Source organism: Glycine soja, chromosome 11, assembly GCF_004193775.1.
Source record: "Glycine soja cultivar W05 chromosome 11, ASM419377v2, whole genome shotgun sequence".
Lineage (NCBI taxonomy): Eukaryota > Viridiplantae > Streptophyta > Magnoliopsida > Fabales > Fabaceae > Glycine > Glycine soja.
The window spans coordinates 32,198,896-32,265,436 of NC_041012.1; the positions used below are offsets into that span (position 1 = coordinate 32,198,896).

Genomic DNA, 66,541 nt, shown 5'->3' on the forward strand with positions numbered 1-66,541 from the left:
TAAAGGAAACAAACATAAGTGAGTGTAAACCTGATTAGAGAACAACCTTTTATGACACAAGGTTGGTTTGAACTAAGGATGTTTTATAATCTCCCTGACGACCAATTTATCATGTTTCGTTATGTGGGTCATTTTAGGTTTCATATAACTATTTGTAGAAATCCATTTTGCACTCTACTAACACCAAGTCATCCGGCAAAATGATTGTAGTGTGCTTCATTCGTTGCAAGAAGAAACAAGTTTTTGATGACCGAAGCAATGGTAGTCAATTAGTAGGTTTAGGTGATTCATTTTTTTTACCCTCGGTAAAAAACAATGTAATTGTGGAACCACATATTATTGTATGTTCTTATTTACTTGAAATAGAGGGATATCTATGCAAATGCTTAAACGTATAACATGATGTTGTTAGTGTTGCTTCATGCCTTAATAAATTATGGTTTTGGTTAGTTTTTTCTCCCTATTCTAATATAACAAAACTACAATACTAATAGAATAGGGAGAAAAAGCTAACCAAAACCATAATTTATTTAGTCATTGACTTTTTCTCGGATTGCTATGTTGTATTACAATAATGGTTACTTCTCATAATTGTAAATGTATTCTTTTATTAATGGTACTATTAAACTGAGACAAATATCTTAATTTTTTTTATTAGTTACACATCTACTTTTTCATTATGTACACTTGCTTTGTTTCTTTATATATGTTGGATATATTTGTACAATATAACATGACATTATTTTTAAAATTATTTCTTTAATGTATGAAATCTATATTATAAACAATTCTTAAATAATAATTTAAAAAAACATTGCACGGGTACAAAAACTAGTAAGAATATAGAATTAGGGGACAAGGGGGGTGAACATATGAATACAAGGGGTTTCTTTTTTATTGAATGTATTTATGATGAGTGACAAGTTTATTTTTATTTAGTATCTTATTTTCTATTATTTGGGTTTCTATTTTTTTAGTAATAACTAATTGTGCTAGTGTGGTTTTTATTTTTGTTAGTAAATATGTTGCCTCAATATAAAATGAGTCTCTAAATAGGCTGGCGGGACAAGACAAGCCTAAAAATTAAGTCCATCACAATTAACAGGCTTGGGCTGTAAAATTGTAAAGTACTATTTCTACCCCTACTTTTCAACATCGCCATTATCTTCATCTACAATCACAAAAAAAAAAAAAGTTTAGCCAATAAATGATATTCTCCAAAGTAAACTAGTAATAAAGTATTATCAGGTGATATATTACCCTTCTTCATAGCCAAGTAATCAATTTTGGGTTAAGATTAATGCTTGAATATTGGTTGAAAGAAGACAAGAACGATACTTGTTAAGCACATGACCACCAATGTTAAGTGCAGACTCACTAGCAACGGTTGTTATTGGTATGCTTAACACTTTGCATGCTAACCTACAAAGATTTTGATAACATTCTTAGCAGTCCTTCCAATAGCTTAAAACATCCAACTTTGGATAAAACTTTGGCTCAACTCAATCTGTCTAGCCAAATAAAGATCCAACTCACTATTGTCATTCACATTAACATTTTCATTCACATGACTGATATATTCCCATGACATTATAAGACAAGCAAAATACATTAATAAACACAAGATATCAGATAATTAACAAACACAAGATATAAGAAATTAACAAATCAATTAACTTACAACCTATGGATCTAATTCTTCCATCCCTTGGATTTCCTCTAAATTGAAATTTTGTTCAACTAAAGGAACAAGTTGAGAACTTGTTGATGTACTCAATGAAGTGGAACTTAATTTCACATACTCATCAAAAAGCTTGTACATCTTGCTTTTTACAACACCAACTTTTTCCTCACAAGTAGCATGATTAAGCTTTAAATAATAAAATCAAAGTGCTTGAAGTTTCATCCGTGAGTCAAGAATCATGGCAATTGAGAGAATGACACAATAGTCACTCCAATGCTTGTGAAACTTTTCCATCATTTCCCCTGCAATTTTTAATCATCAATTTGTCATCACTTTTGAGTGTTTCCCGCAACAACCACTCAATTTTTCATACTTACATAAAATATACATTAGAAGTTGGATAAGATGTATTTGAAATATCATATTTTTCAAACAATTAGTTAAACATATCTATGAAAAAAAAAACATAGGGTGTAAGAGAATTAGAGCAAATATAAGTTGGATATGTACCTGAAATCAAGTTAGTCATCTTATAGAACAACCTAAAAATTCACACATTTTTTAGCTCTTTTTCACTCTTCACTTGATGAACAATATTTGTAGTTTCTATCACGGATGGTAAAACTACCAAAAACAAAATAATACTTAAGAGAACTTCCAAGCATGACAAAATTATAATTTCATCTAGTGGGTACATCCAACTTCAAGCTCACCTTAGTGTCAATACCTCTCGCCTGAACAACACACTCTTTAAATGCTAATTTTAGTGCATCCGAAGCTCACACATATTTAATATTGTCTCTAATCTTTTGTTAAGTACCTTCAACCACTTTTAAGCCCTTCTAAACTATAATGTTTAAGATATGTGCAAAATACTCTCATGAAAAAAATTCACCATCACACAACAAACTATCTTGCAAACTTAACTACTCATTGAAAATTTCTTGCAAGCAGTTATTGGCAGAAGCATTGTCTAATGTGATGAAAAATAATTTTCTATCAATTTCCCACTCAATCAAACATTCAAACACTTTATTTGTCATTTCTTCATCAGAATGTGGAGGCTTCATTCTAAAAAAAAAGAATATTCTTACTCTGCAATCTTTAATTGTTGTCAACAAAATGTGTTGTCAAACAAGTATATCCTTCTTGGTTACATGCAGTCCAACAATCAATCATCAAACCCGGTTATAACACTTTTTCATGACATGTTTTAATTTCTCCTTAAGTTCATTATGAAATTTCAACACATTAGACACTATTGTATTCCCAATCACATGCTTGACATCGAGATTTGAATATGCAAGCAATTCCCTAATCCATTTATATTCAACAAATTTAAATGGCAAGCTATGCTCAATAATAGCCCTTACTATGAGCTCACGAACATATTTGTTATCAAGTTCCCTAACCCTTAAATTTCCCATATGATCAATTATCATACAACCCACATCTTGATTTTTAGCAAAAGTACCGCACCTTTTTTCAAATGGTGTATTAGTGTTGAAGTCCCTATTTTACTTCCACCAATTACATACTCTTTTCCACATACATTGCATTTAGTCTTTTCTTTGCCATCTTTTACACCAATTTTAGTTTTTAAAAAAAAAAATTCAAACTTCAGTTGTACAAATCCTAGCTTTCTTACTTGTATATTCAGGTTAATCACATTCACCCTCAATTGAATCATTCTCCATGGGTTGTTCTTCATTTTCTCTGGACTCATCACCATTATCATTGTTGCTGATTGCATTGAAACTTCTTTTTCTTTAATGGATAGTTTTCGATTCCATATTGCAAAAGTGTAGTGAACAACTAGGTTCAATTTCATAGCAAAATTAGATTCAATAGTAATAATTTCTTAGACTCAAACAAAACAGAAATAGTAACAACATTGCAATTTATAACAACAAATTGAATAGAGCAAAACCAAAACCAAAACTAAAAAAAAAATGTGTGCATATCCAATTTATTTTAGAGCAAAACTAGATTCAATATTAATAATTTCATGGACCCAAATAGAACAGAAACAATAACAACATCACAACAACAAATTGAACAGAGCAAAACCAAAATTGAAAAAAATGTGTGCATATCCACTTCATTTCAGAGCAAAACCAAAACAACACTACAAATAATTTCAGATCACATATCCCTCGAGAACTTCGCAAAACCAAAAGAGATAAAGAGAGAAAGAAACTACCTTTTGATTTGGGACAAACAAAGTCAACGACACAATGCAACAACGATTGGGGAACATGATGTAGCATAACTAGGAACTCAGTTATAGGATTCGAAGTTCTTGGACAAACAAGGGAACTCAATGAAATGAATGAATTCCAATGAGCATGGTGGTCATGCTTTTCATTATTAGAAGAAGAAATTACAAGGAGGAGGTTGATTACAGATTCTATTCAAAATGTTTCCTTACTTGCCAATTATTACTTATAGTTCTCAACCACTAACTGCCTAACTGCTTTTCTAACTAACAGTAGTTAATAGAATTGAGTCTAACTAACTAACTACCTTCCTAAGGCTTTATCAATTCCTCCCACCCAAAAGAATCCTTGTCCTCAAGGATTAAAGTGAGGAAACTTCTGCTTCAAGTCATAAAAGAATTCCCAAGTTGCATCTTCAGGTAGTTGATGCTTCCATTGAACCAAAACTTTGGTTACAACACGATTGCCTCTCTTGACTGTCATTCTGTCAATGATAGATGCAGTTTCCTTCTGAGAAGTATCCAATAAAGGTGAAGGACTAGAGTTCCCAGTAGTAGCAGTACCATTAAACTTCTTTAACTGAGAAACATGGAATACATTATGAACCAATGATCCAAGAGTCAATTTAAGCTTGTATGCAACAACACCAATCTTATCTTCTACTAGAAATGGGCCATAGTACTTAGGGGCCAACTTTGCATTGGTTCAAGCCTGCACTGAAACTTGGCGATAAGCATGTAATTTTACATAAACCAAGTCACCAATATGAAAACTCCTATCAGATCTGCCTCTATCTGCAAGTTGCTTCATTCTGTCTTGGGCTCTTTTCATGTGGAATTTGAGTAACTTTAACATTTCCTCGCGTTTTTGCAAACTTTTATCAACCAAAGCAATCTTAGATTCCCCCGGAAGATAAGGTAAATGAACAGGAAAAGCTTGGCCATACACAATCTCATAAGGGCTTGCTTTAATAGTGTTGTGGTAAGTGGAATTGTACCACCATTCAGCAACAGGCAACCACTTGGACCACTGTGCTGGAGAGTCGCTACACATGCACTTGAGATATGTTTCAAGGCATCTATTCACCACTTCTGATTGACCATCAGTTTGTGGGTGATAAGCTGTAGAAAGTTGTACCTGAATCCCTTGCAAGGACATAAATTCCTTCCAAAAGTGGCTAACAAAAACAGGATCCCTATCACTGGTAATGGTGTCAGGAAACCCATGCAATTTAAAGACATTATCAAGGAAGCATCGGGCCACATCCGCAGCAGCATAAGGATGTGATAAGGCCATGAAATGAGCTGCCTTACTAAGCCTATCTACTACTATAAAAATGGCTTGTTTACCAAAAGAAAAAGGAAGACCTTCAATGAAGTCCATGGTGATGTGCTGCCATACATGCTCAGGAATAGGTAAGGGCTGAAGCAGGCCTGGAGATGCAGTTGTGTCATATTTACTCCTTTGGCAAGTGGCACATTGAAACACAAAAAACTTGACAGCCTTGGACATGCCCCTCCAATAAACCGCATTTTTCATCTTTTGCAAGGTAGCATCTCTACCTGAATGGCCCCCACAAGCTGAAGCATGAATCTAAGAGAGAATGTCATGTCTTAATTGGGAGTCTGAGCCAATGACTAATCTGCCTTTCCTCCTCAGCTCATTCTAAACCCAAGTATAATGTTTGTGAGAAAAAGGATTGCTTTTTAAGTCACTAACAAGTTGTTGTAAGATAGGATCTTTTTGCCAAGACTGTTGGATCCTAGAAAACATGCTAGAATCAGGCTGATGAACCTGTAAGGCCATGATCTCAGGGGAATCAAGTCTAGATAAAGCATTTGTAACACCCTCTACCCTGATATATATAAATAAATAAAATATATAAAAATATCGGTAACCAAATTCATACGGGTAAAAGGTTCACATTCACTTCACTATTATCAATTAAAACTTATTAAAACCTATTCGACTCAAAATAAGGCCGTCAAAATTTACAAAAATATTTTGTTAAATCAGTGAGATAAAATAAAATAGACTATCATCATGCAATTAATATAAAACTTATGTCCCACTGTCACATCCTATCAGAGCATTGTGTCCCGACATCCTTCAGCACAAAGTTCCTAAAAGCACTTCACCAAGCCATCTGCTCCCCCGAACACAAGGTTCAAGATCATCACAGGATCTAAACACAAACAACACACAAGGAGTGAGTTATCACATTCTTAACTAATACAGAAAAATAAAACAACATATAGGTATAAATATTATATAAGAAAATACAATTTACTTGAGCATAACTCATGTTATTTCACTACACGTCTCATTCGTTTTCACAACATTCGCATACTCAATAGTTAAAACACAATATCATCAAATCAATCAATATAGAACAATACACAAGCGTTATGCAGCAGATACACTAAGACTCAATCCTATATGCAATGTGGTATCATGTCAGTGAAAAACCTCGTCGGGCGCCTAGGAGTACATGACAAGACAAACACACACTAGCAAGTCAAGTCACTCTCACTAGGTAATATCATAGGGAGACCAATCGGGATCACAGTGTTTTGCAAGAATGCTCCAATCATATTGGATCAACATAGGCTTAAAGTGATGCAAGCTCCATTGGAGCTTGTAGGCCTAGGATCTTCTTCATCAATGGAATACTTTGCTTCTTGGAAGATGAATGGCAGCGGAATGGATAAAGGGAGAGAGAGAGGAGACGCCACTTCAAGGAGAAGATGAGTCTAGAAGAAGCTCACCACCATAGGAGGCCATGGATAAGAGCTTGGAGGAAGAAGGAGATGAATGAAGGGAGAGGGAGAGAAGAGCACGAAATTTTGTGCTCTAAATGAGCTTTGAAATCTGAAGTTTAATATTCAAATCATCAAAGTTGAAAAAAATGCACACACATGACCTCTATTTATAGCCTAAGTGTCACACAAAATTGGAGGGAAATTCAAATTTCACTTGAATTTGAAATTGAATTTGTGGAGCCAAACTTTGGAGCCAAAATTTCACTAATTATGATTAGTGAATTTTAGTTATGGTTCAGCCCACTAATCCAAGATCAATTCCAAGATACTCCACTAAGTGTGCTTAGGTGTCATGAGGCATGAAAAGCATGAAGGACATGCACAAAGTGTGACTATATGATGTGGCAATGGGGTGTAGTAAGCAAATGCTCACCTCCCCCTCTAAAATTTAATTGGATTGGGCTTCTACCAATTCAATTAAATTTATTTCCAACCACACACATCAATATCCACTTAGTGCATGTGAAATTACAAAACTACCCCTAATACAAAAACTAGTGTAGGTGCCCTAAAATACAAGGGCTAAAAAATCCTATATTTCTAGGGTACCCTACCTACATTATGGAGCCCTAAATACAAGGCCCAAAAATAATGAAACCTTAATCTAATATTTACAAAGATAAGTGGGCTCGTACTTAGCCCATGGGCCCGAAATCTACCCTAAGGCTCATAAGAACCCTAGGGCCTTCTCTTGCATCTCTGGCCCAATCTACTTGGAGTTTTCTATCCAATGCCCTTGCGGGGTAGGATTGCATCATAAAGGAGCACTCAAACCGGGTGAACCCCAAGGCCTACACTATGAAGAGTCCGTTAGGGCCTCTCCCTCCTGATTCAGGTCCAACCTAAAAAACATTTTAGCACACAGACTCTATCTATGAACTATACAAAACACACGACTCCTCAATTGTTCTCAAATATTTTTAACTCGTTGCCCTTTAAGGGTCTTAGTATTAACTCGTCGCCCTTAAAGGGTCTTAGCATTAACTCGTCGCCCTTAAAGGGTCTTATAGTCGTGTGATTGTACAATCCACAGTTTACAACTCAATGCACACAACATCTCAATCACGTGAATACTCGGTTTATCACATACACTTGATCTCAATTATAATGATATAATCTCAAAATAACATGTTGTCACACCTCATGAATCATATTCACTTTACCTATGAACTATGCAATACACACAACTACTCAATTATTTTCAAAATCATTTTAACTCGCCGCGCTTGTGATTAAACTCGTCAGGTTCCCACAATGGATCCCATCATAATACTTGTCATGCAAAACTCATCGCCCTTAAAGGGTCTTACAGTTGTATGATTGCACAATTCATAACTCACAACACAATACACATCTCAATATACATGTATTCTGTCATTCATCACATGTTCAATTCACCACATACTCACAATTTGAATCATCATTTCATATCCTCAATATAACAATTTATATAAAAGACTATCACAACCTAGGGACTAAAACCCCTCAAATGATATTACACAACTATATCAAAATCATAGGTCAAAATATACAAATATCAAGAGCACAATTTATCAAGCAATTCTCATCAAAACATCAATATTTTATTTATAATAATAAAGGAAAAATTGCAATTTAATAAACATCCCAAAATAAAACCTCAATTTAATCCTCTAAGGATCCCTACACATGTTCTCTTCTCACTAACCCCCAATTGTGAATAACTCATCCCTTACCTCTAAGCGGACTCACGTGTCTTCTGACAGCGATAGCGTCATCTCTAGTGGTTTCCTGAGATTCCTCCAGTTTTTCCTCCGACTGTTCCGATAGAGTTCCCAAACATTAGAGAGACGGAGAAGACATTGAAGACTCCATATGTACTATCTTCATGCGATTTCTTTTTCTCTCTCCATGAATATTATCTCGCAAATCATAACGGTGAAAGTGTGCGGAATTGAATAGATATCAAAATTTCATGAAAATCCAACGGTTAACGAAACCGGGACCGTAGTTTTACTAAGACCGTTTTGGGTTTCTATGGGAAAAGAGAAAGCTACGGTGCGAAGGGTATTTCTCTTAGCTCTGACATGTTTTTGCAATTCCCAACGGTGAGAATGCTTGGAATTGGGTTGCAAACTTGGTGCTCAAATTTCACGATGATCCAAAGGTGAATGAGTCTGAGATCGTTGTTTTTATGAGACAGGTTTGGTGGGCTGCAGGAAAAAAAAAGGGTTTTGAGAAGAGAAGGGGAAAAACAAAAATGAGGGAAAGAAGAGACACCGTCAGTGTGAAAACTGACCTAACGCTATTTATAACTAGGTTTACTCTATTATTTATTTATTATTTTATAAAAACAAACTCTATTTTATTATTTATCAAACAAATAAATGAAATACCCTTTTTTATTTTCTCTTAAATCATTATTTTAATTAATAATTATATCTCCTTATTTATTTATTTATAAAATCTCATCATTTTTCTAAAACTCTATTTATTTATAAATAATAATAATTTTTTAAAATTAGCTTACGAAAAATGGGATATTACAGCATCTACCGCCACTTTTGGTAGAATGTTATGGACAATCTTTGCTCTAGGATGTACTTCAAACTTCTATAATCAGTTCTAATGATGAATTTCTTGGGGAGTAAGTAGTGCTTCCATTTTTGGACTGCAACACAACTGCCAATAATTCCTTCTCTTATGTTGACAAGGACTGTTGTTGTGTGTTCAAACTTCTACTGATGAAGGCAATTGGGTGGTGATTCTGCATTAACACAGCACCTAAGCCTAGGCCAGAAGCATCCACCTCCACCACAAATTCCTTAGAAAAATCTGGTAGGCCAAAACTGGTGATGCTACTAACCTTTGCTTCAACTCCTGAAATGTTTCTTTTGTTGTAGAAGACCAACTAAAATTATCCTTTTTCAACATATCAGTCAAGGGTTTTGCAATAGCACCATATTGACTTACAAATCTTCTGTAATAACTTGCAAGACCCAAGAAACTCCTTAATTTCTTTAAGTTTTGTGGTAAGGCCCAATCTTGTACTGCTGCAATTTTTTAAAGATCCGTGGAAACTCCATCTTTAGTAATAAAATAGCCCAAATATTCTATCTTGTCAACAACAAAGTAGCATTTGGATTTCTTAGCATACAAGCAGTGAGTTCTCATAGTAAGAAGAATCTGATATAGATGAGAAAGGTGGTCCTCCATACTTCTATTGTAGATGAGTATATCACCAAAGCAAGCAAGTAAGAACCTTCTCAAGTAATGCTAAAAAACTGAATTCATCAGCCTTTGAAATGCGGCAGAAGCATTGGTAAGCCCAAAAGGCATCACCAAGTATTCAAAGTGGCCCGCATGAGTTCTGAAAGCAGTTTTCTGAATATCAGCTGCATCCATTCGAACTTGATTGTAACCAACTCTTAAGTCAATTTTCGAAAAAATGGTTGACCCATGCAACTCATCCAAAAGGTCTTCTACTAATGGTATAGGGAATTTTTTCTTGACAGTTGCCTTATTGAGATCCCTATAATCCACACAAAGCCTCCAGGCCCCATCTTTCTTTCCCACCAACACCACTGGACTTGCATAAGGACTATCACTCTTCTATGTAATTCCTGACTTTAAATAGTCCTAAATCAATCCATCAATAATGTCTTTTGTTTAAAATACCTATAGGGTCTCTTGTTGATAGGGTTAGCTCCTTGCATTAAAGGAATCTTGTGATCATGGCCAACTCGACAAGGGGGAAGACCAGATGGTTCCTAAAAAACATCTGTGAATTCAAGTAACAAACTATTAATATCAGGTGGCAGTACCTGTTGACTACCATGAGTAGTCAAAGAGTGGAGCAGGGAGCCTTCAACTACAGATTGCAAACTAATCAGAGAGAGGTGGACACCATAAGAGATAGTTTTATGAAGATGTTGTTTTCGGGTAGTGGCCAGATTGGTAGGAGTAGCTCCTCTCAGGACATGTCTTTTTCCATGGACAAAAAATTCTATTGTTAATTTGTGGAAATTCCATGTGATGTCCCCTAATGATACCAACCATTCAATTCCCAATACTAAATCACAGCAACCAAGAGGTAATAGCATCATATCAGAAGTAAAGTTGGTATTTTGAATTGACCAAGAAAATTTTGGAACCTTTGAAGAAATTTGGACTTTATTTCCATCTGCTACAGTGACAGAAACAATGTCCATAACTTCTGCTTGACAGTCCATCTTCTGAGCTATGTGTAAGTCCAAAAAGTTATGAGTGTTTCCACTATCTATTAAAATATGGAGAGGTTTCTTTCCACAATAACCAATGACTCTCATGGTTCAAAAATTAGCTACTCCAGTTAATGCATTCACAAAAATTAAAGATTCTGAATCAGGTTCAGTAACCACATTAACATCAAGTTGTTGAGGTCTAGGGCCCTCTTCTTCATCTTCAATTTCCAACACATGGATCTGCAATCTCTTATGTGTAAGGCCATGCTCAGGTGTAAATGGTTCATCACAAAAGTAGCATAGGCCCTTCGATCTTCTTTCAGCCATGTATGCGGGAGTTAAGTGCTTAGGTGTTTGTGGTTTGGTAGAGGGATTGATGGTTAAAGGATTGGTTGATCTAGGAGGGTTTGGAAGTAGGGGTGGCTTAGGAACAAAGGAAGATTTCTGGTTCTTGACAAATGGTTTGGCTTGTGTATTGGAGAAGGAAGATTCATACATCTTTGCAAGGGAATAAGCCTTTCGAACAAAATTTGGTTGAAACATTCGAACAATCATTTGAACCTCTTGTTTTAATCCTCCTAAAAAGCAACTAAGTTGATGCTCATCAGAAAGATCCACTCTTGATACAATTGAGTCAAACTCCTCATGATACTCTATGATGGATCCTGTCTGCCTGAGTTTCATTAAATCCGCCATGGGATCTTCACAAACATCTCCAAAATGATCAAGTAACAAGATCTAGTATTCATTCCAAGAAGGCAAATTCTCCAATCCTACAGATTTTATGTAAGCACTATGCCACTGCAGTGCTTTTCCTTCGAAATGAACTACTGCTAAACGTACCTTGAATTTATCAGGTGTATTTTCAACCGAAAAAAAAATTTCACACTGGATTTGCCATTGTTTTATTCCTTCACCATTGAATCTTGGAAATTCCAACCTAGCCAATCGAGTCCCACAAGAATAGGGGTTGGATCTCTCACCTCTAGGTGGATTACTTGCTGCTGGAGAATCTTGTTGCCTCTACTGAAACATTTTGTGTATTGTTTGTTGCATGGAAGCAGCGAGCTTGACAAATCTTAATTCCATTCTGTTGCTGAGACGTTCTTCCATTTCATGAAGGGAAGCTTGACTGTGTGTGTTCTCTGCCATTGCTTGATGATACCAATTGATGTAGCAGAACTAGGAACTCAACTATGGGATTCAAAGTTCTTGGACAAACAAGGGAACTCAATGAAACGAATGAATTCCGATGAGCATGGTGGTCATGCTTTTCATTATTAGAAGAATAAATTACAAGAAGGAGGTTGATTACAGATTCTATTCAAAATGTTTCCTTACTTTCCAAATTTGCTTATAGTTCTAAACCACTAATTTCCTAACTTCTTTTCTAACTAACAGCAGTTAATAGAATTGAGTCTAACTAACTAACTACCTTCCTAAGCCTGTATCAGAACACGAAGCAACAATGACTAGTGAGCACGGAGAAACGAGATGCACAATAAGGGTCGCATGAATGCACGAGTACTAGCCAAGAAAAGGTTTGTGTGACTATTGGTGGAGGCACGACAGTGGTGACAGAGGACTGGTAATGTTGTTGGTGGCTTGGTGGTGGTCTACTAGAGTAAGGGATTTAGGCCTTAGGGAGTTAGGGTTCACTCACGAGATAGAGAGACTGAGAGAGGTGCATATTATGAGTCTGAGAAAGAGAAATCAAAACTGAGAAACCCTTATACTAGTTAGTAGTTACTATTGTTATATTATTTTTAATGTAAGTGGGTTGGTGGGCCAACTCTCCTAACCCAGCTTAAACCTGTCTAATCCATGGGTTGAGTGAGTCAGGTTCGTTTTCTTCAAATATTATGATTTTTTTTTTGCCTGGCACAACCTAAGTTCGTGGTGAGTTGGGTTGGCTCATCGAGTTTGGACTCACTTTGACACTTTTAGTTATTTGTCACCTTGTTCTACACATAGATAGATAAATTTTATTTTTATTTTTATTTGCCAAAAAAACAAACTTGATTTCAAATAACCTTTAATTTATATTTAAATTTTATAGACGTTACCTCTTTTATAAGATGATATCTTAAATTTTAGTTTTGCTTTGATTAATCTTTAAACTATACTACCTTTGTAAGGCTTAATTGTTCATTTGGTTTCTCAAGTATAGAAATTGTGTGCTTTTGGTGTTTTGGGATTCAAATGCACAAATAAGGTGTTTCAAGTATTGTAATTGTGTGATTTTGGTCCCTTTGTTGGTCCTTTTTAAATATTAGCATTGAACTAGATGATGATGACATGCTAACATGTTGTCTGACACATATGTTGACATTGCTTAATTGCACTTTTATGTTGATGTCAGGTAATATATGTTACTATGCCATCATTTAGTGTCATACTAACAAAATATGTTAAATATTTAAATGAGAGGGCTAAGGTATAACAAAGTAGATGCCTAAAGCATCGACAAAACAAATTGAAGAGATATGTGAAGGAGAAAAAACTCCATACTTAATGAAGGCTCAGAGAAGAAACACTTGTCTTTGCTAGCTAGTCAACACACTAGTTGGCCTTTTTGAAGGTGTTATCATAGTTATTAAACTCGACTCGGTCCAACCAATTCAACCTGTTGGCCCGGGCATTCAACAGGTCTGAGCCACCTGTTATTACACTTGTGTTGTTTTTTTACCAAGGATAACCACATCTAGAAATTTGAGATGATAAAGTGGTTACCACTGTCAATTTTCCCTTGATTAATTTGTGTGTATATTAGATTATGTTTGTCATTGTACAAAAATAATATATAATTTAAATTCTAACTTAAGGTTGTTTATATATACCAAATTCTAAAAAAATATGTTGCATGTTCAAAATTTTAAATAAGTTCATAACTATGCTTCTAAATATGTTGAATTTTATTAAACTTTAAATCTTAAGTATATACTTTTACTTGTAATTAAATTTTTTTTTTTTGAAATATAGACTGAGTCATGCGAGTCAACTGATGACTTGCTGGGTCGACTCCTGACTCAGTGACCTAGTACCCCAATCAAGTCAATGACTGGTTTGAGTTTGATAATATTGGGTGTGATCGAAGGAAATATTCCATTTTCTTGCTGCCATAAAACGAATGGAGTTGATGAGCGGATGATGAGGATGGAAACTTTAAAGATCCTTCAAGATAAAGTCCAAAGAAGATTGAGAGTTGGACTCACAAATAATAATCTTGAATCCAAGGTCCCAAACATGTTGTAACCCTTGATGAATGGCACAAAGCTTGACAAAGAGATTTGTATTATGACCTCACAAACTAGATAATCCTGAAATCAAGTGGTCAAGATGATCACAAATAGTTACCAAATCTAGACGCTCCTAGATTCCCGAATGAACTACCATTAGTGTTAATCTTTATTTAACCTTCTAGAGGTGATTTCCAATGGACAAGAATGCTTTGACAAATATATGAGGAGGCACCCAACAATGAAATGATATCCTTTTGAAGCAAATTGATCTGGTTTACAGTATACCAAAAAGACCAAATTTTATCATCAAATATTGAAGCATTCCTAGACTTCTAGATGCACCCGGCAAGTAGCAAAAAGCAAATAACCATTTTTGGAAGTAGCTTGTGTCTTGATCCATTGCTTGTAGTCATTCACCATAAAATTCGGGTTCGCAAACATGCCCACCTTGTCCCAAATTTAAATAGCTTTGGGACAATCCCTCAAGAAGTGAAGGATGCTTTCATAACCAGCTTTGCACCTATTACAAGAAGGTTCAAGAGAAATACAATAGAAACGAAGAAACTCATTAGTGGGGATGACTCCATGAAGAGTGAGCCAAAGGAAAAATCTAATATTTTCTAGACTATATCCAACACCAGGAATCTCCATGGGTAGTTTGAGTGGACATATCAAGGGAGAGCCAACCAACAACAAATTTATCATTATACAAGCTCCAAATAATAGCATGGTCATCTTCTTCATGGATGAAAATATTGGGCAACATATCCTGCACGGATTGAGGAATAATAGAAGCCAAGTGACTCAAATTCCAGTTACCATTCTAAAAAATATCATTCACCCTCATGTTAACATCTTGGTAGTCAATGAAAGGCACTTTATGACATAGACGCCCCTTGAGAACCCACTTATCATTCCAAAAGAAAACATCACCATACCCAATTCTGTAAATGAAAGCCTCTTTCATAACCTATTTGGCCTTTATAATAGAGGAACAAGAATAAGAACCCCCTTCTGACATTCTTCATTTGAAGAATATTGTCTCCATAAAGATATTTGCCATTAACAAGTTTTGTCAAAAGCTTATCATCATCATGCAACAAAGACCGAACGTGTTTTCCAAGGAGAGTGTTAGCAACTCTGTACCTAGACTTTGAGGGTCCAGAACCTCCTTACTAAAGAATAAACAAAAGGGGTAATTTTCTCATTGATTCTTGCTGGTGAATTACATGCTTATTTATATTGCAACCTCTAACAGAATTGCAATTGTGACAGCTAGAGAATATTACAAAATGACAAATGTCGTTATGCTTGTTTCCCTGCTGCGGTATGGATAATCCAGCAAGATCCTATGCCGGCTCATCACAGACCTCACACATAGTCCTGGAGGTAGGCTGGTTTTGTAATCTTTCTTTTCTCTCTTTTTTCTATTTGCACCTCTGCATTGTTCCATGAACTTTCCCTTGCGCTTGGCTTTGTTTCTGCTACTTTGCTAACACTCCATGGCCCTTGCAGAAGCACCTTGTCCTCAAGGTGGTAGTCTCGACATAAAGTAGACCAATCCTCCCATGAGGTGTCATCAAGAGGAAGTCCTTGCCATTGGACCAATACCTCCCAACGTGGAGGGTCCTGTGAAGTTTGACGATGATCCAGAATAGCCAGAGGAGTGATGATGGGTTGAGTGCCGAAGAACTTCTCAGGTAATTGCACCGCTGTGATGTCTGATGGAGGGGTGCCTTTAAATGGTTTCAGTAATGAACAATGAAAAACCGGGTGTACGCGAGTGCCTGTTGGAAGTTGGAGACGATAAGCAACTGGGCCTATGCGTTCCAAAATTGAAAAGGGCCCGTAAAAGCGTTTTGCAAGCTTGCCCGTGTATTCCTGTGGGCCTCGAAGGGAAACTTGTCGATGTGGCCGAAGTTTGAGCATTACCCAGTCACCCACTTGGTATTCAACATCACGACGACGCGTGTCCGCTTGTTGCTTCATCAGACTCTGAGCTTTAAGGAGTTTTCTTCTAATGCACTTGAAGGTCTCCTCCCTGTCGGTCAATACTGCGTCCACTGCAACAATGTCATAAGTGCCTGCAATGTAATCTGGGATCGTGCCCGGCTTCTTTCCGAACGTTATCTCATAGGAAGTGGTACCCGTGGCGACATTCCAAGAAGTGTTGTGGGACCACTCGACCCACGACAATAATTTCCCCCACGTCGCCGGTCGCCGGTGAACGAAAGCCCGCAAATACTGCTCAATAACTCGGTTCAGAGCTTCGGTTTGTCCGTCGCTTTGTGGATGATAGGATGAACTCATCCTCAATTTCGTGCCACTCAACCTAAAGAGGTCTTGCCAGAAATTGCTTATGAAGAGGGGGTCGCGGTCTGAGACCAGACTTCAGGGTAGTCCATGTAGTTTGGCCACAATTTCAATGAATAAGTAAGCCACCGTGTGGGCCGTATGGGAGGGAGGAAGCTTTCCCAAAATGAATTCCCTTGGAAAATCTATCAACAATCGCGAGAATGGCAGTGTATCCCTGACACGGAGGTAAGCCGGTAATAAAATCTAAAGAAAGGTCCTCCCAAGGACGATGAGGCACGGGTAGTGGGCATAATAAACCTGCGATTCGCTTTGTCTCATACTTAGTATGTTGGCAATCAATACAAGTGGTAACAAAGTGAGTGACGTCGCCACGCATGCCGGACCAGTAGAAGTTTTCAGAGAGTCGAGCTAGTGTCTTCACGATGCCGGTATGCCCTCCTGTGGGGGTGGAATGATACTCTGCAAGCAACATAGGGATGATGGGTAATCCCTGAGGCAACCAAATTCGGTTCTTGTGTAGAATTAGTTTATCAGTGAGCTTGAAGTCAGGGTACTTGGCAGGGCACCTTTCTATTTCTTCGCGCAATTTGAGGTATTCCTGGTTGGTCTCCAGCTGATGATGAATCTTAGAGAGGAAACTGTAACAAGGTGTAGAGAGTATCATGCATGTGGATGTCGTCTGTTCCGGCAAGCGCGATAAAGCATCAGCTGCCTGATTGTTGGCTCCCGATCGATACTTGATCTGATAATCAAAGCCCATCAATCGTGCAAGATATAAATGTTGCTCCGGCGTCTGGATCACTTGGGTGAGAAGTTCCTTTAAACTCCGGTGATCCGTGAGAATGGTGAAACGCTGACCAAGTAAGTATTGTCTCCACTTCTTAACTGCTGTCGTAATCGCAAAAAGCTCCCGGACATAAGTTGAAGCTCGCAGAAGCTTTGGGGTGAAGGGCTTGCTGAAGAAAGCAATTGGGTGGCCTTGCTGAGATAAGACGACACCCATTCCTACCCCTGACGCGTCCGTTTCGACCGTGAATGGTAATTGAAAGTTGGGCAAAGCTAGAACAGGGGCCTGAGACAAAGCTTTCTTGAGTTGATCAAAAGCAGCTTGAGTTTCGTTCCCCCACTGGAATGGTTCTGTTATCGTGGCCTTGACCAGAGGGGCGGAAATGGTGGAATACCCCTGAATGAAGCGCCTACAGAACCCCGCGAGTCCCAAGAAACTGCGGAGAGCTCTAGTTGTCCTAGGTGTTGGCCACTGATCAATGGTCCCCAATTTAGCAGCTACTGGTGCCACTCCTCCTTGTGACACAATATGGCCCAAATATTCGACCTGGGACTGCGCGAAGAAGCATTTAGATAACTTAAGAACAAATTTATTGTCAAGAAGTACCTGAAATATGGCCGTTAAATGTTGCAAGTGCCCACGAAAAGAGGCACTATAGATTAAGATGTCGTCGAAGAAGACGATGAGGAAACGGCAGAGAAATGGCCGGAAAATCTGATTCATTGTCGCCTGGAAGGGTGATGGTGCATTGCACAAACCAAAGGGCATTACCTTAAATTCGTAATGCCCATGGTGAGTCCAAAAAGCAGTCTTGGGTATGTCACCGGCAGACATACGAATTTGGTGGTAACCTTGTAATAGATCAAGCTTTGAGAACCAACGAGCTTGACCCAATTCGTCAAGCAGTTCGTCTATAGTCGGAATCGGGAAGCGGTCACGGACTGTTATGGCATTCAAAGCTCGATAATCGACACAGAAGCGCCACGAGCCATCATTCTTTCGCACCAACAGGACCGGCGAAGAAAACGGACTGGTGCTGGGTTGAATGACACCCTGCTGAAGCATGACCTCTACCTGACGCTCAATCTCGCACTTCTGACAATGAGGGTAGCGGTAGGGGCGTACATTGACTGGGGTGGCCTGGGGAAGGAGGTGAATGTGGTGGTTAGTGGGTCGTTCTGGCGGTAAGGTGGTCGGAGGTTTGAACAGAATCTGGAATTGGGCTAGCAATTCTTGGATTTCCGGCGGGTAGTGGTCATGGTGATGATTCGTAGTGTGCTCCTGGAGGACGGAAATGTGGAAGAAAACCCCTGAACTTTGCTTCTTAAGCACCCTATTGAATTGTGGTGGTGATAACAGGTGAGATGTAGGCTCGTGGTTGCCTCTGAGCTCCACCAACTGTCCTTCATAGAAGAAATGCATACGCAAGGTGTTATAATCAATAAGCACCGGCCCCAAGGACTTGAGCCACTGAACCCCGAGAACGACATTGGCTCCGGCAATGGGAAGGACGTAGAGATCAAGAGAGAATTGGACTGATTGAATGTCGATAGTGAGCGCCTCACACCACTGTGTACACTCTAAATACTGTCCATTTCCGACCATGACCCGTAAGGGCCGTGTCTCACTCGAAGAAAATCCCAATTGAGCAACAAGGGATTCCTGGATGAAATTATGTGTACTGCCGCCATCTATAAGGATGATGACAGGGTGGCCGGCGATGGAGCCTAGTAATCGGAGTGTCTCCGGGGCCAAATGACCCGCAAGAGAGTGTAGGCTTATTTGGGCCTGGGTCGGGTTGATCTCGTCGGGTGGGTCAGGTTCCGGGTCAGGGGAGTCTATATTAGAGAGACACGGGTCCTCAGCATCTGCTACCAGGAAAAATACCCTAGAGGCACAACGGTGACCTCTATGGTATTTTTCGTCACAATTGAAACATAGGTCGCGGTCACGGTGGGACGCGAGCTCTTCCGGCGACAAGCGTTTGAGGCCAGGGGCAGGCAGGCGCGGCGGTAGGAGTGGCGGTGGCGGTGGAAGAAGCGTTGATGATGAGGGAATAGCAGGGGTCATGGACGACGATCGTGAAGGGGTCGCGGAAAGCACAGGGGGGGGTCGTCCCCGAGGGAAGGTTCTGTGCTCGGCGAGTTTCTCCTCCTGAAGTCGTGCCAGACCGGCTGCCTGAACCAACGTCAGAGGCTACAGGGCTTGCACTTCACGACGAATCTCTGGGTTGAGCCCAGAGACAAAACAGCTCAAAAGGAACTGCGCCGGGAGTCCGACAACACGATTCGCGAGCTCCTCAAACTCAGCCAGGTATTGAGCTACTGACCCACGCTGTGTGAGTTTGAAAAGGATCCCTGTGGGGTCTTCGTATTGTGAGGGTGAGAACCTGGTCTGGAGTGCCTGGAGAAAACCTAGCCACGACGTGAATTGACCATTACTGGTCATCCACTGAAACCAAGTGAGGGCTCGTCCCTCCATGTAAAACGAAGCAATTGTGAGCTTGTCCTGTTTTGAGGTGTGGTGGTAATCGAAGAATTGGTTGATCTTAAAGATCCAACCAAGAGGGTCATTACCATTAAACCTAGGAACATCTAATTTCATTTTATGGTTTGTGGCAGGTGGGGTGGAAGAACTGGTCGCAGAGGTGGGAATTGGTGGAGGAAAGGGAAAAGGGGACGAGAGGCGTTGCAGAAGAGCATTGAAACGAAGGTTCATGGACTGAACAGACTCGCCAAGGGTAAGGTTCAATGAGGTAAGCTTAAGGATGGCATCTTCCAATTTCTCAGTGGATGGGGATGAATAGGGTGGTTCAGACATGAATGCGGTGGTGGAGAAGATGAACGAGAGCACCAAAATGTTAGCAACTCTGTACCTGGACTTCGAGGGTCCAGAACCTCCTTACTAAAGAATAAACAAAAGGGGTAATTTTCTCATTGATTCTTGCTGGTGAATTACATGCTTATTTATATTGCAACCTCTAACAGAATTGCAATTGTGACAGCTAGAGAATATTACAAAATGACAAATGTCGTTATGCTTGTTTCCCTGCTACGGTATGGATAATCCAGCAAGATCCTATGCCAGCTCATCACAGACCTCACACATAGTCCTGGAGGTAGGCTGGTTTTGTAATCTTTCTTTTCTCTCTTTTTTCTATTTGCACCTCTGCATTGTTCCCTGAACTTTCCCTTGCGCTTGGCTCTGTTTCTGCTGCTTTGCTAACAGAGAGAGACATTAATATCACACATCTTCCTTATCCCTAAACCCCTTAAGGCTTTTGATTGAGTTACTGAATTCCAATCCACCCAATGAGTATGACGTTTTCCCAAAAGAAAAGAATGAATATTAGCATCAATGTTATCCCACACCCCTTCAAGAATCCAAGCATTCTGCATAGTATATGTTGGGATAGCTTCTAAGAAATATTTAGCTAAAGTAGCCTTACCTGCTTTATTAAGAAGCTTACTTTTCCATCCCGCCAATCTACTTTGGATCTTGTCAAGAATGAAATTAAAGTCTTTCTTAGTCACCCTACCTGTCAGAATAGGAAAACCAAGATATTTACCAATACGACTAATGCGACCAAACTCTAGGATAAATTTGAAAGAATCAATCCTATCCCTTGGAACATTCTTTTAAGCTATGAACCTAAACTTTTGGAGATTGACTTTAAATCCAATAGTTTTACAAAAGGATTCCAACACTTGACTAACGAGGCAAGCTTGGGAAACAAATGCTTTGGTGAATAGTAAATAATCGTCAACAAAAAAATAAATGGGATACCTTAGGGACCCAATTAGATATAGACACAGTTTCCCACTGGTTAGATTGAACTTTGTCTTGAATAAACAACGCTAGCTTTTCCATGCAAAGAACAAAATGATAAGGAGACATAGGATCTCCTTGTCTGCAGGCTCCTTGTAGGAGAAAACCTTTCCAAAATTTCATTATTCCACTTAAGAGAAAGAGAAGAAGTGGTTGTGCAACTCGTAATCAAACCAATAATTTTAGAAGGAAAGCCAAATTCAGTCAAAGTGAGTTTTAGAAATTCCCAGTTCACCCAATCATAAGCTTTCTCGAAATCAATCTTATATAAGAGATAATTAGTTTTACCTTTTTTATTATGCATATGATGAGCAATCTCCTAAGCAATAATTACAGTCCAAAATCCCCCTCTTAGGTATGAAGCTACTTTGCAATGGCCAATGATGGAATCTAGAAATGGTCTCAATTTGTTCACAAGCACGTTAGAAACAACTTTGAAAGCCACACTGCAAAGACTAATCGGTCTAAGAAGTCCTTTAGGGAAGAAGGATAGCCCACGTTAGAAATAAGGAGGATAAGAGTCTCTGCCAAAGTAAGATTGATATGGCTAATCTGAAAGGAATGAACAACCATCTCAAAAGTATCATGTGCAATAACATCCCAATAAGCACAAAAGAAGATAGGTTGGAAGCCATTTGGCCCAGAGCTTTATAGGGACTCAAAGAGAACACTGTAGCCTTGACTTGCTCCATAGTAACAAGTTGAAGAAGGGACTTGTAACACTCATTATCAATAAAAGGAATGTTATTAAGGGTCCAGGATTGAGGAGAACATTGGCAAGGAGCCTGAAATAAATTCCTAAAAAATAGAGAGACCTATCTTTTAATAACATTTTCTTCTATACACCAAATACCACCAATGTCAAGACCATTAACTTTGTTTCTCCAACTCCTTATCACTGTTTGGGTATGAAAACATTTGGTCTTTTATTACCAAAATTTACACATTTTTCTCTGGATTTTTGAAACCACAACATCTCTTCTTGAGCCAAAACATTAATATATTGACTTTGGAGATTCTTCTCCAACATAATGAAGTCATGATATTGTTTTCTCTCAAGTTGAATATGTACACCTTTAATGCAGGACTCCAACTTCATTTTTTTTTTCTAAAAATATTTCCAAAACCCTTTTATTGAACTCAAGGGATTTGGATTAGATTTTTCCCAACTTAAAGGGAATAGGGCCACTAAACTCACGCCAAGTCTTCTTAACAAGAGCATGATAATCAATATGGGACATTCGCATAACTTGAAAGTTTAAAGGTTTAGCCTTTTAGAATTAACTTTCTTACAACTCAACAGGAGATGATTGTGATCAGATTTGTTCATAGGAAGTAACTCCACCAAGGCATGAGGAAAAGAAAGGCACCAATCTGAATTAGCCATGACCCTATCAGGCTTCTTCCTCACTTGCCCACCATTCTGAATATTTTTCCTCCAAGTAAAGCACCCTCCCTTAGCCTCAAAGTCAAGAAGACAACAATAATTCATTATATTAGCCATAGCCAAAGCTCTAGATGTATGGAATCGAAAGAACCACCAACAACTTCAAATGGAGTTGGGGTTTCATTAAAATCCCCTAACAAAACTCAAGGCCCATTAATCTGATCACTAAAGGAAGATAAGTAGCCTCAAAATAAAGCTCTAGCAATTGGATTGAGAGAAGCATAAACTGTAGAGCAAGACCACGCCACATTGTTCTTTTTCAGAAAAAAAATGTAATAGCTTGATGATGCTGATCATAAGGTTGAAAGAAATACGAAGTTCAACAAAGAGAACCCAAATCTCCCCTGAATGCACAATAGCTTCATGAATAAAGATAGCCTTAAAATCCAAAGAGTTTCACTTCTTACCAACATGAGAGAAAGGGGCATGAGTTTCAAGCAAGAAGAAAATATTAGGTTTATAAAGCTTAACCGTATCTCTAATGTGTCTCCAAGTGGTGCGACCCACCGCTCCTCTGATATTCCATGCAAAATAGAAAGATCTTTGTAGATATCCATAAAAATACGGGAAATAATAAAATGGGATACAATTAAAGGTGCCCTATTAGGAGACTAATGGTTACCGTAAATAACATTCATGTTATCTTGAGGTGAGCGAGGGATCACCTCCATATCGATTTCCTAATTGGAATCTTCAACGACATTTGTGTATTGAACACTTGACACTAACTTCATATTCATCGTAGATTTTGCGTTATTACTGATATCATAGATAATAGGATCCTCCTTATTATGTCCCAGATTAATCACGATAGGAGGGGGTGCATTTGTTGCTGTCACGAGCCCACTCATCATGACACTAGAGGTTGGGAATAAAGGTTCTTTACGTGGCCCTTTAATCTTCATCTCATCAACCCTTGTAGTTCTAGTATTATTTGCTGTACCTTTTTAAGATGGGCCCACCTGCTTTGTATTTGTTTCCACTTTTTTTGGGATTGACTTCATGGTTGATTGTGGTTTACAAAAGACACTGATTGCTTCCCCATATCATGCGATTCTTTACATTTCTTTTTATCATGGCCTATGTGTTTTTTATGCTGCACTCACCATACAAAGACTACGTTACATTATTATTGCTAGAATTAATTTCTTTGTCTCCTTGAGTGGCCCCTTCTCCACTGGCTCCCTCCTTCATGGTTGTTGCTGGCACTGGTTGTTTGGATACACCTCCGCCGTCTGATTGGGAAGGTTGGTTGCTAACAGCCACTCCAGGCTTGGCTGAAGTTTCCTTGACCATAATTTTACAATCTCTTGAAAAATGCCCATAGCACCCACAATTGACACATATTCTATGTAGCCCTTCGTATTCAACCTTATACCAATGATCGCGAAGTCAAACCTTGCCCACCACCGTAACATTCTAATCGATCTTAACACAGACCTGAGAAAATCTTCCAAGTCTAACATCAACAATATTGGAATCTACTTTGATAGGCTTCCCTATGGAAGCTACAAGGGCTAGCAAAAAATAAAATAAAAGATTCAAGCTAGAAAATCTTACCCAGAGGAGAGTTTTTTCAATCTTTGCCTCACGAAAGAAGAACAAGAGAAACCATGTTTGGACTAATAGATAATGACCAAAGATCATCCATGGCCCCTCTTCCATAACTTTGTTTCTGTCCAATTCTTCATCAAACTTTGCCATATAAAAACCATGCCCGACGTCCATTAGAGCAAATCTCATAGTTAGTTTCCATGTCCTAGCTAGCCTCCTCTATCCGGATCCAAACAATGTCGTTTGGGAGAACTAGACGACTCACTATGGCGTTAATTTTTCTGATTTGATCTATGTATTGTGGCTTGGGTTTCATCTAGATCTGGATCTAAATGCCCCTGGTCATTCTTTGTCTCCATGTGGCTTTCGACAGTGTGGAGGGAGAGTCGTTGGCAATGGCATCAACGGAGCTGTTTGTGGGATTCATAGCGTCGTTGGTTCCAGAAGGGAAAGGAAGAGTGAACACAATACTTTTTCATTTGGTGCACCTTCACCTATTTGAGTTTGACCCTTCATTTTAATCGTACGGCTAAAAAAAAATTTTCCCCTGTGTAGGACCTATGAAGGTCACACGCAATTGAAGTCGTCTGAAGTTTATAGACAAATTGCCCTAAAGGAGGCACTTTTACAAACTTATTCCCCAAATAGGGCTATTTTCAAACTAATTCCACAATGGTGTTGGTTTCTACATAAAGTGCATGCAAAAACCATGCAAACCGCCAGCCCCATTGGCGCGTTTGCTATGGCTGTGACACGTGACGAAGACGCCATTGCCACTAACGGGTTCCTCGGTGTTGCCAGCCCCATTGGCGATTTCCCCATGCAAGAGGGAGTAGCCAATCAAACTGGCGAGTTACAGGCTAGAGCACAGGCTTCTCAGCCTTTTCAGGCTTTTCAGTTGGCAGGGGCAGGGGTACAGGCTAAAGGGAAGTAGCCACTGACATTGGCGAGTTAGGCTAAATGGGAGTAGCTAGTGGCTTTGGTGATTTAGGCTAAATGGAAGTAGCCATTGGCTTTAGCGATTTAGGGTCTTTAAATAGGTCCAACGTGTCTTCAAAATTGCTTCAGTGTTTTGAAAACTTGCTGAAACCCTCAAAATTTGCCTTCTTGAAGTTTAAATTTGTCAACCTTTAAGGTTCAAAATTCCCAATCAAACAATTTTGTGGCATCAAATTTTTTTTTGAAGTAAGTTTTTTAGGCCGGAATAAAGTTTGAATGTGAAGTTTTTATTATTATTTTAATTAAATTAGCTTTATATTCGATATGCTAGTTCGGGTGGGTTAAAAATTTGTGAGGGTTGAAGTAAAAGTGTGTCTAAAAAAAAATTGTGCCATCATGTTTATTTGAAGAAAATATTTTGAGTCCGGAAAAAATATTTTGAATATGAAGTTTTTAGTATTTTTTTAATTAGATTAGGTTGGTGTTGATGCTTTGTTAGTGTGTTAAAAATTGATGAACCTTGTACTTTCAACTGTGTTTAAAATAAAAAAATTTTGTAGCATCATATTTATTTGAAGTAAGTATTTTGAGTGTGGAAATTTTTTTAATATGAAGTTGTAGCATATTTTTAATTAGATAAGGTTGATGTTCATGGTTTGTTGGTGTGTATTAAAAATTTATGAGCGTTCAACTTGAATGGTGTTTAAAATAAAAAAAAATTTGGCATTATATTTATTTGAAGTAAGTATGTTGAGTGCGGAAAAAAAATTCAATATGAAGTATGTAGTATTTTTTTTAATTAGATTAGGTTGGTGTTGATGTTGTGTGCCTTTATAATAATAACTTCGTTGATGCTTTGTAATGTAATTAAAATGTCTACTTTGAAAGTGTTCTTTGATGCTTTGTTCTGCCTTTTTAAATTTATACTTTTAAGTTTCTAGTATCATATTTATTTTAATGTATTTGTAGTAATTTTTTAATTACCTTTTTTTATTTTAAAGTTATTATTGTTAAGATTAATTATTTATAATACTAACTTCGTTCATGGTTTATTTTGCCTTTAAAATTACTACCTTGAAATCGTTCATGTTTTTAAGTGTCTACCATCATATTTATTTGAAGTTAATAATTTTTTTTAAGAATAAAGTTTTAATGTGAAGTTCCAGTAAAGGGACTTTTTGTGATTACATTTTATTATTTTGAATTTATTATGATTAATTATTTAAAATATTGTTTTTGTAGGTACATCATGAATTCGGTTATAACAGTGTTGTATTTCAATAGAAGGGTATATAAAGAGAATGATGGTGTAATATTTGAAGGCAGTAAAAAAGCGATTCAGATTAAACGTGGAATTAGTTTCAATGCTTTGAAGAAAAAAATTGGAGATAAGGTAAAGTTAGAAAATAATAAAATTATTTATGATATCAGTTGTAGATTTTTAGTGTCTGGAAAATATGTTGCGTTGCAAATTTGTGATGACGAAGATGTTGAAACCATGCTCGAAAGTTTTCAACAACAAGATCAAATGTCAGTTCTGGAATTGTACATAGAAAAGGATGTGGCTGGTGGTTCTATGTTTCATTCTACAAATTCTGTTACATAATTTATCTAATAATGAGGCGCAACCACCAAGAAATGTGAGCAATTTACATGGTGATGAAGATGATGATGATTATTATCTTATGTCTAACTCATACGTTGAAGAGTCTTTAGACGAAGATGATAGTTTTGACGGTATATCTGATACAGACGATGAAGTCACCGACATGATTCAACCAGTAAGAATTGTTCACCCAACTGAAGGTATAATTTCCTCTATAAAAAAATAGGTGAATACATTTATCATTTGGTGACAATTGTATTTAATGCTAAATAAGTATGATTTGAAATTTTTTTTTGAACTATTAAGTGTACAAGGAATTCAAAATCTATTTTGAAATGATGCTTTGCATTATAACAATATCAGTTAGAGTCATCCAGATGAGGAGGACATTTGTGGTTTGGAGATGCCATCGAGTTTTAATGTTGGCCAAGAATTATATGTTGGCATGGATTTTGATAGTAAAGATGCGGTTAAAAATGCAGTCAAACAATATGTTATGAAGGTGCATCAAAGTTTCAAAGTTATTGAAAGCAAATCGAACAAGTATGTCGTTTGTTGCTTGAATAAAAGCGCAGAGTGTCCTTGCCCTTTCTATATGAGGGCAATTTTATCTAAAAAAATTGATTCATGGAAAGTCACACAATGGGGTGGACCACACACATGTCTCAATATGACCATGACACAAGATCACGAGAAGCTTGATTCAGATTTAATTGCCACTTGTGTAGTAGGTACGTATTTTATGTTCATATTATGCTACTTTTGCGTTAATTGTCATTTAAATTTTGTTATTTTATTGACAGACATGATCAGAGAAGATCCATCAATAAAAGTTTCTTTGATTCAAGAGAGGATTAACAGTGAATTTGCCTACAAGGTGTCGTACAAAAAAGCTTGGTTGGCGAAACAAAAAGCCATTGCAATTGAATATGACGATTGGGAAGAGTCATATGCGAAACTTTCGTTGTGGCTAACACACATGCAAATTCATTCTCCTGGATCATATTTTCAAATACTACATGACGATTTTATTATTGGAAATACGGTTAGTCGCGAACACCGTCAGTTTCATAGAGTGTTTTGCACTTTTGGTCAATGTAAAGAGGCTTTCAAGTATTCTAAGCCAATCATACAAGTTGACGACACACATTTGTACGGCAAATACCGTGGGACCCTCTTAATGGCCACATCACAAGATGGAAATGGTGGTGTCCTTCCTCTAACATTCGTCGTGGTCGAAGGTGAGACGTTAACAGTGTGGTCATGGTTTTCGGCACACTTGTGTGAACATGTCACAAATAAAAATGGTATTTGTCTCATATCTGATCGTCACGCGAGTATAAAGTCTGTTGTGGCTAACGAAATACTTGGTTGGCAACCTCCCCATGGTTATCATGTTTACTACGTCCGACACATAGTAAGTCATTTCAATCGCAAATTCAATAATGCCAAACAAAAAGAAATGTTGAAGAAATTGGGTAAGATTTCATTTATGATGGTCACGTTAATTTAAGTTTCATATATACTTAAAATTATCGTTGCTAACTAATTTCATGCAGACTACACTCCTTGCAAGCACATTTTTTTTTATCAAAATTTAGAAAAATTCCGTCAACTGAGTCCAACCATAGCAACATGGATTGATCGCATTTCAAAGGAAAAATGGACGATGGCTTATGATAGAGAAAGACGTCGATATGGCCACATGACAACCAACCTCTCAGAATGTATAAATAAGGTTTTGAAGGATTGTCACAACATATCGATAACAACATTGGTCAAATCAACATATAGTAGGTGTCAAAATTACTTTGTTGATCGTGACCGCCAAGCCCAAAGACAGTTAAATGAAGGACAAGTATATTGTTCTAAGATTGTTAAAGAACTTAGAAAAAATCAAGAACAAGCTTGTTCGCACATCGTTCGCGTGTATGATATCCACTCGACAAGGTTTGAAGTAGAGGAGACCTTCAATCTTATAACGCAACATGGCGAACAAAAGTGGGCAATTAACTTGAATGGTCATTATTGTCAATGCGGAAAGTATTATGCGCTTCACTATCCATGTTCACACATTATTGCAGCTTGTGGTTACGTGAGCATGAACTACTACCAATATATAGATGTTGTTTACACAAATAAGCACATCTTAAAAGCTTACTCCGCACAATGGTGGCCTCTTGAGAATAAAGCGGCAATTCCTCCTTCTGATGACGCATGGACACTTATCCCTAACCCAACTACAATTCGTGCTAAAGGTCGGCCAAAATCAACAAGGATAAGGAATGAGATGGATTGGCTCGAACCATCTGAGCACCGACAAAAATGTAGTAGATGTGGAGTAGAAGGGCACAACAGGCGTTGATGTCTAATGCAATCTGACCATGGGAGTTGTTCATTTAATTTATTTATGTATGTTAGACGAGTGACTTGTATTGGTTTAAGTTCTCTTGAATGTATTTAGTTTGTGGTCTTCAATGAAATCGTTAGTTAGTAACATTACTTATTTTGGTTTGTGTAGTTTAGTTTTTTTTTTAACATTAGTTATTTTGGAATGTAGCAGTCTCTTAATGGCTTGCGACATATTGGGATGAGCTACCAATTAGTTGTTCTGTATAAACCCTAAACCCTAAGCCCTAAGCCCAACCCAAAACCCTAACCCTAAACACAAAACCCTAATCCCTATCCCCTAAGCCCTAAGCTCTGTCCTAACCCCTAAGCCTTAATCCCTAAGCCCAACCCTAACCCCTAATCCTTAACCCTAAGACCTAAAACATAATCCTTAACCCTAAGCCCTAACCCTTAAACCCTAACCCTTGAACTTTATGCTGCTTCTGATGAAGAACCTTATAATTTGAGCAAACAGAAAGGTGGAAAAAGTCCAGACTGATGCATCTAATGAAATAAAATTACATTTAGAAGTTGAAATAAATGGAGTGGATCAATCCAACTTGACTGAGTGTAGTGGGGACTCCAATGGAGTGTCTGAATCAAAGTGCACATATGACATTGGTGTTCATCGTTAGTTAGTAGCATTAGTTATTTTCGTTTGTCTACTTTACTTTTTTTTAACTCTATTTATTATTATAGTTTGATGCGCGACATAAACTGTATCCATGAGTAAGCCTTAAAAAACTGCATACGATAGATTAAGTGTCAAATTCAAATGAGAAACATACAACAACAAATTTAAACAGAGATATGAAAATAATTAATTATGATGTCCGTGATGACGTGAGGATGTGCCACATGGTCGATCCCATCTTCGCGCTTGACGATCAGGATTTCTTCTGCCCCAATGTCTCCTCGCTTTTACTTGGTCAGTCTCAACAGAAAATTGGTGACGCAAATCAACACCTAATAAGTTATCCATTTCAGGTATTGCTCTGGGTACATTCCATTGTGTACCTAATGGGGCGTTAGGTGTTGAAATTGGGGCATCGTGTTGCTATGAAGGGGTCATACTCGGCCATGAAAAATGAGGATGTGTTTCTGCAACACCACCGAACGAATGTTCGCTTGTAGAAGTATCAGTGTGATGACCTTCAAAAGGATACTGATACATCTGTGAAGGATACTGAGAAAATGTTGGTGGCATGTAATGCATCCCATGGCCACGCTCCACCATTTGTTGGGAATATTCTTCCGCTTCAACAGCCTCCCTGCGTCTGCCTATGCCCTGAGTTTCAACACTTGACTGAAGAATGTGAAACTCTTGTGCTGCAAATTGACGCTCTAGTGCTGGACCATGTGACATAGGCTCAGTGATTCTCTCTTGCTCTTTAGATAAAATTGTTATCTTCTCCACATAAGGCACGAGATTATCAACTGTCCATGTGTTCCTCCCTTGTGGTGACACCATATACTGTAATGTCTCCATAACTTCAGCCTGCAATTATTAGGGTGAGGAAATTAATGCTGATGCTTTAAAAAATAATTTGAACTTAAATATTCAAAAACAGATAAATACCAATGTAGTTGTGTTTGCATTGTTCGGGTCAACAAACATCTTCGTTTTTCGCCTATACCAGACCATGTAGTCGGAGTTAAAACTCAATAGGCCCTCTTGTCGAGGATAAACGTCGACCCTAAACTCAACTCGATTGTTCCATTGACTGATCATTCGGGCGAATAGTTGTTCCCAATTTTCATCTTGTTTGCCTTTTAGCGTTATGCCATGGATATTCTGGGGTTGCGAAGGACACCCGGGAATAGGTAGTTACATTCCAAATTATCGCAAAACTCTATCGGGTTGGCGCCACTCAACAACATGGAAACAAATGAGTGGCACCACTGCGCACCACGCTACACTTCCAACCATAAATTGGAGGCAATGCTGATGTAACAGTTGTTGTGTAAGGCTCCCACAGAAACTGCATATAACAACACACTTGTTAATTTTCACTGAAACATGACATATTATTTATTATTTAACCAATACATTACGATCTTCTTACCTCATGTCATTTCATGATATCCAATTTGCGATGAAAAACTCTCAGATCATCATTGCCAATATGTTGATTTCCACGTCGCAGCCACCTACAAAAAAATATGAAATCATCCTTACTGACACGTTACATTATTAATTATTTTCAAATGAAATCTAATTTTTTAAACGACTAACCTGTGTCTGAGTGGTTTATTTTCTATTATGGGAGGAGTCCTCTTTGGAGCCAAAGTCGTGCATCGTTCCCATGTCCACATTTGGATTAAGATGCACATACCTCTGATTGATTTAGTTTTGTAATAGGTGGCGTTGCACATCTCTCTATATAAATAAGCAAGCACAGCAGGTCCTCATGCATACGTGCTGCACTGTCCAAAGTCACGTAAAAATTACAGGTACCTTAGGGAAACTTTGCTACTGCCTTTTTTAACAAATAGGATACCTCATATGAATCTAAGGATCCATGCACGAGTAAACCTTGCTAATTGTTGTATGTTACCGTCAGGGTTATTTAATTGTGGAAAATGGTGAGCCAACCAACTTAATTTAACCACACTACCTTCAAGTTCACCTTCATGTGGTCTAACTCCTAACAATTCTTCACATAAATCAGCCCAATCAAGATTTGTTGGACCAATTAATTGTGTCCCATCAACACGGAGACCTAATAAAACTGAGACATCTTGAAGAATAATCGTACACTCTCCGCATCTCATGTGAAACGTATGTGTTTCAGGCCTTCATCTTTCAATCAAGGCACTAATTAATGCCGCATTTATTTTTAGGTATCTCATATTCATTATCCAGTAAAAATCAGATTGTCGAAATAGAGGAATAATTTCCTCTGGTATTTTTTTTTACCTTGATACGTGGGGACAACTCGTATGATGTGTAATTTTATGTCTTCTTCCTTATTCGGCCATTCCAAACATGTTCTGAAACATGCTTAGCTTGCATCCATAAAACGTCACCATCAATTGGACGAGACTTAATTTGTATATTTGATGAACATGACAAGGAAGATATCATTCCAACTGCAAATTAAAATATAATACAATAAATTGACAATAAAATTTATACATTAATTGTACATAAAAAAATTAAGTACATTAAAAAAAATTAAATATATATACCAAATAATTAAAATTTCAATCAATAACAGAATATATATATATATATATATATATATTAATAACTAAATATATTATACAAATAATAAAATTTAAATATACTCTCCAAATAAATTAAAATACATGCAAACACAACTTTAAATAAATAACAAATTATATTTTTTAAAATTCAAATATTTCAATAACAAAATATATTATACAATCAATGAAATTTAAATATATTTTACAAATAAATTAAATTACATTCAAACACAACTTTAAATAAATAACAAATTATATTTTTTAAAATTCAAATTTTTCAATAATAAAATATATTATACAAATAACCAAATTCAAATATATTCTACAAATAAATAAAATTACATGCAAATATAAATTTAAATATATAACATAATATTTATATTTGCGGCCAAAAATTAAAACAATATATATACGAAATTAATAACTTAAAATACCTACAACTAAAACTAATTTAGCATACAAAATTAATAATTTAAAATACCTAAAACTAAAACTAACATAGCATACAAAACTAAAACTAAGAACTAAAACTAATTAACATAGTATATGAAAGGCAAAATTGCAAAATTGGTCCCTCACTTTATCTTCAATTACGGATTTGGTCCCCCTATAATTTAATTCACAAATTTGGTCCCCCAGTTTTATAAATCCCTGCAAAATTGGTCTTGGAAGCCCGATTTGGACGTTGACCGTTAATCTCAGACGTTGACTGTTACGTGTTAATGCCACGTGTGACTATCACATGTCAATGCCACGTGTCAACGTCTGAGTGGTTTCTCGTAAAGGCTTCATTTTTTGTAGGTAAAATTGTACTTTTGGTCCCTTAGTTTTACTCCAATTTCGATTTTGGTCCCCCTATAGTTTAATTCACACATTTGGTCCCCCAATTTTATAAATCTCTTTATAAATTGTTCCTGCAAAATTGGTCTTTTGAATGGTTTAGCCACTGGTGCTAAAGACATGGTAGGTCTTGATAAATCTTGCAGTTAGTTTTTCACTCACTTGGAATCCAGAGAAAAATCACTCTTTGTCTCTCTCCCACTTCCGGGGTTGTTCAACTTGGGAAAGTGGCACATGAATTCCAACCTGGGTCTGAAATTTTCTGATCTCTTATTTTAACTGGTTTTGTAATAACACCCTCTTTTTTTTTCTTTTTTTGCTCCTCCATGCGATATTATGTGTATACGACTGCTTAAGTGGCCTATGTATGACAATGGTATTTTTGTTTGAAATTTGAAATACAACTTCTCCAGTAATGAAATTTGGCTGAATTTATAAAGGGATTTATAAAACTGGGGGATCAAATATGAGAATTAAATTATAAGGGGATAAAAATCGAAATTGGAGTAAAACTGAGAGACCAAAAGTGCAATTTTACTTACAAAAAATGAAGTCTTTATAGGAAATCACTCATACGTTAACACGTGGCATTGACATGTGGCAGTCAACGTCTGAGATTAACGGTCAACGTCCAAATCGGGCTTTCAGGACCAATTTTGCAGGGATTTATAAAACTGGGGGATCAAATTTGTGAATTAAATTATAGGAGGACCAAATCCAAAATTGGAGATAAAGTAGGGGACCAAAAGTGCAATTTTGCCTATATGAAACTAATAACTTACAATAATTAAAACTAACGTAATATATAAAAGTTAAACTAAACCTAATCTACCATATAAAATTAAGAACTAAAACTAAACTATACAAAATTAATAAGTTACAGTACCTAAAACTATTCCATTATATATAAACTTTATAATATCTAAAACAACTAATTTAATTATCAGAACACAAACATCTAAATAAATAAAACACACAAAATATTAAATAAATAACTTACTAAGGTTTTGACAAAATGGAAGAACACGAAGGAAAAAGATATGAAGATCTCGTTCTCGCCACAAGGTTTTCTCCGCCAAAGCTCACTTTCACTCTCGTTTAAGGGGATTTTATAATCCACCAAGCCCAAGTCGCCAGCAGGGATGGTGATATCCTTGAAGCCCAAGTCGCCAGCAGCAATAACGACTTCTCTGTCAAAGGCTGCAGCTCCTGTAGCTCCCTGCACCTGCACCCCTACCCTTGCGCGCCTGTGCACCTAGGCTGCTGCCTTTAAGACGCCAGTCAAACCAACGGGTTCTCTCCACTCGCCAATGGAAGTGGCGACAACCACTGACTGTGTCGCCAGTGACAGTGACGACATGCCACGTGTCACAACCACAGCAAACGCGCCAATGGGACTGGCGGTTTGCATGATTTTTGCATGTCATTTACGTAGAAAACAACATCGTTGTGACATTAGTTTGAAAACAGCCTTATTTAGAGAATAAGTTTGCAAAAGTACCCTTTAGGACAATTTACCAAAGTTTATATAGCCTATTTCTATTTCTAATTGGATATGAACAACGCTACCTAGCTTTGTTACTTGGAAGCCCATAGCATGTTTAAGAGCTACGTGTGAGGCTTTCACTAATTCTTGGACACTCATCATCGTTGTTTCGTTATCATTATCATATCATCAACTTCACCATTTCACCTCACTCACTCTTTTCTCTATTAACCCTCTTTTCGAAGAAGCTAACGCCAAAACGATGTCGTATGTGCCTCCGCACCTCAGAAACCCGAGTTCCACCACCGTCGCCACCGCCAGAACCCCCTCCGTAACCCTAGACAACCACCACCACCACCACCACAAGCTCGCATTCGCCTCCAACACCACCACCAATTGCTCTCCATCTCTCTCCTCCTTCCACAACAATGCCTCTCGCCGGAGCTCCGCCGCGCCTCCCTCGCCGCGGATTCTCGCCAACCCCGACACCATCTTCCCCCAATGGCAACCCTCCGAACGCGTTTCCCGCATGACTCCGGAACAGGTTCCAATCCAATCATCGTTTTCCCCTCTCTTCTGTTCAATTTTGTATCTCACGTGCTTCTTTCTCTCTTTCACGACCTTTGACGTGAATGAATGTATTGATATCGAGAATTTTTAGAAAAATGTCTTTTTTTTTCCTCAATTGACGTGGTTAGGTTTTTTTTTTTTTTTTGTTGAATCTCGGTGGAGGAAATTTGTGTTTCAATTGAAGTGGCTTATGCTTGCGGGATTCTGTATTCAGCTCGCGAAGTTGATTATGAAAGTTTGGTTTAATTGGAATGAGGCTTATAAAAAAATGTAAAATGTAATGCTTTGCTTGCATGTCAATCAGAGTTTTTTTTTCCCTCTTGTTAACTCCAGTTAAGTTGAATGTTTTGTTTGGATTTAAAATTTCAGGACAGTGGTGTATTGTGGTGGAGTGAACCGCTTCGGTTGTAGGCTATAGAGGTGACTTTTGGCCAAAGAAGGGGCCGTAAAAAAGTTTCCAATTTTATTAAATTGTGTTGAAGTTGGATTCAACTTTGTGCTTGATCGATGGCTGTTATAGATTTTTCTTCAATGCACTGAGTGCTGATGATTTTTTTCCCTTGCTTGTCATTTTCTTTTTTACTTGGTGCCAGTAATCTCTACCTCATTCACGTGTCTTGATTCAAACGTTTCAGTTTGTACTCTTTTAGGAAACATTTAACAGAGTTGTTATTTATTGTCCTGTTTTTAGAAGTTCATCAGCTAGCTAGTTTGTTTGTTTGTTTTTTCTTTTTTTATCTTTACGTTTTGATGCTACACTGATATTTTGGTGTCCTTCCTGTTTTGTAACTACATGAGAAAATATTGATTGCTGAGTTCTAGTGCTTGGCATGTGCAGATTGAAGAGGTCCGGTCCAGGCTTAATCTTGATGTTGCTGTCGCATCTGACTCTCCTCCTGCACCTGCTCCAATAGAATCGTTTACTGATATGGTATTTAATTTTATTAATATTTTAATCATATTTATATTTCTTCAAGGTAACTATTTAGATTTTATTGATTTAATTGCAAATGTGTGTACAATTGTGACCTTCTTTGCTCAGTGTTTGCATCCGAGTATCATGAAGGACATTGCTTACCATGAATACACCAGGCCAACTTCGATCCAGGCACAGGCCATGCCAATTGCTCTCAGTGGAAGGGATCTATTGGGTTGTGCTGAAACCGGTAGTGGAAAGACTGCAGCTTTCACAATTCCTATGATACAGGTCTGAACTCATTGGACGTGACATGTTTGACTGAACTCATCCTTAGATACTGTGTGGTGAATAACAATCCAATTGTAAATGATCATCATTTTTTTTGTGATTTAATTTTTATTCCCTTCCTATTTCTAGCATTGCTTGGCCCAACATCCCATTCGGCGCAATGATGGTCCCCTGGCATTAGTTTTGGCTCCTACGAGAGAACTTGCTCAACAAATAGAAAAAGAGGTGACATGTAATTTTTTGTGAATTAATTGTGGGTTATCTAGGGAAGCATTTATTGTTTATTTCTCCAATTCTAGTAATAATTATAGAACTATATCCTAATGCTTTTCATATACCTTGGTTCACAGCTTGTCTATTTTCTATGTTTATTACCTTTTGAAATTTGGATCTTTATAAAAAAAATTGTTGGTACAAGATTCTTGCTATCTTACTATGAACTACATGCTGTTTCATTTTGTACCGGGCATCTTCTCTTATTATGCCTGAAACTAGGATCTACACCAAGTAATTTCATTCTTGCTATTTTTCCCTTTTTACGAATATCCCCTTTTGTTTTCATTTTTTTAAGCATCTTTATGGTGTTTTGATTTTTGGTAGGTTAAAGCTTTTAGCAGATCTCTTGAGTCATTAAAAACTGCCATAGTTGTGGGCGGAACCAACATTGAAAAGCAGGTAATTAAATGTTGTCATAATCTTTATCTCTTAGTTATTTTTGCCTGGTTTTGTGAAAATTTGGTTAACAACAAATGGTGATGGCTATTACTTGTCTTGTTGCCATTGCAAAATTCTGTTAAGTATGACCAGAGAGCATCATACAAGTTTTGTGAAAGCTTTTGCCTTGGACATGAGTTAAAGCTGTGTTTTCAGTTTCACACAGTTAATTTCCTTATATGCTGATATTTGTGTTATTTATATGTTGCACACATATATGATGTGTATCCAATTTGCTGATACACCTATTCTTAAAATATATTGGATAATGTAGGATACCTATATAGTTTATATAAAATTTTATAAAATACAATAAATATTCTATTATAATTCTGCAAATGCAACCTAAAAACATACTTTTTGGACATTGCTGAAAGCAAAATATACATTATTAATCACTGTCATCATAAATCACTTACTATTGCCTAAAAACAGGAATAGTGTCAATCTCATTTCCTCCTAAAGAGGATAGCTTCCATGTCTAATTCATCAGGAGACTATGCTTTTATGTCTTGCACCCACTGGCAGAAAAATACAAATTAAAAAAAATAATAATGTTACCCATTTTAAAATTTAAAATAAAGGTTTGACATAGATGGTAATGCCTAACACTTGATGCTTCAAAAGTGAAGTATCCAAGAGAGTATCGATGTGGATATGTATTCAATATTGATACTTGGATTGGAGCAAATGCATGTATCAGTGGTTCAACAATGCAAAAATTTTAGACACAAGGAGTCTGGAACAATTTTTATTTTAAGTTTATATCAGCTCCAGTTGAAGGTAACATGATTTTGTGTGTTCTCCTTCTGGTCCCTATGACAGAGGTCTGAACTAAGAGCTGGAGTTGAAATAGCAGTTGCCACCCCTGGAAGATTCATTGATCATTTACAACAAGGCAACACTTCCCTCTCCAGAATTTCTTTTGTTGTTCTAGATGAGGCAGATAGAATGCTTGATATGGGTTTTGAACCACAGATAAGAGAGGTTAGTATTTTGTGAGTTTTTCTCCTATATTTGAGGTATTTCTTATGTTTTCATAACAGTTTCATTCCTGATGTAAGATAACTAGTGTGACTTCTTCATTGCTTTCCTTTAAAATACTTCCAAATTCAGTTGTTTCCTCATTACTCTTTTCCTGTCTATTTCAACTGTTGGCATGACGCTAAAACAAGAGTTACTGTGACCAAACTTCATTAAGAATTTAACATAAGTCCCTTTGATAAGAAAGCAAATGAGGTTACAATTTCCCCAGCAAAATTAGGTATGAAAATGATGCCTCTTGTCTGGATACAAACTTTTTTTTCATTCCACAATTTAAGCTTCTAGCATCTCTATTTTGTCTGTACCTTGGGTTGGATTTTCCTGAGCTAACTGTTATGGCCATGCTTGAGATTTGTGTACCTTATTATTGCTATATGATCTCATTTGAATGGGTTATCAGCAATAAATAACTTTTTATGCTATATCCTCAGGTAATGAGAAATCTTCCAGAGAAGCATCAAACACTGCTGTTTAGTGCGACTATGCCTGTGGAGATTGAAGAATTATCAAAAGTCTGGTTTCCTTCATTCTTGACAGAATTTTTTCAACCTTGTTATTTTCACCTTTGAACAAAATTAAAATAATGAATGGGTGATATTCTGATATTTTGAAATGACTTATTGTGTGCTGATGTTTAGACAAATAAATTTTATCATTCATTATTTGCTTTTCACAAAATTATTTTTTTAAGCAGCTTTGCTGCTTGATCATAACAGAGTAGCACATTGAATTTTCTAGATGTATGGTAATTGAAATATCATTTTTCTTTTTATGCTTCTGTATTTTATCTTTTTTGGTTCATGATTTTCTTCTTTACAATTAAAGCTAGCCCCAAAACACATCCTTTTGAAGAACATTATTTTTCATCAATATATTTCTGTGTAAGTTCAGTTGTTGAAGGGAATTTTTTGAAGTTCACCAATCATTTGTTAAATTTCAGGAGTACTTAGCTAACCCAGTGCAAGTGAAGGTGGGGAAAGTGAGTAGCCCAACAACTAATGTTTCACAAACTCTTGTGAAAATTTCTGAAAATGAGAAGGTACATTTTCTTAGCTAACAAAAGGAGAAATATACTTTTGTTAAGAGCTGGACTAAAAGTTATAAATTTAGTTTCATGTTTCCTAGAATATTGGCTATCATTAATGTTAAAGTTGTTGTTTGATAATGTTTTATATTTCTAGCTTGTTGTAGAAGCTGTCCTGTAATCTATCACCATAGGCTAGGCTTTAGCCTTCATCATGAACTATTTTTTGTACTATTTGTTAATTCTCTCTCTCTCTCTCTCTCTCACACACACACGCACACACATACATCTCTCGACAAACTAAGGTTGAGGATCCTTTTGTGTGCATATATTCATACTTAAACATTTCAAGTTGGTATCAGAACGGGACGATCCCGTTCTGCACTTTGTCTCTATCTATTGCCGGCCACCATCACCAGCGCCATCGTCCGCTGCCGCACCTATCTCCGATGATACTCAAATCTGGGTTGGAACATCCAGTTCTGCGCTATGTGTTGGAAATACTCAGATCCTTCAAGACTTGTTGTTCCTTCTGGAAAAATGCTCAAGATAGTTTTGCTAATGACATCCAGAGTTTATTTGATTCTACAAACCGTGCATTTTCTCTCAAATAGACTAACCATGGTATGACCTCACACATAGCCAAAGCTGCTGTTGAAGAATTAAAGAAGTTCCTAATACATGACTCTGTGGATGAAATGAAAAGAAGACTCGATAAGCTGTTCATGGTGGTGATTTTGCGGACTCTACACTCAGATTTTGATCATGTGCTTGACCAAATTCTGGCGGGTGAGCAAGTTCCTTCAATGGACAGCCTAGTAACTAGGCTTCTTTGTGTTCCTACTTTGGTGAGAGGTGAAAACTCAGTTGTAGCCACTGAAACTTCAGTAGCACCTGTTGAAACATCAGCCATGGTAGCATCTCGTGGAAGAGGAAGTCGTGGCAATAGAGGAGGACGTAGTAGTAGAGGTGGACGTCCTCAATGTACATATTGCAAAAAGCTTGGTCATACTCAAGAAAAGTGCTATGTCTTGCACGGTTATCCTAACAACGTAGCACATGTCTCCAAATCTGAAAAATCGGAATCCAAATTTTCTGATGAGAAGTATCAAGACTATTTGAGGCTGAAATCCATCAGTCAAGCCCAGGCTTCTTCATGGCCAAGTGTCTCAATAGCTTGTATTTCTCAATATGTGGAAGGTCAAAATCCATGGATAATTGACTCAAGTGCCTCTGATCATATTTCTAGTAATAAATCTTTGTTCTCCTCTATCTTTCCACCTAAATTTCCTCATCTTGTTACTTTTAGCATATGGGTCCAAAGTTGCCTCTCAAGGAATGGTCAAGTTCCCTTTTCTTTTTCCTTAAAATTAAATTCTATTTTGTGCATTCCAAATTGTCCTTATAACTTAATTTCTCTGAGCCAATTGACTCGCTCCTTAAATTGTCCAGTAACGTTTGATGTTGATTCCTTTGTCATATAGGAATGTGGTACATGCTGTCTGATTGGCGTTGGACATGAATCACGAGACCTTTATTATCTCGAAGCCAACTCATCTGTGTCCTGTTTTGCAACATCTTCTCCAAAACTTTTGCATGACCGTTTAGGCCACCCTAGTTTGGCAAAATTAAAGATCATGGTTCCTAGTCTCAAGCAACTTCAGAAGTTAGAATGTGAGTCGTGCCAATTGGATAAACATGTTAGATCCTCTTTCGCTAGACAAACTGAAAAAAAATGTAACTCAGTTTTCTCTACCATTCATTCAATGCCTGCAAGTTCTCCTGATTCATGCCCTTTGCCATCAGCTTCCCATACGATGGATCCTTCCTCCACATCACATCCTAGTGAACCAAGTTCTGATTGGCCCAAAGGTATTCAATCTACTAGAAATTCTCACCCTATTTACAATTTTTTGAGTTATCATTGCATATCTCCTATATATTTCTCCTTCGTCTCTTCCTTGTCTTCTATTACTATTCCTAAAAATGTTCAAGAGGCACTTGATCATCCTAGTTGGCGACAAGCCATGATTGTTGAAATGCAGGCTCTTGAGAACAGTGGCACATGGGATTTAGTTCCTGTTCCCCCTAGGAAGAAGACAATTGACTGCATATGGGTTTATGCTGTTAAAGTCGGGCCTAATGGTGAGGTTGATCGACTTAAGGCTTGGTTGGTTGCCAAAGGCTACACTCAGATTTATGGCCTTGATTATTGTGACACCTTCTCTCTTGTGGCCAAGATATCAACTGTTCGGCTCTTCCTTGCTATGGCAGCTATTTGCCTATTGGCCTCTTTATCAATTAGACATAAAAAATGTCTTTATTCATGGTGATTTAGAGGAAATCTATATGGAGCTACCTCCTGGTTTTGTTACTCAGGGGGAGTCTGGTTTGGTGTGTAAATTGTGTCGATCTCTCTATGGGCTCAAACAGTCACCACGTGCTTGGTTTGGGAAATTTAGTCATATTGTTCAGAATTTTGGAATGAAGTGAAGTGAAGCAGATCACTCAATTTTTTATTGTCATACTTCTCCAGGGAAGTGTGTTTACCTAATTGTCTATGTTGATGACATCGGTATTACAGGGAACGATGCTGCCAAAATTTCCCAACTATTTTTAGACCAAAGACCTTGGCTTCCTAAAGTACTTCCTTGGTATTGAAGTGGCTCAATCAAAGTATGGCGTTGTCATTTCCCAGAGAAAATATGCTCTAGACATTTTGGAAGAGACAGGTATGACTAATTGTAGGCCTATTAATAGTCATATGGATCCAAATCAGAAGTTAATGTTAGTTCAAGGTGGACCTTTTCCAGATCCAGAGAGGTATAGAAGGCTGGTTAGGAAACTCATTTATCTCACAATTACAAGGCCTGATCTATCATTTGTAGCCGGAGTTGTCAGTCAATTTATGCAGGATTCTCACATTGACCGCTGGAATACTGTGATTTGCATCCTTAGATACCTCAAAAAGACTCCAGGATATGGATTATTGTATAAGGATAATGAGAATACCCAAATTTGTAGGTATTGTGATGCCGATTGGGCAGGTTGTCCCATAGACAGGCGATCCACCACTGGATATTGTGTATCCTTTTTGGGAATATTGTCTATTGGAAAAGCAAGAAACAGAGTGTTGTTGCTGGATCAAGTGCAGAAGCAGAATATAGAGCTATGGCTCTTGTTACTTGTGAATTCGTGTGGATTAAACAACTTCAAGAATTAAAATTTTTTGATGTTCCACAGATGAAGTTGTATTCTGATAATCAGGCAGCTCTTCACATCGCTTCTAATCCTGTATTTCATGAGAACTAAGCATGTAGAGATTGATTGCCATTTTGTTCAGGAAAAGCTGTATTCCAAAGAAATCAGTACTGAATTTATTAACTCCAACAACCAATTTGCAGACATCCTGACCAAGTCTTTGAGAGGTCCTCGGATTCACTTTATATGTTCCAAGCTTGGAGCACACAATTTATATGCTCCAGCTTGAGGGGAGTGTTAAAGTTGTTGTTTGATAATGTTTTATATTTCTAGCTTGTTGTAGAAGCTGTCCTGTAATCTGTCACCATAGGCTAGGCTGTAGCCTTCATCATGAACTATTTTTTGTACTATTTGTAATTCTCACACACACACATATATATATATATATATATATATATATATATATATATATATATATCAGCAAACTAAGGCTGAGGATCCTTTTGTGTGCATATTTTCATACTCAAACATTTCAAGTATTAATTTTCAAGGATTGATTTTAACGTTTCTTGGTTTCATTCCCCATGTTTCTGAAGGGGGCTGTATTCTAGTGCATGTAAGTTCTTAAATGCATGGCATGGGGCAAACATTTGCATAAAAGTAAAGTGACGAGAAACTGGGATGAGAGTGAGAGAAATTATAGAGATAAGAGTGAAGAGAATTGAAAATAGTGGAGAAAGTGAATAAATTATCTAGTTTATTTGCATTTTTGACCCTTTGCCTTCTTGTATATGCATGATCGTTTTCCTCAATATTTTATCTTTAGATTCTTAGGTTTTTCTTTCTTTTGGCTTCTGTTCTGAAATCTTGTGTTCTTGTAGATTGATCGGCTTCTAGATTTGCTTGTAGAGGAGGCATCACAGGCCGAAAAATGTGGTCATCCATGTCCATTAACAATTGTGTTTGTTGAGAGGAAGGTATGCTTTGTTTTGTGTCCCTGCTATGTATCAATATTGTATCTACATTTGTATCGTCACATATATGCTTGGATGCAAAAAGTAAAAAAAAATTAAATGCTCTTGTTTAGTTAGCTGTGCAGAATTCTCTCTCAAGCTTGGCATACTTACGTATCTCTATTTTCATTTTCTAAGTTTCTCATTTTGTATTGCAACTTAGCTGAATTGTTTGTTCTCTTTTCTTGCATATTGTTTTATTGTAATAATGCACTGCAGAATTAAATGAAGCTCAAGTTAGGATCGCTGAATTTAGTTTCCAAATCTTCATAATAGGGAAATGATATTTGTTAATTTGTTCAGTGCACCAAATTTTTACATGCATTTCTGGAACTATATTTTTGCCAGGGTAGTTTTGATAGAGGTTGAAAGTTGAAGTTGGTTATTTTTATTTGTCTGAATAGAAATAATCCTAGTAAATTGTTTGAAAATTTATTTCTTGTTGTCTCTTATTATTGGTTTTTTACTGTGTATATAGACAAGGTGTGATGAAGTTGCTGAAGCATTGGTAGCTCAAGGATTATCTGCAGTTTCTCTTCATGGTGGTCGCAGTCAGAGTGAAAGAGAAGCTGCCTTGCATGATTTTCGGAGTGGCTCCACCAACATTTTGGTAATCTCTCCTACATTGGTCAAATTTTATCAGTAAATTTTTCCTATTTTAGCTTTCCTTCCTGTACAAAATCTGTTATTCTTACAATATCTTGTCATGATTCATTGCAACTAATGGTTCAGGATGGATATTTAGTAGTTATGAAAATATTGTTGAAAAAAGCCAGTGAAGACATCGTTAGCTTGTTTTATTCCCTTGCTAAATGAAATTTCTTGTTGTATCAAACGGAGAAAAGAATAAAATGTTTAGGCTCAAATGGTAGCTTTTTTTATCCAAAATATCTCAATTGCTCTTCAATTTACTAAAGTCATTAAAGTACCATGCATTGCATTTTCTGCATGCTTAATATATGGACCTTTGATATCCATACGTACTCCTTTTTTCTTCAGAATTCTAGTTAAAATATTGGATTCTTAGCAATTTTTGCATAATTACTTTAAATTGCTTGGCATTTTTTATCCACTAACCATATTAAACCGTTGATACCATACCATTCAGGTTGCCACTGATGTCGCGTCTCGTGGCTTGGATGTCACAGGAGTGTCACATGTCATTAATCTAGATCTTCCAAAGGTATTTATGCTCCAAGCAGAAACTACTTGATGACTGAGTTTTATCTGTAATCCACTTGAAAAAAGATTATCAGGAAAAGTACTGGGATTTTCCAGAGTTAGTGGATTGCCATTCTGCTACTGCTATGATGGCATCTCATTTGCCTGGAATTTTTCAGTCAAATTTAATTTCCTTGACAAATGCATACCTGAAGCTTCAGTTATGGCTGCCTCAATTATAGACCATGGAAGATTATGTACACCGGATTGGAAGGACAGGGCGTGCGGGATCAACTGGCTTAGCTACTTCATTTTACACTGATCGCGACATGGTACTTGCTTATCCTCCTTTATTTTAAAGAAAAAGTGAACTGTACTTTTGATCTTGATTTTAACATTAATATGATTCTGCTCATTAGTTCCTCGTGGCAAATATAAGGAAAGCAATAGCTGATGCAGAATCTGGGAACACACTGACATTTGCAACCGGAAAGGTACTGTATTCATTCTGCCAGAATATCAAGACCCTTACGGTCCATTTGGCATACCCTTAAAAATCTGTGTAAAAATTCAAGAAATGAATTTTTTTATCCATATAATATAAAGATATACTAAACGGATAACCAGTGTTTTAGGACTCTTATGGTGTTAGTAATTTTTTTGAGCTGGGCTTGTTCTAGTTGTACTACTTCATTGATATTTGACTGTGATTAGTAGTAGTATACATACGTGTTGGAGGTTTGTGTCTAACAGTCCAAGATGCTCAATTTCTCCCGACCACTTTCATTTTCAGTATATTATATTATATTTAACTTTGTGTGACAATTGACTTTGTGCCCTTGGCTTCTAGGTTGCTAGAAGGAAGGAGAAAGAAGCAGCAGCTGCACAAAAAGAGGCAAATATTGCTTTATCCAAACAGTTAGGATTGGGAGCTGCTTCAATGAACATTGAAGATAAATATAAATTCATGATTACTGCCACAAACACTAAAAAAGAGGGAGCAGCAGATAGTGCCTGGGATGATTAACGAAGTATTTGGTTCTTCCCATATTTGATTGGTGACAACTGCTAAAGCCTTTTAAGGTTGGTAATATAATGGGTTTTTTCCATCTTCTTTTAGTGGTCTGACTGATTAGTCAAACTTGTTATCATGGCACCGCTTGCTACAATTCTTTTTCTCTCAACCCTATTCAACGGTTTACTTATGCATATTGTTTTTGTGTTTTGTAGTGCTGGTGCATAATTGATATTGAGTGCATTTATAGGTTTGTTGCTTTTAAGACGCTGGAGATGGAGAAGTTTCTTGTTAAGTTTCCAAGTCTACGTATTGTTTCACACCGTTGTAACCAACTAGCTTGCTAGACGCCTAGGTGCTTTGTAGAGTTGTCATGCAGGTAGTGCATCTTATGTAATCATAGAAGTGCAAGTTTTTTTTAAATTTGTGTTACGCCGAATATACCACTGTTCGCACAAATATTTCATCATCATTAAATGTATATATCCAGCTTGCTGCATTTCACACACCTACTTTTTTGTTTGTTTCTTTGTGGAGGTGATTGTTTATGTACAATCATCAATTCATTCTTGGCTACTCAAATGAAATTTGAATGTCGCTTTGTTCAAAATGGCTATTCAATTAAGAACACATTTGGAAATTGTACCTTTTTCTCACCGCATACAAGATTCAGCATGCTTGGTATCGAATTGAATAATGAATACATACTTTTCTATTAATTTTCACTTCAAAAACGTGTATGCTAGTTTGCTTTGCTTCAAGAAGATATGCATAAGATGACTTGTAATGAAGAACCAAACACTATCTCCATGAATTTGGGTCCCTATGGAACATCACGGCTGACTAATAGTTAATTGTCGTGGGATTTTATTTCGTGCATGTACAAATAAGTGTAAACAAAAAATTACATAAGAATTTGATATTATGCATTTAGCATAATAAATTCTAGTCTACAAGAAAGGAAGCATTTCTTTGCAGTGACACGTGTTATCGTTTTCCCTTTATCTTCCTCCTTGCGTTGAAAGAAATTGAAGTTGGCGATAAGAAAAATGTGGCCTTTTAAGATGAGTAAAGAAATAGAGATAAAAAAAATTGTAAAAACTGAAGATTTTTTTTTTGACCGAAAAAATGTATCACTATCATATTAAAAACTAAAAAGTTATTATATATTAAGGGTAAATAATCATTTTTGTTTCTGAATGTGTAATTCACCCTCAAATATGAAAATACAAAATTTAGTATTCAAAAGTGTAAAAAGTACAACAAATATATTCGGCAGTTAACTTTCCATTACCGTTAATAAAATAGTCATGAATTTATCATTGAAATGATTGTCAATGTAATCATGCTGACTAAATTGGACAAAAATATTAGTAAGATACTATTTTTGGACGTAAATGTCTGTAATTTTTTGTTGGACGAAAATGTCAATATTTTTTATTGGAGGAAAATGTCAATAATTTTTTATCAAACATAAATATCAATATGTTTCTATTGAACTAATTTGTTAGACCCAAAATTTCGTTTCATTTAAGGGAAATATAATTTTAGAATAAATTTTTGCCATTTTTTATCATTACAAACATAACATTATAATAATCACTTAAAAAAATATATTAGCAAATATAATTTAAAACAAACATAATAATAACGATAATATTGATTATCAACCATAATTTTTTTGTCACAATAGAAATTATTCAAAATAAACATTGTACCAGTTTATCAAAATAAAACATTGTAACAGTATACTAATCATTACAAATTTTTCTAAATTACCCTAAAAGATAAATATATTTCATATTTCACTTCTTCGAATCTTGGTTATTTTATTAACGGTGACAGACGAAAGTTAACAACTGGATATATGTGTCACACTTCTTACATTTTCAAGAAAGCATTTGTCAGCGAATTGCACGTTATGAGGGCAAAAGTAGTTATTTACCCATTCATATTCCCATATTCCCAAAGAGTGAGAAAACGAAAAGTCAAGAAAATATTATACGACAAATATGTTCCTATGTTAGCAATTAGAGATTGTCACGTTGATAATCATTTCAGTGATACATTTGTCCCTCTATACCACGTAGACTACTTTGTTAACGGTGACGGACGAAAGTTAACGACCGGATATATTTGTTGCACTTTTTACACCTTCAGGAATTAAATTTTATATTTTCATCTTTTAAGGACGCATTTATCAGCGAATTCACATTTAAAGAAAAAAATGACTATTTAACCGTATATTAATTAAAAAGTGTGAATAGCTATGATGATAATAATGATGATATATTATGATTGAAACCTAATACAACACAAAACCAACTTCCAATTCAACATAAAGATGAGGAGGATACAAATATCTGCAAATTAATTGTCCACAATCCTAACCAGTTTGTCGGTCTCTTCTAACTTAACCGGATAACATTTAAAATCATATATATGTAAAGAAGTCAAATTATCCCAAACCACTTCTAAGTTCTACCTTCTCATAACCTTGGGTTATATATATTACACACCCCAAAGTATATGAAAGACATCTCAGACACATTTATAACAAGGATAAGAAGAACAAAAAATACAAAACAGGAAGGAAGGGTAGTATTATACAACAAGTTCACATGCAAGTGAATTAAGCAACCATGCTGCTGATGATAGATTAGGTGGCCAAAAGAGGAACCCTCTTGTGTCCTGTGAAAGCTTGCCGAAGTACATTGTATCCATTTCTGTAATGCTCAAGTGAGAAGCATAGTTGCCTTATGACCTCACGTTTCTCTTCAGCTCCTTCTAAGATCTCAACCTTTTGTTTCTCAATCTCTTTCTCTTGTTTCTTAGCTCTTGATGTTAGTTCCTCCACTTGTTTATGTGCCTCTTCAACCTCATCATTTCTTGAATTTACCACTTCTTTGAGTGAACCAACTTCTTCTTTGAGATCATTTCTCTCTAACTTCAAAGCATCTAGGCTTACATTTGCATCTTCTATGCTTTTCTTTCTTGACTCAATCTCTTCCTTTAACTTCTCAATTTCACCTTTGAGTGTCTCTCCCATCTCTAATTTTTCAGAGTGGATTTTTTTTATCTCATCTTCCAAGGCTTGGCAATGAAATTCCCGTTCTTTCAACTTCTCCTCCAAATGAGTCTGTTCCCCCAACAACTTGGGCATTTCAGACTTCATATTTGCTCTCTCAAAGAACATCTTCTGTTCTACATCAGATAGAGAACCTTTTAAATCTCTAACCTCGTGATCCCGGTCGGCTACATTAGTCCTCATCCTTGCATGCCTTTCTTGGAGTTTAGAATTCTCTCTTTTCTGAGAGTTGAACTTTGTTTTCCAACTTGCAATGTCCTTCTCATACAAGTCAAGCTGTTCCTGCAATTGCTGAATAGTCTCAAATGTTTTCGTAGCCCCGAATTTCAACGAAACAATTTGCATTTCTGAAGACTCAAGCTTGTCTTTGTTCACCCTTAGTTCCTCCCTAAGTTTCTTCAACTCCAAGGCTTCTCCTCCTACCTTGACCCCTTCCACAGTTGAAGATAATCCAACACCACCCTTCAGATTCTTTGATTTCATTGACCTATATTCTTCAAGTTCAATCTTCAGTTTACCTATCTCCTCTTCTGAAAGCCTCAACTTCTCATTCACAATCCTTAGTTCTTGTTCATATGCATTGACCTTGACACGAAAATCTTCAGCATTGTTCTCAATTCTCAATTCACCATTCTTCACACGTTCCTGATCCTCATGCTTTTCTTTCCCCTGATCATGTGGTATCTCAATCTCCAACTCCATCACCCTTGTGTTGATACTACTATTATGATTATCATTTCCATTCCCAAAGAAGCCTGAAAAACTGTTCATGGATGAAGCATCATCATAATCCTCATCAGTATCTGTCAACATAGAAGAACCATCACCATCCTTTTGACATGCATCAAAACCATTCACATTCCCACCAGAATTACCAAGAAAAACATCGAATCCCGCGGCACGATTCGTCGATATTCGACGTCCCATCTTCCTAGGAGAAGACATGTAAGAGGGTGGCTCAGAGCCATAATCTGAAACACCAGAAGCCTGTGATTGAAGATCACGAGGTGTGTTTATGTGATCAAAACGTTCAGCCATGGATTTGTAGGCACGGTAGAACTCTTCAACTAGAGAAATCAACTCTGGCCTCTTCTTGTAATACATCTCAGCCTTTTGTGCAAATGAGTCTCCATCCTCTTCAATCAGCTTCTGCATTTGCCTCACGTTGCGTTCCATCTCTGAGGTTTAAGGATCGTTTTGTCATTTTCTTTGAAGGCTTGTGATGATTATTATGGCATGAGAATATTAAGATTATATATGTTGCTTTTAGATTTGAATCAGAAAAAAAGAAAAAAGAAGCAAGAAATGAGATCAGCCACCCTTGCAAACTGTTGCAATTGCAGAGTTGGGAATGGTGATTTTTTTTTTGCAGTATGCTTTTTTGAGGGATAATATTGAAACAATATGTTATATGAGTATGACATGATACCAATTACGTTATTTTTTGTTTACTTGTTTTAACTTGTGCCCTTAAACTTGTTATGGGAAACCTACAAATGTCGGTTTGGAAGAATATAAGTTATGATTTTGGATTAACAAAAAGCTTTTGGTTTGTTATATTATAACAGGTGTATTTAGAACTAGTACCTTGATAAAGGAGTTAATATAAATATAGTATTGTATAGTTGAAAGATAATCATATTTGTTCAGAAAGGTTAACTCTTTAGATAAATTTTCAAACTAACAGTACAACACAATTGATTTACTAAAATAGGACACTTTTAAAAATTATTTATCAAAATGGAATTGTTATCAAACATATTATCCAAGTGAGATTATTACCATCGATCAAGTTAACACTTTAGTCAAAGTAGTACTTTTCATGACATGTCAGTGTTTTCATTTTTTTTAAATATTAATTTGAAAGTTCAATGATTAATGTGATTAAAAGACGGCACATGAATTTTTGGTTCAATATTTCAAAGAAAAATGCAAAAGTATCATACAAAAATATTACTTTTTATTTCTATTTATAAGAAACAAATTATAGTAGGATTGTATGATCGGTTCACGTGAAATAGAAGTAGTACTATCTTGAATGATGTGTTGTCTCAATCAAATGATAAAAACAATCACACTTTAGTAATATGTTTGATAAAATTCCCGTTTTGATAAATACTTTCTAAAAGCATCCTAGTTTAGTCGATCAACCATATAACACTTATTTAAAAAGTTATACACACATCATTTTAGAAAATTATAATTTGTCACACAAATATAAATGCAACTCAAGGAAATGTTAACTAATATTCTAAAGAAAAAAATTACACAAAATTTTATTGAAAATATTTATTATATTAAATATAAAAAAATATTTAATATTTTAATTTTTAAGTGACTACGATTAAAATTAATTAAATGAATACATTTAATGTTTTTTTAATCATTACTCATGGTAGTTATAACTTATAAGCATGATCCTATTTTCTATGTTAATGCAGTAAAAAGTCAAAAACTTCAACAATTAATAGGTGTGAGGTCAAATTGTATTGGGTTTGAAAAAAATTAAAATCTGAATCAATTAAAATTTGAATTTAATTAAGTAATATTTTAAAAAAAGATCAAAATAAAAATAATATATTCATATATTTTTACTTTTAGCTTCTTTGAGTTATTCTCTTATATAGTCATTTCACGAATTTAATTCCCTATCTTATTCTTCACTACTTAATTATGTAATGCAATTTTGTTTCACTGTCAACTAATTAACATCTAATATTTAACAGAAATATTACGGTGTGCATTAAATATTAAAAGTTAAGTTAACAAATAAACAAATCTACAATTAAAATAATGAGGTGATCAATAATTTATTTGTTTGGGTGGTTCTATAGATTCATTCTCCTTAAATAATGTCTCGAGTTTGAATTTTGTGGATGAAAAAAAAAGTGATTAAAAAATAAAACTTTATTAAAGATGGTCAGTCAAATTCTTCGACAAAAAATAATTTCACACCAATATGATGATATAAAAAAATAATGAGGTGAATCATATTTGCAAAAAATAAATAAATGAGGGACCATATTCACAAAGTGACATTAATAAGGAGGCTAAAAGTCAGTGAAAGCCTTTATTTTTTAAAAAATAAAAAAAAATCAAAGTATAAAAAATAAGAAAACATAACGTGGTTTAATTATGACGAATATATCTAATTTCAAAATGTACAATCCGTTATTCAATCTAATATCAAATATAATTACACTATTTTTAACCTACTTCATCCCAAATTAATCTAAATTGAAGAGATTATTAGTATTATTAGACTCTGTTAATATTATTTTATTTATTTAGGCCTTCTAATGTGTATATTGTAGTTCCAAAACTTAATTAATGAAAATGAAGTTCATAGTCAAAATTATGAAAGTAACAAACAAAATAAGCATACTATTAAACTATGGTTCCATTGTTGCGTTGCGGGTACCCCTACCAGTGTATGGGTTGATAATATATAACAATGTTATTAATCATAAGTTTAAAGAAGAAAAGGAGAAGAAGATCTCGATTTCGATATACTGATAATAAAAACTAACAAACTGACTATTAATATTTTTTGATAAAAAAAAAAAAAAAAAAAAGTTGAGTTACATAGCATAGAGGCAAAGCTGAATCCTTGTTTGACACTATATTTTCTTTGCTTTTGACAATGATTAAGGAAAGCAGATCACAAGACTATATATAGTTGCATTACATACCTGTAAGATTTTCTGAAAGCCACTTAGAAGTCTTGGACCTGATGAGTCTGCTCCACATACAGGATTGCAACTTTCTTGATTTCATCTTTTGTCGGAACCAATCTGGAAGAAAAAAAAAAAGTCATGTTATTGTGTATAAATCAACCACGGGTAACAGGAAAATCAAAAGGATCTCACTCTTGTAGGCTTAACTATTAATTAAAGGACCTAAAATACATCCATTGTTGAATTTGAAGGTGATATTATACCATCTTAAGAATAACAGTGTTGGGAGAACCAGATCAAATTAGTTGGTTCAAATTGATTAATTTAATTCCGGAAACTAGTCTAGTAAAAAATCAGAATGAAATCGATTGAACTAGCTAGTTCAAAATCAGCCAACCAGACAAAAACTACTTTTTTTGGGGGGGGAGGGGGAGAGAGAGAGAGACTTTTTGATTATATATTATTATGATAGGTAATTAATTACGTCAATTATATTTATTTAGCTTCTAACTGTAGTTGTTAATAGACATTATCATGTGTTATTGAACTTAAATATGACATATTTTATTTGGTTCCATGTTTAATTTTGAAGACTATATTATGAGTCATGACATTTTTAATTGAATTTTAATTTTTAATATATGAACTTATGAATATTATATTATTTTTATTTAATATTTTTATTATATATTATATTAAAATTAAATTAATATTATTTAATTATTATTAGTTCCACCACATTTTAATCGCATTAGACCATTGAACCTTGAATTATGATGTTAGCTAATTTAATGACCAATCTGATTTTAAAACATTGATTATTATTGTTATTCAAATATTATTATTATTATTATTATTATTATTATTATTATTATATACCTTTAATTAAATTAGTAAAAAAATGTTACTAAAAAATAAATTTCAATTAAATATAATTTTCATAAACCAGTATATGTTATCTGATGATTTTACAAATACATAAAAATATAAATATAAATATGAGTGGTATGATAAATATATAAATAAAAACATACATATGGATATGTTTAGTTTGAATTAGATTGGAATTATTATTTTCGTTAATAACATTAAATTTATTAGTAATTTATATTATTTTTCAAAAATTATCTTTAAAATTATTGAAATTCATTATATTTCTTATTTCACTTAATTACTTTTTACCTAATTAGTTAATGTATGTTAGTTTTCTTCAATACTTATAAGAGAGAATGCATTTATTTTTTATAATTCATAATATTTATTGTAAAGTAATTAAAGATATTTTGGTAAAAAAATAACTGATGTAAAATATAACTTGAAAATCACTTATAAAAATGAAAAACAAATGTGAAAAAAAATCTTACATATAGAGAGATGAAGTAGTATTATTTTCTCTTTGTGTTAGCTTTCTCCACTTAATTATTTTCTACCTAATTAGTTAATATGTGTTAGTCTTATATTCTCTAATACAAATGTATTTATTTTTTAATTCATAGAATTCATTGTAAAGTAATTAAGGGTATTTTGGTAAAAAAATAATGTAAAATACAACTTGAAAATAGTCTTATAGAAAAAAAAATTGAAAAAAAGTTTTACATTTAGAGATGGAATAGTAGTATTTCCTTTGTGTGTAAATTTTTTTGGATAGTGACAATCACACAACCAATAGAATTAATCCTAATTCAGTAGGAGGTCAGTAGAAGGACACCGGTAGTCTCTAACCAAGATAAAAAAAAAAAAAAAGAGAGAGAGACAAATTAGTATTAAGTTTCCTCCAAGCAAAATAGATTGAGAAAATGAAAGCAAATGAATTAAAATAATGCTAGGATAAGCTCAATAATCTATCATGTTCAAAGAAAATACTAAATAACAAAGTAGAAAACAAAATGACGATTTTCTTATATTTTAAATACAATTTATGAACAAGGAAGCAATAATTTAAAATGATAATAAAAATGAAAACAAAATCAAAACATACACACAACTAGTAAAGATCGATGGAAGTATGAGAAGTATCGAAATTCCAGTTATTGAACTTTAGATTCTGTGTGTCGTTGTTGCTCTACGATCTGTGCGTTGGTGATGAGTAGAAGTGTCTTTTGAGGTGACACCTTTGATGAAAATAGAGAATGAGATATAAAAATTATATATCCAAAGGATGAGAATGTACCGTGATTGTCTTGTGTTTTTCTCTTGAACCCCTATGTCTAATTGTCTATTTATTCTAACCCTCCTAACTAAATAAGGAAACTAAGAGGAATAAGAAAATATGTGACAAAAACATATATAAGATTGATTAGGTGATAAAAGAATAATAAAGAGTAAAAAAATTGCAAATTTGAATTATTTTGCTAATAAAAATTAACTATAAATATTTGTCAAAAAAACATGTGACAAAATAGTAAATGAATTATAAAATAATCCTATGTAAATGAGAAAATAAGTCACAATATATATATATATATATATATATATATATATATATATATATATAAATCTATGAAGCAAATAACAAAATACTATAAAAGATGAAAACTAGGGTGTTTATAAACCGATTGGAAAACCAAAAACTGAATAAATCAAAGCTGAACAAACCAAAATAAAAATCTATTTGATGGGATATATTTTGAATTTAATTTTTAAAACCAATCAAATCCAATCTAAACCAAATTTGCAAATGGCTTTTGTCATTTTAAGGTATTGATTTTAAAATTTAAATTTTGACTTTTTTATATTTACTTTTATTATTTATTTATTAAGTTCTTTGTCCCTAAGTAGCTCAAACAAAATTAGTTATTCACATTAGTGATATTCTATAAATTATTAATACATTTTGAAAAAGATCTATTAATTCTAACACTTTTAAGGTTATTAATTCTAACATTAAAATTTTCAATTTTCAATTAGTTTGTGTGTCTATATATATATAAATTTTTCTTGACCAGCTTTCAAATTAATTAATTTCAAAGTTACATTTTTATATTTTTTTTCTTTGTTATTCAATAATTAATTACTTATACTTTCAAATTCATTTTTTATATAAAATTCAAATATACTTTTTCAGCAATGTGATCTCTCAGTGTATTTTATCCTTCATAATGACAATATATACCATTCCTAATTTATTTTTTAATTGAATTCTTTTAGATTAAATATGTTTGTTTTTATACAATTTTGAATATTTTTCTTTTAATGTATATTTTAATATTGTACACAAATTAATTATGAATATTTTTTTAATTATAGATATTTGTTCTCTTAAATATTTTATTCATTTAAAATTTTTAAATTTGACTTGAATTTAAAAATAACCATGAGATATATGAGAGACCAGTTAGCTAAACCTATCATTAAATGCATAGAGCAGTTTTAGTTTTGACCAATTAAATGCATAGAACTAGTCATGAAATTTTTATATTTTATAAATGAAGGTATCATGAAAATAATTAATAATATTATTGAATGCATATGTGAAAGTATTGAAAAATCATTACAGAAAATAAAAGGGATAACATTTTGCTGAGTCAAAAATTTATTTGAATATTTAATAAGTGTGACTCCGTTGGCATGCATGTTTTGTGGTTTAAATTTTCACATAACACATCTTTGGAGAGAGACAAAAGTTTAAGTGTTAACTAATGCAAATTAAATATTAGTCTTTATTCGTACCAAAGGATGAAAGCTGGTATAGATACCTTAAAATCTTATCGAGAGTCAAAAGTTCTAATTTCAATGTTTTAAAATTAATTCTCAACCAGATATTCTACATTTGAGAGTTACTATATATTTTTAAAATATATTTTGTAATTTATCCAAACCAATAACTAATCATAAAAGTAAAGAACTTTAAAAAAATGACGGTATTGAAAGGAAAAAAATATTAAATAAAATTGATAAGATAACTCAAATTTATTTTGTCTGTGCTTGAGAATTTTTCTTTAAAACATATTTTTTTGTAAACTCTAAATTGTTGAATACAATATTTACATAATAATTTTTAATACAAATTATGAACTAAAATATAATTGTCTCATGTAAACAAACCATGATATTTTTTACATGAGACAATTTTACTCAAGTCAGATTAATAACTACACATAAATTTTAAGGTTTAACTATCTAGTTGTTTTCATTTTAAGATTTTATGAAAAAGCTAGGTGGTGGGAAGAGCAAAACTAAAAATGAGAAAAGCAATTCCCCCGAATTGGGCACATTGGAGATAGACATCAAAACCCAAAACCAATGGACATTTGCATTCAAGATTACGAACCTCGAAACTTAAGGCCCATTTGTTTCTTATTCAACGTTCATTTTAAATGATTTGACCACTTAAATGAAAATGAAAATTACTCAATTGAAAATTAAATGTTTAATAATATCTATTGATAGTTCACATACATTGTACTGATCACTTTTTCCAATTCATATGCTATTATAAAGAAAAAGGCAATGCCAATGTATATGTATAAATTTGTTATTTAATAGTATTTCTTGTATTTAAAAAAATATCATTAGTTATTTTCAATTTTTACATTATTTTTATTTAAATTTAAAAAAATTTATAATCAAGATAATTATTTTTAACGTTTATAGTAAAAATATTTTTTTAAAATATCAATTATTTATACTATATTAATATTTTTTTTAGTTTTCTATTTGATTATTCACATTAAAACTATTTTGCCTTATCCAAATCTGATTTTTGTTTCATATATAAAATCAGAATGTGTCATTTCATCATTTAGTCTGTCCTCTTTTAAATAATGGCACTATTATGTCATCTTTAATTTTTAAAATTTATGTCCGAATTCTTTAAAAAAGATTATAGTTTTTTCTTTACAATTTTAATTTTAATTATAATTAATATATTTTTAAAATCTACTTAAATTAATTATGTGTTCAATTCTTATAAGTTCATATGTTCTGTTAAATATTTTTTGTGTGATTTACATTCTTAAAATTTACTCAAAATTTAAAATCTCCAGTCCATCCATCCAAGACATTAATTCTTGTTCGTAGGCACTTATCCTCATTGCTACTTGTCTTCTTTGTACGCTACTCACGTTGAACTTGCACTTGCACTTGTCCTTATTTTCAATATCAGCCATTTATTCATATTCTAATAATTACAATTTGTTCTTTACAATACATTAAGCTACCAATAATCTCGTGCCTAAAAATATACTTAGGCTTGGGCCCCAGACGTGCCTATGATTGTTTTTGTCCGATACCGTTCATTGGTATCCATATATCTTCCTATTTTTATTCCAATATAATAGAGAGAGAAAAAAAAAGCTTCAAATTGGTTAAAGAATTAATAAATGATTTTTTATTAAAAATTATGGTAAATTGTATATTATATCGATTCTAGAATCTAGAGCCATTAGACCCAACTTCGAAGGAAAACATGTGACTAGAACCGTACAATATATGAACTTTCTTGGCATTTTGACTGGTCTGTGCACTTAGCTGGTCTCAATAGAAAAAAAATTGAAAATTTGAATCAAGGGTCTTAATCAGGAATGGAAACAAAAGTATTGGGAGGTTTCTTGGAAGCTAGAGTAATGGGTTTTGATTTTTACCAAATGTCCCCCAAAGCATTATTTTGCTTGTTTTATGCACTTGTTGTTGCCAACCAGGTTCATCTTTTTTCTGAGCATGTGGTGGCTGTATTCATTTAAGTTTTGGTGACTTGGGGAGCCACATGTTGCGCTGAAGTTTCCTACTACACAGCCATAGTGCACTTTTCAACATTTAGTGTTCCTTTTTTTTTCTCTTTTTTTTTTTTCCTCAAGTGTATCTTTAGAAGTTTTGTTCATAATACAACATGATATTAAATGTAAATATTTCTTTTAAAAAAATTCAAAATTTTCTTCACGACGTTACAGGATATTAATCTTTTTTATTAGACTTTAGTTAGTCCTTTTGTTACATATAAAGTTTGTATATGTACAACACGAAGTATTTTTCTTATTACATGATATCCGGGCATCATTTAATCAATATGTATGGTGTGATATAATTGGTAAATAATAAGACTCAGCAAAGTATATGATTAGGAATTTGATTTTTAAATTCATATATATAGAATAATATTTGTTGAAAAATATTAAATCCTTAAATGAAACTTAATATTTTTAGAAATTAATATCTGACTAAAGATATTTTGGGTTAAAAAAAAACATGTATGATCCATAATACCATGCTCTTCTTGTTAAAGCAATTTTATCATACAAAAAAAAATATTTTAGTACATGTTACATAATGAAGTTATTCATGAAACTATTCTTTGCTCATGAGTAGGGGTATTATATTGGTTAACCAATTCTTTTGCTTAATAGGTATAAATTAATTAAACTAAACCTTTTCTTTTCTTTTCTACTGATAAAAAATTAAACCTTTTTCTGAATTTTGTTGAGAGTTTAAAGTTCCGAAATAGTTAGTTGAATGACAGATTTACATTAGAAGCAGAGTCTCATTTCAATGAGGAATCTCAATTGTAATTTCTCTTATTAGTAATTTATACGTGGATTAATGAAAAGTGCTTCAGTGGTTTAGTCTGCTTGACTTTTCGTTTATAATATTCAAATTATACTATAGATAAAAGCTACACCACAAATAAATATTAGTATTAAATAATGATTTGGGTTTGACAAATATCGTCTTGTACAACTTCCTGAGTCTTGAATAGTCCAAACAGCGAGACCACAAGGAGAATGGTCACTTCATAGAGAAGGAACAACGAAAATTTGCATGTTCTCCAATTTTTGAATTATTTGAATCGATGAAGAACACAACTAACCTTGCATTAACACTTAGAAAAAGTTTGTTGTTACCTTCGAAGAACCTTCCTTTGTTTGTCCCTTTATGCACTTAAGGAAATTTATTATTTCCTTGAATTGCATTTGGTTTGATCACCACTACTAGAAAAATAGTATGTTACGAAGTGAGATCTATGATAGTTGCTTTGAAATTATCTTAAAATAAAATGCAATGATGAATTTGTAAATAAAAGAAAATGAAGGATGACGGTTTTATAAAAACCGTTTTTGAAGGCAAGTGTTCAAAGATGATTTTTAAAAAATCATTTTTGAAAGTAAGTATTTAAGAATGGTTTTTGATAAAATCGTCTTTAAAAGCAAGTGATCAAAGACAGTTTTGGAAAAACAGTCTTTAAAATCACTTCTCATTTACGCTCATTTTTTCCTGTTATCTCATTCTCTCACGGAGCTCTCTGCGCTCACACAGTCACACTAAAAATTAAAAAATTAGGATTTCTCCACCATGACCCCTTCACCCTCCCCACCACCAAAAAATTATCCCGCATCGCACTCGTCTTCTACCTCGCCATCTTCACCAACACTAATCTCCTCCTCCATTGAAAGAAAGACATTTATCTTAAGCCCCATTAACAATGTAAGTATAAATAGACATCACACTAAAATAGTTATGTTATGTTTTAATAATTAATTGGCAAGAGATAAATAATTGAAAGTGAAATTGAAATGTGTAAGACTCGGGATTACAACATATATAGATATATTAGAACAATTTGATTATAAAATATCAATAAATAATTTTGTAGCTTGAAAATCTAGAAAATTAATATAACATTGATAATAATATTTTTTTTAAAAAAATGACCTTAGACCTCCAAATACCTAGACATGGGCATGAATTAATTGACAAATTATTTTGTTTTAATCAGTAATGTAAAGTTTGATCAACTATGTTAAAAGCATAAAAAGAGAATTTATCATTAATAATTGTTTCTTCTGTTTCTATTTATAAAATCTAAGTTTGAAATGATGTTTATTCATTTTTATAAGACTTAATCTATACTGTTTCATGTATTAATTATTTCTAAACTAAAAATATCCCTTATTCAAACAAGAGAAATAATATATTGAAAAATAATTAATAAAAAATACTAATTATATGGATACAGAAGTCTGGAATGTAAAAATCATATAAAAGCTCTTTTAGATCTAAAAGTTATAGAACTAAGCACTAGTCCTCACAAGAGGACTGCTTTTGTTGTTAATAAACATTCAGAACAAAAAAGAGGAAAGACTAGGATGGTCTATAATTATAAAAGGCTTAATGATAATACTCTCATAGATGGTTATATTATTCCTTCTAAAAATATGTTGATAAATAGGATACAGAAGACTAAATGGTTTTCAAAATTTAATTTAAAATCAGGATTCCATCAAGTAAAAATGTATCTTGACTCAGTAAAATGGACCGCTTTTTCTTGTTCAGAGGGATTATTTGAATGGAAAGTAATGTTTTTTGGACTAAAAAATGCACCGCAAGTTTTCCAAGAAAAAATGGATAACATTTTTGGAAGTGATAAAGAATTCACATTTACATAGATTGATGATGTACTTGTTTTTTCAAAAACTAAGGACAAACATTGTCTGCATCTTAAACAAGTTCTTCACTTATTTGAAAAATTTGGCTTAATTACTTCAAAGTCAAAAATGGAAATGTGTAAGACTCACATTTCGTTCCTAGGAACAAAAATAGAGAATGGAAAAATAAGGCTTCAGTCTCACATTTCCCAAAAAATCCTTGGTTTTTCAGACAAAATGGAAGATATAAAAACCCTGAAAGCCTTTCTAGGCTTGCTTAATTATGCAAGAAATTTTATTAAAGATTTAGGGAAATATACAACTCCTCTTTACAATAAGACCTCCTTAACTGGACAAAGGAAATTCAATATAGAGAATATAAAATTGGTCCAGGAAATAAAAGAAATGGTTAATAATTTTCCATATTTATCTCTTCCACTAGATTCTGATTATCTAGTTATAGAATGCGATGGTTGTGAGCTAGGATAGGGAGCCATCCTAAAGAAAAAGAAAAATAAATAAAAATTCATGACGAAGAAATCTGTAGGTATGCCTCAGGAAAATACCACACAAAACCACAGGTATACTCAACTTCTACAGATTATGAAATCAATGTTGTGATAAACGCTCTGGAAGAATTTAAACTCTTTTTGATTAATAAAAGTGAAATCTCCACAAGAACTGATTGCGAAGCAATAGTAGCTTATGGTAGCAAACAAATAAATACTGATAAAAAATCTCAAAAAAGATGACTTTTATTCCAAGAATATGTTTATCATAACGAAATAAAGATAAATTTTGAACATATAAAAGGAGCTAAGAATGTTGTTGCTGATAATCTTTCTCGTTTTGCAGGAATTCAATAAGATGAAGCCCTCCAAGGTCTCTTACCAAAATATAAAACACAAAATGAAATTCGGCAATCAAGAATTTCCAGTACTTACAAATGAGTCACTACCCTGGTAGAGAAGCTATCAATGATAAATCCAATTGTCCCATTGATAATATTTGGAATATTCCAAAACACACAAACAATAATGAGCAATTTGTTTGTTCTGTGAAAAAGGGCATAATTTGTGCCCTATACAATTTCTGTATAATAGATAATCAAGGAGTTCCTTTCCTCACAAAAGTCTCTCCTCTAGGAAAGTTTATACAACTTTTGTCCTATTATCCGGACCCCAAAAAGGTGTTTACACCAATTTTAAAGACCTTTGCTTGGCAAAGGAGGGTATTCAAAGTCCAATCTATAAAGGATTTTATTCAAGGAAAGAAGCAGAAAAAGCCCTTGAATTAAATACCATTGATATCAATAACATAAAGAAGGCCCTTGAGCTAGAGCCTACGACTATAATCATTTGACCAAGCCAAGACCTCTCCCAAAACTTACAAAGACTCCGTCAGCACTAATGTCCCAGACTAATAAACAACTTGAACCTAGACAATTTCAAAAGGATACAAATATTATTGTTTAAGGTTCACACCAGCCAAACCCAGATTCCTGGCCTTTACATAGGCGTTCATGCCTATTTCAACCAGAAATTTGTGTGTACCAATAAAACGCCATTTTGCGAAGATAAAATTAATTGCCCGTGCAAGATAAAATTTATTTTCAGAAAAGCCAAACTGGATCTAGATCGGTTCAAGTCATTCGGATATGAAGAATTGGCAATCACCACAAAAAGTCTTCTGGACTATGGATGTCTAGAATCAATTCTGATCCCTCCCTCAGACAGATTTAAGAGGTTTAATCCCTCTATAAATGAAGTCATAAACCTGATACAGGCAGAAATGATGGACTATATTTCCCTCAAAACTGTAACCTACCCGAGCAATTTTTTCGCACAAAATTATCCCTCTCATGTTATGAAACTCTTACCAGAAGACCACAGAGACTTTCCCTGTCTGTTCAATGATGAATATGAGATCTGGGATGTGCAGGGAAACATACAATACCAATACAACCTCATGAGAGCACAAACACAGGGATATCAATGGTTTTTCTCAAATTCGGACAAAAGAGATTTTGACCTAATAAGAGAAACCCATGATACAAAACTCTTCCTACTGGCATACAATGGAAATTTTTTCATACCCTTCTCGGTTGAACATAACAACAAATTGGTACAATTTTTCCAAAAGGAAAAGAATGACAAAGAGATATATGAGGCCAATGGTTGTCATGGACAACAAACTCCTCCATTTCCATCCATTGATCTTTCCATGGAAGACTCATCAGACATTTTTTGTTTTGGAAACGTCCAAGAAGAAGAAAATGTTACCATTACGAAGTCTTCAAAAAATTGATTAGAAGACAAACACATCCTGCCAAAATACAGCTGTAAATCAAGACACATCCTACCAAAATTGAGTCTTTTGATAAATAGCTTTTGTAAAAATGAGTCATGTGACAAAGTAAAAGAATAGTAATTTTACTATTCTTGACTGAAGGGGTCTTTTGTTTTCTTCCTACATCTTTCTCTATATAAAGAGCCTCAGAGCTAAGTTGTAACACACACACGATATAGATAGTGAGAGAAAGAGAAATAAAAGGATTTTGTAATGGTTTGATACCAGCAATAATATTCAGTGTTTTCCGGATACTCCCCTCTTCCCCCTTGTTCTTATTGGGAAATACCCAAGTCCCACATCGGCTGCCTCAATCCTTGGAGTGCGGCTTATATATCTGTTGGGCAACTTCACTTAATGCCTATTGGTTTTAAGATGAAATCTAACAGTTCTTCCTCCTATTTGTAAGTATGATCTCTATTATGGTTGGCTAAGTTTTTCGAAGGCACACCCTCAAGGGGCCTTAGTTATTTTCATTTAGAAAATGTGAATATGATTTAGAACTCAGGCATTAACTTTCTTTTTCTTTTTTTAAGAAAACCTGGGATTTGTAAGCCTGCAAAGGTGTGCCCTTGATATTTGTTTAAAAATATAGAAGTCCTTTATGGTTAGGCTGGTGATTCGAGGAAATAAGATCTTCGTAAGACCCAAAGAGTGTGGGCTGTTAGTGATCTTCAATACTCGGCTTAATATCCAAAAAACCTATAAGGTTCTTCTTTTAATATAAAAAAGTCTGGGATTCATCATATTCTATATTTTTTTAAAATGAAATAACTTATCGTGTCTACTTGAGGAGTGTCATCTATCCATCTAATTTGATCTTTTCCACCGCCTGCTCTGATAATTGTATTTTATTTCTGATATAAAAATATAATATAATCTAACTAGGAGGTTCCGCTACCTTTCCTGATTTATATTATATTTATCTTTATTGTAACTTTATCTTAATTGTTGTCTTTTATTTTAACTTGTATTGTTGTATCTTTATTATAATCGACTCGATATCTCTTGCTTTTAAGTATCAACTAAATGAATTCTTTTTTAAAATTTTAATAAATTAGATAATTAAGTGTTACGTACATAAAAAAATCTTATTAATAGAATTATCTTCCCATACTTATAGTTGGTATAAAAAATTTCAAATGGTCATTATTAAAGCATAGATGAATTGCGGCTGCTAATTTGGAAAGGAAAATAGCTAGTTAGGGTTTGCTATGGTAGCCGCCCATTAGCGGCAAATTTACTGTGCAGGGGTTCTTTTATAAACAATTTACGCAATGGGGTCTCATTTATAACAAATTACGGAGGGGGTCGGTTTCTTACGTGGGTGCCGCCATTGACACTGGCGGGAAGCTTGAACCGCCAGTGCCACCGGCGGGATAGGCTGACTAGGAGAGAGGGAGAGAGGGGTACCGCCAACAGCTTCTGCGGGATAGGGGTACCGCCAACAGCTTCTGCGGGATAGGGGGAGGGGGTACCGCCAGTGGGTGTTGCGGGATAGGGGGAGAGAGGGGGAGAGTGTAGGATTCATATGAACCACAAACGCAATTCATTCATTTCACGTGGCTCTAGAATATGCTTGTTTTATCTTATTATTGTTTTTATTTTTTTTTCCTTTCTTTTCCCTCTAATCCATTCTCTCGTTAACAATTAACTACTAACTTTTTCTTTCTGAATGGAACTATTAACTATCTATATATAAAAGTAAAATAAAATATTTGCATTAATTGTTATCATTTTTATATGGTTTCTAATTTTATTCATTTATTATTTTGTTTAATTTTTCAATTGGTATCCTTAATTTTATTTGATTAATTTTTTATTTTAAAAAATTCTTGCATCAATAATTATTAATCTATCTTTTGTTTAAATAAAAATTCATAAACTAATTAGAAAATAAATTAAACTGAGAAATAAATTACAAAATTCTCCATTAAAATAAAAATGATCACAAAGTTACATGTATTGTAATATTTCAAATCAATTTTCAATTGATATTAATTTATTAATTTAAAAATAAAATTACTTTAAATTTAAAAATTAATATCTAAAACATGACAAAAAATAAAAATTATACTAAATAATTCAACATGAATTTTGTACAAATTCAATTGCATGTATTAAATTAAAAAAATATAAGATTTGGGGAGCTAAACATACTCTCAAAATCTTGGTGACTACTTTAAAACACATTAAAGATATAGTTTTCTTAAAGCAACAATGAATTGTTTGAACCTCTCCGTAATACTAAAAATACCATTTTGGTTCACCTTACGGTCACCTCAAGCATGCTATAAGTCAATCCAATATGATAAAATTCTAATAGATTAAATTATATACATTATATGTAAAAATATATATAGTCAACTAATTAAAAATGAAATATATATAACTTTTAAAATAATTATTATCAAAATTTAATAAACTTATTATACATATAAAAAAATATGAATCCTGCACTCTCTCTCTCTCCCCCTATCCCGCAACACCCACTGGCGGTACCCCTCTCTCCTAGTCAGCCTATCCCGCCGTTGGCACTGGCGGTTCAAGCTTCCCGTCAGTGTCAATGGCGGCACCCACGTAAGAAACCGACCCCTCCGTAATTTGTTATAAATGAGACCTCATTGCATAAATTGTTTATAAAAGAACCCCTGCACAGTAAATTTGCCCCCATTAGCACCAAAATTTCAAGTGATCAATGACTTTCATCACGTGAGTGGAGTGTAAGTGTGTATCTGACTTTGTGCCATTTACATGATGGCCAGTCCATCAATATGCTCCTCACTTTTATGTCTACATTTCATTGCCTTCATTCATTCGATAACTCTTCAACACATCTAATTGGGTGTTCCTTTAGATTGGGCACCTAGTACAACTGTTAGATTGCTATATCCGAAGGTGGCCCATGAACCCATTCAAGGCTATTTATAAAAAATGTACTATTTACCTATTTTGACCGGGCTCCCATCAATGAAAGCATAGGAAAACATAGAAATATGTAATTGAACTTGTAATTATATATATCACATGTCCAGCGCCTTAGATGATTTTGTTTCTACTTGATTAGAACGTTACCTTGCTTGATTTACTTGCACCCAATAAGAGCATTGCTTATTTTCTCTTACCCTTAAAAAAATAATAGAATATATCTTAAAGTTGCTATAATTATCTTAGAGTTTTGGTAGTTTTTGGGTTATAAATAGTTTAAATGAGTTTTAAACACACTAAAAGAAAAAGAGAGAAAGTTAGTTTTCTCAATAACATTTCCGAAATCCATAAATTTCAGACCGAAAATTTCATATTTTCAAAATATATTTGCAATTCACTTTTTAGGTTATAAGTCTTGTTGGCCTTTACATGAAAAAGAAAAAAAAAAGATAAATGTAGGAAAACTATCGGCCTCAAGTATAAGGTTTAGAAAAAAATGATAATGTAATTAATATAAATTAGTTTCATTATTCATTAATTAGAGCGAAGACATAAGATCTATAGCACAGTTTATGCACAGGAAAAACAAAAAATGAAGTTGTTGGCATGGTTAATATTGA

General features: G+C 34.6%; 2 protein-coding genes across 2 annotated transcripts; one reads left to right on the forward strand and one right to left on the reverse strand.

Moving 5' to 3' along the window:
- The first annotated feature begins 34,789 nt into the window (after window positions 1-34,789).
- On the forward strand, window positions 34,790-46,030 carry LOC114376760 (DEAD-box ATP-dependent RNA helicase 20-like). The gene is made up of 15 exons (XM_028335021.1): window positions 34,790-35,117; window positions 35,982-36,074; window positions 36,186-36,350; window positions 36,480-36,575; window positions 36,951-37,025; window positions 37,890-38,051; window positions 38,540-38,620; window positions 39,049-39,147; window positions 43,215-43,310; window positions 43,825-43,956; window positions 44,455-44,529; window positions 44,750-44,839; window positions 44,927-45,001; window positions 45,358-45,590; window positions 45,738-46,030. The coding sequence occupies exons 1-14, from the start codon at window positions 34,836-34,838 to the stop codon at window positions 45,532-45,534; spliced, it is 1,698 nt and encodes a 565-aa protein (XP_028190822.1). The 5' UTR covers window positions 34,790-34,835; the 3' UTR covers window positions 45,535-45,590; window positions 45,738-46,030.
- Window positions 46,031-48,181: 2,151 nt separating this feature from the next.
- Window positions 48,182-52,360, reverse strand: LOC114373187 (protein NETWORKED 4A-like). The gene is made up of 2 exons (XM_028330713.1): window positions 52,303-52,360; window positions 48,182-49,788 (listed from the first exon to the last, which is right to left on the reverse strand). The coding sequence occupies exons 1-2, from the start codon at window positions 52,358-52,360 to the stop codon at window positions 48,182-48,184; spliced, it is 1,665 nt and encodes a 554-aa protein (XP_028186514.1).
- Window positions 52,361-66,541: the final 14,181 nt, after the last annotated feature.

Coding starts and splice junctions, on each gene's coding strand:
- LOC114376760 (XM_028335021.1), top strand. CDS start 34,836: ATGTCGTATGTGCCTCCGCACCTCAGAAACCCGAGTTCCACCACCGTC. Junction 36,576..36,950: donor CTCAACAAATAGAAAAAGAG/GTGACATGTAAT, acceptor GATTTTTGGTAG/GTTAAAGCTTTTAGCAGATC. Junction 38,621..39,048: donor AGATTGAAGAATTATCAAAA/GTCTGGTTTCCT, acceptor GTTAAATTTCAG/GAGTACTTAGCTAACCCAGT.
- LOC114373187 (XM_028330713.1), bottom strand. CDS start 52,360: ATGTGGAGCAGACTCATCAGGTCCAAGACTTCTAAGTGGCTTTCAGAA. Junction 49,789..52,302: donor GCTTTCAGAAAATCTTACAG/GTATGTAATGCA, acceptor CTTAAACCTCAG/AGATGGAACGCAACGTGAGG.